The 72,089-nt window shown below is 41.0% G+C and overlaps 1 protein-coding gene and 2 long non-coding RNA genes across 4 annotated transcripts; 1 reads left to right on the top strand and 2 right to left on the bottom strand.

Annotated features, from left to right (window-relative positions):
- Window positions 1–39,173: 39,173 nt before the first annotated feature.
- Window positions 39,174–46,148, bottom strand: LOC131304345 (uncharacterized). 2 transcript variants are annotated; one of them, XR_009192378.1, is made up of 4 exons: window positions 45,896–46,148; window positions 41,121–41,323; window positions 40,615–40,749; window positions 39,174–39,551 (listed from the first exon to the last, which is right to left on the bottom strand). It is a non-coding gene; the product is annotated as an uncharacterized LOC131304345 (long non-coding RNA). The 2 variants fall into 2 exon arrangements; XR_009192377.1 differs by lacking the exon at window positions 45,896–46,148 and having other exon boundaries at window positions 41,121–41,352.
- A 7,255-nt stretch (window positions 46,149–53,403) lies between these two features.
- LOC131304043 (uncharacterized) lies at window positions 53,404–55,307 on the bottom strand. The gene is made up of 2 exons (XR_009192291.1): window positions 54,744–55,307; window positions 53,404–53,582 (listed from the first exon to the last, which is right to left on the bottom strand). It is a non-coding gene; the product is annotated as an uncharacterized LOC131304043 (long non-coding RNA).
- Window positions 55,308–55,652: 345 nt separating this feature from the next.
- On the top strand, window positions 55,653–60,153 carry LOC131302986 (protein FAR1-RELATED SEQUENCE 5-like). The gene is made up of 3 exons (XM_058329779.1): window positions 55,653–55,850; window positions 58,741–59,501; window positions 59,607–60,153. The coding sequence occupies exons 1-3, from the start codon at window positions 55,653–55,655 to the stop codon at window positions 60,151–60,153; spliced, it is 1,506 nt and encodes a 501-aa protein (XP_058185762.1).
- The last annotated feature ends 11,936 nt before the right edge of the window (window positions 60,154–72,089 follow it).

Genomic DNA, 72,089 nt, shown 5'->3' with positions numbered 1-72,089 from the left:
CCTTTTATTAAAGATGGCTTTGTAACTAATCATATTAGAAAATTCTTTTGACTAAATCATTTGTAACTTATAACTTGTCCGTCGGTCTACTTAAGCTTATGTTGGGGCCGGTGTGCCAATGTTGTATATTTCTTAACTTAGGGCTTGATTTTTGTAAATTAAACAGGTGGGAATTCTCTTTTTGTGTATTAATTATCTTATGCGAGGATCTTTTGTTGTAAAGGTTTATTTATTTATGTTGAAAATCAAGGGCGTTACACTTCGGGTGCTCGTTGAAATGTCTTAGAGCCAAAAATTCATATTGACCATCTAGGATAAAATGATCAGAAAAATAAGATTTTCGCACCGGTTCAAACGGATTGAAAATTGGAACACTTAATTTTTTAACTATATTTTTTAATGTATAAATGGTGTAAAAAAATAAGTGTTCCAATTTTTAATCCATTTAAATTGGTGCGAATATCTTATTTTTTGATCATTTTATCTTAAATGGTCATAATGAATTTTTGGCTCAAAGGCCATTCAACGAGCAGCCGAAGACTCCTTATTTAGTTTCAGGGCTCTCTTAGGGTGCTGTGGGCTACCACAGCCCCGGGTGAGATCGGGGCGGCCCGAAAAACATACCGCTCCATCGAATCGATTTGAAAAATTTGAGGAGTCGCCACCCGGATTTATGGTTCGCCACCCGAGAAACCATTTTTGATTTGAAAATTGATTGATTTGAATTGAAAACAAGAGATCATTCGAGGGTTCAGAAGCCATGTTACGAGGGGGGAAGGGTTTTACGGCACCCCCCACGCCCGACGCGATGTCGGTCTCTACTAAACATTTGTGGGATTTTTCAAAGGGATTTTGTTTCATTAAGCATGTAGCGGGTACCCACAGGTATATCAAATAGAAAGTGTATGCTGGTGCTTGTGTACAAGGAGTGATGAAATGATGATGGACACATGCATTATGGCAAAGCAGTGTAAACTGCCACTGGATCAACTCTCGAGCGCTCGAGAGCACTCTCGAGCGCTTGGGAGTGTTACTAACCAAATCCTGCAGAGTTTGTTAGTCACAAATAGGATGCCAAATAACAGTGTATGCTGGTGCACGTGTATAGGGGGGTGATTATGTGATGAAAGACAGCAAGATAACAGGAAATGAAACACTGCTCACTAGCTTCACTCTCGAGCGCTCGAGAGCACTCTCGAGCGCTTGGGAGTGTCTGAACCCCACCTGCACATTCTGTTAGTACTGACAAAACATAATGTAAAGACTGCAAAATGAAATACTATTAAGTAGACCACTGGCTCAGCAGAGGACTTGAAAGACTGAGATAGAACCTCAAGTTTTCAAATCATGTATCCTTGCCATTGCACGAATAGATCTACAATTTTAAAAGAACAAATGTACACATCTATGCATGCAGAAGCTCAGAAAACACAGAAAATTGGGAAAATGGAATGCAATGGCATGCATGCACTCCCGAGCGCTCTGGAATGGCTTCGAGAGCTTGGGAGTGAGCTGCATGCTAGCTTACTCTCAAATAGAAAATGGCACCACTTCATCATGCAAACACCCTTATCTAAGTTTTTAACAAGAGAAGATCTTATTTTTAACTTAGGAAAACTTTGTTCTTACTTGAGATTTGTAAGAAGCATTTCTGTTTTAGGAAAAATGATCTTCTGTGTCTGCACGCCAGAATAAAACCATTTTATTTAAAATTGCACCTGACCCCCAGCCTACTGCTTACCAAAATGCCATGCATGGGACTGAAAACAGTCTCGAGCGCTCGGGAGCACTCTTGAGCGCTCGAGAGCGTTTCCAGTAGGGATTTTGGGAAAACATTATTCGTGGACTCTTTGCTCTTGCTTTTTCACTAAGGTCTCCCAACCATGCACCCAGCATTAAGGACTGGGACAGGCTGAGAGACCCCCCTTAGAAGGGAGAACAGCCTATTGATTTGAACCAAGGATAGAAATATTTCTACCTTTGCTTGACACTTTGCTCCTTGGATGGTTGTGAAAGGTGGATGTAGAGTGAAAAAGACAAGAGATCAGAAGCTAAGAGTGTTCTGAATTTCTTGCCCTTTTCCTTGATGATCTTGAAAAAAAAACCTTTGAAATTGGGAAAGAAGTTTGAGTTTGAAAGCTTTTTCCTTTGAACAAGAGAGAGAAAAGAGGAAGGGTTTAGAGAGAGAGAACTTTCGTAGCCCCCCTCTTCAGCTGAAAAACCTGGTATATATATAGAGCATATAACCCATGGTTTTGAAAATGAAATGATTTTGAAATAAACCCTTTTTTAAAGAAAGAAATCTTCAACTGATATCATCTCTGACTGAGGTTGAGTGTTGACTCACCTCAGCCGGCTCAAGGGGAATGCAATGATGGCTTGCATGGATAGTGGGAATCTTTTTCACCCATTGGGCACTGGGAGAGGTCTCGAGCGCTCGGGAGTGGTCTCGAGCGCTTGGGACTTCACTCTCGAGCGCTCGAGAGTGAGCCAGGCCAGTGGTTTTTGGAAAATAGTTTGGAGCGCTTGGGACTGCTTTCAAGCGCTTGGGAATGATTTTGACCATTTCCTTTTCAAATCCTTTAAGGAGCAACGTCTCAATTGGTACATGGCTTGTTTTGATCTATATTCATCATCGGGGAGCCTCAGGGCCACAAATTAAGGAAATTCGACAAGTCCAAATTGGGGTGTCTACAGTTGCCCCTCTTTGGACGGCGCTTGGCATCATGTTTGGATGCGAGTGTCGCCCAAAGATCGAGACAACCCAATTCGAGCCAAATCGAATCCTCAATTTACGAATTAAATGCAAATAAAAAGCATACAAGCACTCAATGCATGAGGTCGTGTCTTTTCAGACTGCCTACGTACCCCGTTTGTAGGGATCAGACCAGCGTAGTTCTTTCGGGCAAATGCAAACACGTGTAATGCATGCACTAGAAAGAGATCGACAAATGCTCTGATAATGATAGAAACAAGAAATGGGGCCCATCCGCTACTCCGTTCGGTGGACAAAATGATGAAAGAAATATTACGCGTTGGGTAAAACTTCTTGCGAATACATCGACGATTGTAGAATTTAGGAAACTTTTATCGACCTCTAAGCAGAACTTTTTGGGCAAATGAGGATGATCCAGAATAGATCACGAAACAAAATCCACCGTCGATTGCTTTGTCTCGACTCGGACTTAAATAGGACTGAGATTGATTTTGTAAAAATTCTTGATAGACAATAATCATTAATCAAGGTGAAATGCATGAGCTTATGAAAAGCGAAAAAAAATGGCATGGCGACGAAAAGAGTCAAGCGCTCTGGACCCACTCCCGAGCGCTCGGGACCATCGCTGGGGTCCACCGCCCTTTCATCTTCCTTTTTTGATTTGGGGGTTAAAACCCTGGTTCTCGAGCGCTCGAGAACCAGATCGACTGCTCTCCCTCTCTCTCGACTGCTCTCACTCTCTCGACTCTCTCAATCCTCTCTCTCACGATCTTGCGATCCTCTCTCTCTCTCTCTCTCACTCACGATCCTCTCTCTCTCTCTCTCGATCTTGGCATGGCGAGGGGGGATGAAGACGGGGTGGTCGGCGGCGGCGAAGGGGCAGAGCCCAGCGGTCAAGAGGTCACGGCTGGTGCCACGGTGGTGGCAGCTGGGGGGAATGGCGGTGGCGCAGGGGCGGAGCCCAGCAGCGCGGACGCCACGGCTGGTGCCACGGTGGTGGCGGCTGCTGGTGACCAGGGGGTCGCCGGAGGGAGTTCAGTGGCGGTCGCTGCCGGTGAGGGTGCAGAGGTGGCGGCAGTAGGGGGCTCCGACAGCGGGGACAGAGGTTCGGGCAGTGGAGGCGGGGGTTCGGGCAGGCCTCTCACTCCTACCGTGGAGGAGTTGTTTGCGGCTGCCGAGCGGGCGAGCGACGGGGGGATAGCCGACTGCGGTGGTGAGGAGGTAGTTGGTGGACAGTTCAGCGAGATGCCGGTGCTGAGGACGACGACGGTGTTAGAGCCGAGGAGTGGGGACAGCGGGATCGGGGCCTCACGCCATGTTCCCTTCGCGGATGGGGACTTCCTGGAGGACGCGGAGCCTCGGGATATCTTGGACGCATTTGGTCTCGACTCTGGGGTTGCGGCGGTGCTGAGGGACGCAAGTACGCCTGAGGACCGGGCTTCGGCGTTGCTTTTAGGGGCTTTGCTGAGCGGAGCGGGCTCGGGCACTCCGGAGGTGGTTGTACCGGAGGTGGAGGAGTTGGGAGGGGATAGGGTGGATGCCGAGGCGGCGGTTAAGGTACGGGTTACCGCGGTAGACGAGGCGAAAGTTTACTTGGAGGAGCGGCGAGCCTACCTGGCGGGGGAGCGGCCCGAGTTCACTCCGGTTACGTATGCTCCTCGACTACACTTTTTTGAGCATGTGGGGATGATGGCTTACATCCCCGGCTACACTGACTACCCTGAGAAGATGCTTCTCCGGGACCGAGCTTCACACGTCTCCTCTGGGTGGGGCACCGTGAGTTTCCGATCACTATCTTTTCTTGAATTTCGCAAATTACTTCAAATTTTATTTCCTGCTTGAGATTTGATGCTATTTCTTGCTTTGTTGAAACAGCGCACGACGGACGTGTACGGCCACGGGGGCTCAGCCAGCTCACTGGCACACTTCAGGGCCTTGCCTGAGAGGGTGCGAGCACTGGTGGAGGCAGCAGGGTTCGGACCCTTCGTACAGCTGCTGACAGTGGTGAGGGTGGACCGGGCTGTGCTTACAGCGCTAGCGGAGAGGTGGTGGGACACCACCAATACCTTCCACTTCCGGTTCGGGGAGATGATGGTGACGCCGCTCGACTTCGCGGCGATCACAGGGCTCAGGGTTGGAGGAGACCCGATCCCTTACGACTCGAGTCTGGTGCTGGACGACGCGGATTTGAGGTGGTTCCTCGGGCGAGTGCCACACCACAGTGGGGGGATGGCAGCTTACGGGCAGTTCGTGGAGTACTGGGACCACGAGCCTGCGACCGACGAGGAGACGGCCCAAATGGCCCGGGCATACTTGCTATACTTGTTCGGGGCTTCTCTGTTCCCGAACAGGCGTAGTCGGGTGCACCTGTGCTATCTAGCAGGCTTGGTTGACTTGGGACAGGCGGGACGCTTCGACTGGGGAGGTGCTGCTCTGTGCACGCTCTACTGTCTCCTTGGAGCTGCTTCTCGCGGGGTTGGAGACACAGTTGGAGGGTACTGGCGGGTGTTTGAGGTATAACTTTGAATTATTGCTTTTGAATTGCTTTCGACTGCTTTTCGACTTGAATTATGCATTTGAGATTGATTCGACTTGAATTACGAAACTTGCAGCTTTGGGCTTACGAGGTTCTCGGGATGTTCCCACCCGAGAATACTTGTACGGACCCAAACTTACTTCCACGCGGCTTAGCCTGGGGTAAGGCGTACCGGAGAGCGAAGGACCGACGAGGGGAGGTGATGACTTTTCGGCGCTGGCTGGATAACCTGACAGGGGTTGTGGTACGATCGACACTTCTTGCTTTTCTTTTATCAAATTTTTCGGCGAGTAGACTTATGAATGAATCCAAAATTTGAATTGCAGGTTCGCTGGGACAGGTGGGCGGGGATGGAGGCTGACTTCCTTCCGAGGAGTCGGGAGGTGACATGGAGCAGGGTCCTACTGGAGTGCCCTCTGGGCTGGCAGTGGTACCTGGGGGATCGAGTGACTCGACAGTCACTTGGTCTTCCAGTGTTCGTGGTTCCTGGGCTGCTTCCTCCACGCGTGCAGAGGACTGAGTCCTATACTTGCCCTGAGCTTGAGCTGTTCACCGTGCCGGACACGGATCTGGAGAGGCACCTTTGACGCTCCTTGGACTACGCAGCTTATGTAGATCGGTACTTGGCGAGGAGCCTGGGGGTGGAGGAGGAGTTCGAGAGACGGGTAGCCGAAGTGGGAGCTTGGAGGGACGAGAGCGGAGCGCGGAGCCGCGGTGGTTGCTTTGCACGGGGTCGGGGACGAGGTGCTAGAGCCCCTGCTAGCGGGCGAGGTGCAGGTACTGGAGGTAGGGGAGACGGGAGCGCGAGGGTTCCAGAGACTGTGGAGACTTCAGCACCACCGGCGTTGCCGACGCTGAAGTGGACTATAGGCGTGACGAGTTCGTCGGGCGCACGGGAGGTGATCGACGTGCCCACAGCCGCCGATGCGATTTCCTGCTCTGGTATAAACAACATTTCTGCTTGCTTTGTATATTGACCATTCCCTGTTTGCATATTCTGAATCTTGGATCATTCTGCAGGTGCCGCGAGAGTGGGTTGAGCAGGCCGTGATGCTGATGGTGGGGATGTGCCACCTCTTGAAGGACTGCGCTAAGGGGAGAGCCCTTCAGATGAGACCTGCCCCTGTGACTGCTTCTCCTGTTGCCACTCAGGTATAACATGCACATATATTCTATATTTTGATTTGAGCAAAGTTACATTCGAATATGCACAAAATGAGAAAATGTTTGCGATATGCAGGTGCAGCCACGACGTTCAGCTAGGACGCGTCTGTAGGGCACCACGAGCCCTCTCGTTCCTGCCAGCACGCGAGGTCGGGGTGTAGGACATGTGCCACGGCCTGCTGCGGGTGCGGGACGGTTTGAGGTTTTGCCTCGGGAGGCGTCTCAGCTGAGACCAGCTCGCGTGGAGCCGGAGGAGTCAGAGGAGGGGACAGAGGAGTCCTCCGAGTCACGTGTCCTGGGGACGTCGGACTCGAGTACTGCTTCTGGTTATCCTGACGACGACAGTGATGACGAGCCCGAGAGTTCTGAGTCCGAGGGACCACGACAGAAGAGAATTCGACGGGTTTGAGCCTCGTGTTTTACTTTGCTAGCTTTACCTTGTACATAGGCCTGCATGCCAGCGTAGTTGTAGATTTTAGGCCTGCGTGCCTCAGTTTTGTTCAGGCCTGCGTGCCCCGGTTGTTAGGATTTGGGCGCGCGTTTGCCCCAGTTTTTGTACTTCTTTCTTCACTCATTGTAAACAACGTGTTCATTTATGAGAATTCGCACTTTATTCTTTTATTCGTTCGCACTGCTGTTACAGAATTATATTTTATGAAATATGTTCGTCTAGCTTTGAAAGAACGTAAAGAGTACGCGAATTTCGACCGATACTCTCAAAGTGAGGAATAAAACTCGACATCGACACCAAACGACAAACTTTCGAGCGATCGACCATGAAATTTAGATTTAAGGGCTTTTGATCGTAACCGAGTGCGCTGAGCAGTTGACAATGAGTGCTGTGACTCGAGGGGACCGGGAGAATTACTAAAATGTTTTTGACAATCGACACTTGCATTTAAAATGATGATTTTGGTACGATTGAATGATGAAAGCTTGAATTAAGAGTGCTGACACGTTTTTGGAGTGCGTCAAACGGTCATTGAGACCCGTCATGGCTCGAGCGTGTTGCTCGATTCGACCAAATGCCCTTGATACGGATTCCGACATGCTCAAGGAGTGAAAACTTTGGAAAACTTATGATTTTTCACGTAACACACTTGAATACTTGACAAAACACATGGACAGAACTGCTGTACCCCTTAGACAACTGCTGGGAACTGTTAAACTTGATGAAACAGGGTTTCAATGTTGCATGGAAGCCAAAATGGGGAAACTAGAATCTGCTGCAAAACAGCAGTACTCTCGAGCGCTCGGGACTGCTGTCATTGACTGTCCCTTGCTGTTTTCCAATGCCACTTGTTGGCTGTCCTTTGTTGTTTTCTTCTGCTCACACGTTTTCAATGTGCCTGAATGGCTTCGTATTAGCTGCTTCCCCAGAACAGAATGGTTTCCCAAAGCTTGACTTGTGGTTTTTCCAATATTTTCCAAGTTTCCAAAGTTTGAATTTTGAAAAGATTTTGAAAATGATAAACTTGATGAGTTTCAAGGCTGGTGGGGAAGTGGTGTTGCCCACTTTAAGCTTCTATAAATACCAGGCTCTCCTTTGGTAAGCCATTCACACTTCATTTCATCATTTCCCTTCAAAAATCCATTCTTTCCATCACCATGCTAAACCAAGCCTTACTTCGCCCTTGGTTGGACAGTCTTGAAGGCATCGACTGGCTGAACTTCCGAGGGCATCGGCTTTACGCCCTAAGACATCTCCGAGAGGTTGCAATTCGTCCCGTCTTGCTGCATGCGACGGCGCGCTTCTGGGATCCAGAGGAGCACGTCTTTCGCTTTGGTTCTCAAGAACTATGCCCCACCGTCGAGGAGTTTCATGCTTATCTCGGAAGCCATGACTCTGCTGAGCCGGTTGTTCCTATGATCAGGGAGAGCATGAAGAATATTTTGAAGGCAAAGCTGGGTGTTAGTGGTAACGTCGCTGAGTTTCTTACTCGGGGTAATGCCATTAACATCGTGCAGTTGTACGAGAGGTTTAGCCCACCTGGAGACTTGACGGATTTCGAGCACCAAGGTCATAGGATGATGGCTTGTTGCATTTGCCTCCTGGCGGCCTTCTTGTTGGTTCCGTCTGTTGGTCAGCCCAATTCCTCACTGGTGGGGGTTGCTGCTCAGATTGAGGCTCGCAAGGATGTTGCGCCATTGGTTCTTGCTGAAGCCTTGATGGGGTTAGATGCTGTTCATGCTGGTCGCACAAGGGTTTTTGGTGGTAGTCCGCTGTTGCTGCAGGTTAGGGACCTCACTCAGCTCTCCTTTTTCTATTTCTCTCATTCATTTTACCTCGACACTCGGTTCAGGCTTTATCTGGCTCCTTACTTGTTTTCTCTCTTTTTGACAGATGTGGCTTTGCGACAAATTAAGTCTGTTGACACCCCCAGCCAATGATTGGTGGTATCATGCAAGTGGATGGAACCATCCATTTCAAGTGATGTATGGGAGTGAAGATGATTGGGCTGATTTCCTTGCTTCTGCGGAAGAAGATGACATTGCTTGGTGGTGCCATTGGCTGAGGCTTCCTGCTATGACCGTTGGCAACATGGGCTCGATACATGTGTTTATGGCTGGCTTGATAGGCTTCTCCTTCTACTCACCCTTCCGTGTTCTCCGTCAGCTTGGACTTAGCCAGGAGGTGCCGCAGCCGGGTTCTGAAGTGCTTCGTCTCCCTCCCTTCAACATTCCGGGCCTTTGGAGTTACACTCGGTCGTGGGGGACTCGTAGGACCGAGCCAAGTGACCCACTGTTTTCTATTGCTTCAACCGGAAAGTACCGCAAATGGCTAAGGAGAGATGTGAAAGCAAGGATGGGTTGACTGCTTACTTTGCCAGACTTTGAAATAAAAAGTGTGCTTTGATTTTGTGCTTTTTCATTTTCATGCTCAGCTTGCAATAAAGAAGTAATCTGAATAAAATCGACCGATTAAGGGTTTCCCCCTTTCGGTTCATTTGATCACATGCAGCTCTGAAAAACGTTTTGGATTTGTCAATTTGGACTTGATTTGGGATCGGATTTTGATATTTAGGAATTAGGACCGAATCTCGGGATGAGATTGCCTACGTATCCCTCGTAAAAGAGAATCAGGCCTGCACGTAGTTCAGGCTACGGGTTCACTTGGGTATTGACACTCTCCTTTTGCGCTCTAAATTTTGCCTAGTACCGCCCTTTCGGGTTTTCGATCTAGCGAGCTTTTCTTTGATTATTTGCCTTAACTTTTGCCTAGGCCGCCCTCTCGGGTTTTTAACCTAGCAGGCTTGCTCTAACTTTTGCTTGGAACTGCCCGTCCTTGCGGTTTTCGGCCGAGCGAGCTCTCTCAGGGATAATAACGTTTGAGTTGATCCAAATTGACAAGATTCGCAAATTCGTTGCCATCGAGGTCGACGATTGAAGCTGCTCCTCCAGAGAGGATGGTCTTGATGATGTAGGGCCCTGCCCATTTAGGTCGAAACTTCCCTCGTAAGTCGAAAATTGGCACACAGATTTCCTTGACTACCATGTCCCCTTCTTGTAGGTCCTTTGACTTCACCCTTTTGTTGAATGCCCGGGCGATTCTTCGCTGATAGCCCTAAATGTGGTATAGCGCGCGCAGCCTTCTTTCATCAAACAGCATGAGTTCCTCGAACCTTTCGCTGATCCATTCAACTTCGTCCACTCCGCATTCCGCCATGACCCTCAAAGATGGCACTTCTAGCTCGATAGGGAGAACGGCTTCCATACCGTACACCAAAGAGTAGGGTGTTGCCCCTGTCAGTGTACGGATAGACGTCCGGTATCCCCACAAAGCTAGTGGTAGCTGTTCGTGCCAATTTCTTGCTGACTGAGTAGGCCTTTCCAGAATCGTCTTAATAGTCTTGTTTGCTGCTTCGACTGCCCCGTTCGTTTGTGGCCGATAAGTGGTTGAATGATGTACTTGGATCTTGAATTCCTCAAAGAATTCCAAAACTTTTCCCTTGAAATGAACACCGTTATCAGATACGAATGCTTGAGGGACCCCATACCGATAAATGATATTTTGCCTGATGAAGTGAGCCACTTGAACCGTCGTCAAAGTTTTGTACGAAGCTACTTCGACCCATTTAGTGAAGTAATCGACTGCCACTAAGATGAACTTGTGACCGTTAGAAGCTGCAGGCGTGATCTTTCCGATGACATCAATGCCCCAGGCGGAGAATGGCCATGGCGTTGCCATCGAGTGTAACTCCGAGGGCGGGACATGGATAAGGTTGGCATGAGTCTGGCACTTGTGGCACCGGCGTACATACTCGATGCAATCTGTCTCCATGGTAGACCAATAGTAGCCTAGCCTTAACACCTTCTTAGCCAGCATCATCCCATTCATATGAGGTCCACAAACTCCTTCGTGAACTTCTTCCATTACTGCTTTCATGTCGTCACCGTGAACACACAACTTGTGAACTCCGCAAGGAGATCACCGGTTCAATTATCCTCCACAGATGATGTATTGAGATGCGAGTCGTTGCAGTGCGATCTGATCTTTCTTAGTTGAATCCACAGGGAACTCCCCTTTTTCGACGAAATTCCGAATATCGTAGAACCAAGGGAGTCCATCGTCCGGTTCGTCGATGTTCATGACATAGTCGTACACATGTTTTCCCCTCTGCTCAATCATGACAGGCCTTAGCTTCACCCCAATTGGAAGTTCCAGCATGGATGCCAAAGTGGCCAGGGCGTCTGCGAAGCGGTTCTTCATCCTCGGTACATGCGTGAAGGTTACCTTTTAAAAATGCGGGAGAAGTTCATCGAGCTGCTGATGATACGGCTTCATTTTCTCGTCTCTGACCTTCCATTCTCCATTTGCTTGCGATACAACCAGGTTGGAATCTCTGACGACTTCTAGCACCTTGACACCAATCTCCAATGCGGCTTCCATTCCCACAATACATGCTTCGTACTCAGCTTTGTTGTTCGTAACTTCGAAGTTCAACTTGAATGCGAGGGGAATATGCGACCCCTCAGGCGAGACCAGCAGTATGCCAATCCCGAATCCTTTCTGATTTGCGGCTCCATCGAAGTACAACATCCACGTTTCATTGACCGTCGACATCACATCTTCATCCGAAAATTGAAATTCTGTGTGCTCTGGCCCTTCAATCGGACGATCTGCCAAAAACTCTGCCACCACTCTCCCTTTCACTGACTTGCGAATGACGTACTTGATTTCGAATTCCGCTAACAAGAGCAACCAACGCGCTAGCTTACCGGTAAGTGCTGGCTTCTCAAATAGATACTTGAGAGGATCCATCCAAGAGATCAGTATCACCGAGTAAGCGAGCATGTAGTGTCTTAACTTCTTTGCAGCCCATACAAGCGCCCAGCATGTCTTTTCCAGTGAAGTGTATCGCTCCTCGCATCCTACCATATTCTTGCTCAAGTAGTAAATCGCCCTTTCAACCCCATCTTCTCCTTCTTGTGCCAGCATGCACCCCATTGATGAGGGCGTGACGGACAAGTATAGGATCAAAGGTTTTCCTGGTGTAGGCGGCATCAGGATCGGAGGGTTCTGGAGATAAGTTCGCACCGCTTCAAAAGCTTTCTGACACTTCTCGTTCCACTCGAACTTTACATCTTTCTTGAGTAGTCGAAATAATGGTTCACAAGTCAAGGTCAACTTGGCGATGAATCGACTGATAAATTGAATTTTTCCCAAGAAACACCGGACCTCCTTCTCTAATTGGGGTGGCTCCATCTCAAGAACGGCTTTGATTTTAGAAGGGTCTACCTTAATCCCTCGGGTTGTGATCATGAACCCGAGCATGTTCCCAGCAGTGACTCCGAATGTGCACTTCTGTGGATTAAGGCGAATCCTGTATTTCTGAATTCTCTCGAGGAACTTTCTCAGCACTGGGAGGTGATCTTTCCGCTCCTTCCCCTTCACTATCATATCATCGACGTACACCTCGACTTCCTTATGGATCATGTCATGCAGCAGTGTCGTAGCACCCCTCTGATACGTAGGACCGGCATTTTTCAACCCAAACGGCATAACCCGATAACAGTTGGTTCCCCACTCAGTGATGAATGTAGTCTTTTCCCTGTCTTCCGGAGCCAAGAGAATCTGATTGTACCCCGAGAAACCGTCCATGAAGGATAGTAAAGCATGCCCTGCAGTGTTATCAACGAGTATGTCTATATGCGGCAATGGAAAGTCATCTTTAGGGCTTGCTTTGTTCAGATCTCTAAAATCGACACACACTATGATTCTTCCATCTTTTTTGGGGACAGGCACGATGTTTGCAACCCAAGTGGGGTATTCAGTTACGATTAGAAAACCAACGTCGATTTGTTTCGTTAGTTCCTCTTTTATTTTTAACACCCAATCGGGCCGCATTCTTCTCAGCTTTTGTTTAACGGGTTTTGCATCGGGATAGAGGGGGATCCTGTGCTTGATGATTTCTGGGTCGATTCCGGGCATGTCTGCATGGGACCAAGCAAAGACTTCTTTAAATTCTTTTAGTAAATCAGTGAGCTCTTGAAGCTCATCCGGAGACAGCCCGGAACCGACCTGAACCAATCGAGGGTTCTCCTCATCACCCAAGTTTATCGAGATTATTTCTTCTTTTAGAGGCTGAGCATGCCTTTCATTTTCACGCTCGATGAGGGAACAGATTTCCTTGGGGATGTCCCCATCGAAATCTATTCCTTCATCGTCGGGATCCAAACAATTTATTTCAAAATCCGGCAAGTAAGCAAAGGCGTCGTTCATTTCATTGATAGGCTCCTCGGAGGGAGGGAATACAGCAGTTGACTCAAACTCGAAGTAAAAGCTACGACGAGGAGGGCCGACAGGCACAAACTCTGACTCACTACTAGACAAAGAGTCAGTATCAAACTCAGACTCGGACTCGGTGCTAGTGTCGTGAGTGCGCGTTACAAATGGAATGAAAGTGCAGTTTTCATAAGCGCCCATGGCGTCCACAATGAGCTTAGAAGGGTCTTCCAATTCATCTTCTCCTCCCAGCATGAGCACAGCCGCGTGTTCTATCATACCCTCTGGTTCCTCACCTTCGAACAGAGATTGGAGACTACCCAAACCAAAGGCTTCAAGCCAATCCAGTGCTGCAGACAATTCTTCCATCTTAGTTACCTCTTCATCATCCTCCCAAGTGTCATTGGCGAAGATTTCAAACCCAGGGTATTTCACTTTTGTCTCGAGATCAATGAAAGGCCCGGGTTCTCCTTGATACGGTGCTTCCTTTTCCTTCTGCATCTTTTCGACTGCCTGAGCTCGAGCGCGGTTGCGCCACCTTTTCTCTGGATCACTCTTCTTGAACTTGTAACCCAGGCCAAAGCGTTCATTGCTCCTGGGGATATGAGGGAACTCGGAGACTCCTTGTTCATAGAGCCCCAAGCCCATGCCCGGCAGGTAATTCATTCGCTTCATGATTTCCAATGCCGCGGAACTCACCAAGAAACCATCTTCAACCCAAATGGTGCAAACCTTTGAGGTCATGACAGCAAACCCCCCCATGGCCACGTCTTCTTCTCCGTGCATGATTTTCAGCAGTGGGGAATTATCAACGGAGTGTGGACGAATACCGGAATCCCCATGGATGATAAGAGTCCCAGAATCTAATCCTAGGATGAGTTTCTGATGCAGCGTAGAGGGTACCCCCATAACGTCAGAACGGTGCAGCCATGGCCTCCCCAGTAAGAGGTTGAACGAAGCAGGTATGTCTAGTACACAGAATTCCACGGTGGTCTTGAACTTCCCAGTTGCCAATTCCAGGTTGATTGTTCCCAGGACATCACGCCGCGTGTTATCATAAGCACGGACACCCAGAGTCGATGGCGCAAAGTCCTTGCTTTTAAGGCCCAGGCAGTAAGCGGTGCGGAGAGGGCACACGTTGATGGCCGAACCATTGTCTATGAGTATCGCGGGGACCCACTTTCCCAGGCATTTCATGGTCACGTGGAGAGGCTTATTATGATCGGTTCCTTCAGGCGGGAGGTCTTTCTCGGTGAAGGACAAGGTGTGTTGAGCAAGGTTTGGGGTTATGAGGGCGATGAGGGCTTCTAGGGCTATGTCGGAAGGGACCTCAAGCTTGGAGAGAGAGTTGACAAGCCTTCGGCGATGCACGCGGGAAGCTACCAACACTCCCCACATGGACATGCGGGCAGGGGTTTCATGAAGTTGCTGGATGATGGGGTCGGCGTTGGTATTTGGGTTTTGGTGGTGAGAGGCATTTGGGTTTGAGCTGACAAATGGATTAAGGTGGGTGGGCGGGTTAGGTTGACGTGGAAGGTTATTGGAGTTTGAGGAGTTATTTTGTGGAGCTGGCGAGACAGGGTGGAGTTGGCGGGATTCTCGAGGATGCGAGGGTTACTCTGTTGAGGTGGTGCTGCTCGGGACGAGCTTCCTTGCTGGAGGTTGGCGGGCTGGTATACCCTACCGCTTCTGGTAAGATTACTGACTGCCTTGGGGGCGGACTCCCACCAAAGACCCTCCCAGAAATCAGAGAGATCGGTATTGGCCTTGCGTTTTCCCTTGTCGAGCTTTGTCTTCTCCAGGGTGTCATTCAAGAGTTCCATCTCCAGGGTATCCCATATGTTCTCTTCTTCCAAAGAGTTCCAGAAGTTGACGTTGTTGCCGTTGTTGACTTGCAGAGAGCCTTCATCCAACATAGCCTTGTTGACGATTAGCTCTTCACCATCGACCCATACGTTCACCATTTCAGCCCTACCCCAAAGGTCTTCAGGATCTAGCACACAGATATGGGGTTCGTCAGGGATCTCAACAACCGGTTGTAGGAAGAATTCATTAATAATGTACTCCTGCGGACAGAAGACATGATCCAAGGTACGGGCGAGGGCGTCAGAATCCCTGGCGATATTAATTATGGCTGAAGTGGAGAGTCCGGAGAATAAGCGGGGGTTCATCAGATCAGGGTCCTGTCCCTCTTCCTGCTTCCAGAACAAGTACACCAAAGATGTTTCGTCAAGAGGGTCTGAATCGTCTATCCAGAGCCACCCACCGGGTTCTGGGTCCCATTCGTCAAATTCCTCGACTGGTTCAGGCTCCAAGAATAGAGCAAACAGGGAATATCCATCAAATGAATCAGCCATCATCTCATCCCAGTCTTATCTCCACTCACCATGTTCCAATTCTTCGACTTGCTGAGCATTAACTGACACGGGCCACACTCCGCTGACAATGGCTCGTTGTTCCACTGCAAGGAAATCACTTGCCCGGTCCTCCCACCTCCTTTGAAAATCCCACTCCACCGTTTCAAGTGCACAGATAGCATCCTCGGTCGGAATCTCGACAATTGGCTTGGGTTCGGTGATAGGGATGATGTGAAGGCTTGGGTTGAAGGGGTGGCTTAGGAAAATGTGGTTTGTGTGGGCGTTTGAATGTTTTGGGAATGGGTTGGAGACGCTATTGGGCTTTTAGTGAGGTATAGGAAGGGTCTTGTTGTCTATGAGGTCTTGAATGGCGTGGCGAAGGCGGAAGCAATTGTCGGTCAGGTGGTCAGGATTTTGGTGATAGGCGCAGAAGGCGTTGGGGTTGTGAGAGGCAGAGAGCTTTTGTGGCAGTGGGGTGGGAGCAAGCGGTTTGAGGAGATCACTTTCGACCAACTTTTCAAACACCGCAGAGAGAGGTGCTGAAAATTGGGCGAACACACGGGGTTGGGACCGAGGTTGACTGGTTTGGGTTACAATCTGGTTGACGGGTTCGGCTTGGGCCGTGTTTGAGGAGGTGTTTGGGAGTTGGGTGTAGTTGGAGTTTCCGAACAGCGTGCTGCTGTTACCGGAGTAGACCTTCTTGGCTTTGGGAGAAGGTTCAGGTTTGTCGAGGATTCCCAGTTGAACTGCTTCTTCGACGGCCAAGCCTGTGTCAAAGAATGTTTTAAAATCAGAGCAGGCCTGAGCCATCACCATATGCCTTGCAAGGTTGGGCTGAAGATTCGGGACAATCATCCGGATTTGATCTCTATCGGTCGGCCTATCCTTCATCTGTGCTGCCTTAGATCTCCACCTTTTCACAAAGTCTGCGAAGGCTTCCTTGGCTTCCATCTTTGTAGATTCGAGTTCCCGAGTGGTAATCTCCAGTTGGATATTGTAATCATATTGCGCCACGAAAGCCGCACATATGTCTTCCCAAGAGCGTTTCTTCCTTTCATCCAACGAAGTGAACCAATAAAGAGCATGTCCCACCAAGGTCTGGGAGAACATCTGGGCCATGGCGTCCCTTTCTACTCCCCACATAGACAGTGCTCCGATGCACCCGGTCAAATGCGCTTTCGAATCCTCAGTCCCGTCGAATTTAGCAAAGTCGATTGGTCTAAACTTCTCCGGAAGCTTCGCATTGGGAAAAAGGCAAAGCTTGTTGATGTCAAAACTTGTCGAGGCAATCTTCTCGTTTCTCGCAACAGACTGTTCTAACTGGGTGATCTTTGCCAAGACCGCTGCTATCTCGATGTTCTGCGGGGCTTCCACTTCGAGGATCGGCTGCTCCGGGTTGGGATTCAGGTTTAGATTAGGGTTTGGGTTTGGCATTGGGATTAGGTTCGGATTTGGATTAGGGTTTGAATTTGGATTAAGGTTTGGATTTGGGTTTGGATTTGGATTTGGATTAGGATTTGGATTTGGGAGTCGTCGGGCAACCCCGGTTATCATCATCATGAGTTGGGCGATTTGGTTGTCGGTACGTTCGCCCAGACGCTGAATAGCTTGCGTGACTTGCCCCATTTCTCCATTTGGGATTTCCTGGTTCGGTTCCGGGTTTGGATTAGGATTGGGATGCAGATTTGGATTTGGGTTTGGATTGCCTTCGTTAGGATTTGGATTACCTCCGTTAAGGTTGAGGTTTGGGATTAGATTTGGGTTTGGATTGTCTCCGTTTGGGTTGAGGTTTCCGATTAGCAAGTCCATTTCCACCCTTAAATCCGATGCACTGGCGGGGTCTGCCTGAAGTTGGAGCCGTTCCAATCTCTGTCCCAAGGGTCTGGTCCAGGAGGGTATGATATTCTTCTTCCTTGGCCCAATTGCTCAGAACTGATAGCAAAGCAAAAACCGTGCTCAGATGAGGTCCCTGCTTACATTTTATGAGATTTATGCATAATTCTTTGGAAAATGTGTGCGTCACCATCACCGTCATCGACTTTGATTTTTGAAAAATGATTGAATATCTATTATGAGAGGTTGCCCTGATCCTCGGATTTTTAGGGTGTATCCTCATTTAGGAAGCGTTGTTCCCCAAAAGATGCTAAAATAAGTTAAGTATTCGGCTAGTATTTCATCAAGAAATTGACCATCGGTTTGGAATGACTTGGGGTGAACAACGTGATAAGATAACCGAAGTGGCGTAAGCAGCACATTTGCTTTTAGCCTGGGCGGTGCCGGTATCACGATGTTCTGTTTCCGTGTCATTCCTCCCTTTGGTTAATTCTCCAACCGAACAGTAGTCAAGGACTTAACAAAATCCTAGTTTCCTTTAGGTTTTCGCTTGAGGACTCATACGGTTAACAACACGCACAAGGGTGCGCGACTCTTCATAGGGTCTCGGCAACCTCCCAAAGACCGCGCGAGCAAGTCTCGAGAACCGTGGCTGACAGCATGATGACGTGAGATGAAATGCAGCACATAGACAGGATATAGCACATAATCCTACCCTGCAGGCTCCTGTCCTAATTTGGAATGTTCTATGGCTTGCTAAACATGTACAAAGGCCAGTTTTGGTTTGATTAGGGTTCCTCGGACTAGAGTCAAAGTATACCTCCCACTATTGAGCGTACACCCAATAATGGTACAAACGGTAGAGATGACTCATCACGGTCGAGGGTTGCTGAGCGTTCCGGGATTCCCCATCACCGGCAAGCCAGGTAGGATTGCCGAAACACAACAGCGGGGCTGCACAAGATATATACACCAGAAATAGACAATGAAACAAAATCAATTTGAAAATCCCGCAAACATTTTTCAAGCTTGGCCCACAAGTTTAATTAAACCATTTCCCCAGCGGAGTCGCCACTGTGGGCTACCACAGCCCCGGGTGAGATCGGGGCAGCCCGAAAAACATACCGCTTCATCGAATCGATTTGAAAATTTTGAGGAGTCGCCACCCGGATTTATGGTTCGCCACCCGAGAAACCGTTTTTGATTTGAAAATTGATTGATTTGAATTGAAAACCAGAGATCGTTCGAGGGTTCGGAAGCCATGTTACGAGGGGGGGAAGGGTTTTACGGCACCCCCCTCGCCCGACGCGATGTCGGTCTCTACTAAACATTTGTGGAATTTTTCAAAGGGATTTTGTTTCATTAAGCATGTAGCAGGTATCCACAGGTATAGCAAATACAAGGTGTATGCTGGTGCTTGTGTACAAGGAGTGATGAAATGATGATGGACACATGCATGATGGCAAAGCAGTGTAAACTGCCACTGGATCAACTCTCGAGCGCTCGAGAGCACTCTCGAGCGCTTGGGAGTGTTACTGACCAAATCCTGCAGAGTTTGTTAGTCACAAATAGGATGCCAAATAACAGTGTATGCTGGTGCACGTGTATAGGGGGGTGATTATGTGATGAAAGACAGCAAGATAACAGGAAATGAAACACTGCTCACTGGCTTCACTCTCGAGCGCTCGAGAGCACTCTCGAGCGCTTGGGAGTGTCTGAACCCCACCTGCACATTCTGTTAGTACTGACAAAACATAATGTAAAGACTGCAAAATGAAATACTATTAAGCAGACCACTGGCTCAGCAGAGGACTTGAAAGACTGAGATAGGACCTCAAGTTTTCAAATCTTGTATCCTTGCCATTGCACGAACAAATCTACAATTTTAAAAGAACAAATGTACACATCTATGCATGCAGAAGCTCAGAAAAACACAGAAAACTGAGAAAATGGAATGCAATGGCATGCATGCACTCCCGAGCGCTCTAGAATAGCTTCGAGCGCTTGGGAGTGAGCTGAATGCCAGCTTACTCTCAAATAGAAAATGACACCACTTCGTCATGCAAACACCCTTATCTAAGTTTTTAACAAGAGAAGATCTTATTTTTAACTTAGGAAAACTTTGTTCTTACTTGAGATTTGTAAGAAGCATTTCTGTTTTAGGAAAAATGATCTTCTGTGTCTGCACGCCAGAATAAAACAATTTTATTTAAAAGTGCACCTGACCCCCAGCCTACTGCTTACCAAAATGCCATGCATGGGACTGGAAACAGTCCCGAGCGCTCGGGAGCACTCTTGAGCGCTCGAGAGTGTTTCCAGTAGGGGTTTTGGAAAAACATTATTCGTGGACTCTTTGCTCTTGCTTTTTCACTAAGGTCTCCCAACCATGCACCCAGCATTAAGGACTGGGATAGGCTGAGAGACCCCCCCTCAGAAGGGAGAACAGCCTTTTGTTTTGAACCAAGGATAGAAATATTTCTACCTTTGCTTGACACTTTGCTCCTTGGATGGTTGTGAAAGGTGAATGTAGAATGAAAAAGACAAGAGATCAGAAGCTAAGAGTGTTCTGGATTTCTTGCCCTTTTCCTTGATGATCTTGAAAAAAAAACTTTTAAAATTGGGAAAGAAGTTTGAGTTTAAAAGCTTTTTCCCTTGAACAAGAGAGAGAAAAGAGGAGGGGTTTAGAGAGAAAGAACTTTCGTAGCCCCCCTCTTCAGCTGAAAAACCAGATATATAAATATATATATATATAGAGCATATAACCTATGGTTTTGAAAATGAAATGATTTTGAAATAAACCCTTTTTTAAAGAAAGAAATCTTCAACTGATATCTTCTCTGACTGAGGTTGAGTGTTGACTCACCTCAGCCGGCTCAAGGGGAATGCAATGATGACTTGCATGGATAGTGGGAATCTTTTTCACCCATTGGGCACTGGGAGAGGTCTCGAGCGCTCGGGAGTGGTCTCGAGCGCTTGGGACTTCACTCTCGAGCGCTCGAGAGTGAGCCAGGCCAGTGGTTTTTGAAAAATAGTTTGGAGCGCTTGGGACTGCTTTCAAGCGCTTGGGGATGATTTTGACCATTTCCTTTTCAAATCCTTTAAGGAGCAACGTCTCAATTGGTACATGGCTTGTTTTGATCCATATTCATCATCGAGGAGCCTCAGGGCCACAAATTAAGGAAATTCGACAAGTCCAAATTGGGGTGTCTACTGGTGCCCATTGAAAGGTCTTAAAGCCAAAAATCCATTATGACCATTTAAGATAAAATGATCAGAAAAAATAAGATCTTCGCACCGGTTCAAAGGGATTGAAAATCAGAATACTTAATTTTTTAACTATATTTTTTAATGTATAAATGGTGTAAAAAAATAAGTGTTCCAATTTTCAATCCGTTTGAATTGGTGCGAATATCTTATTTTTTGATCATTTTTTCTTAAATGGTCATAATGAATTTTTGGCTCCAAAGTCATTCAACGAGCAGCCGAATACTCTTTATTTAGTTTTAGGGCTCTCTTAGGGTGCTCATTGAAAGGTCTTAGAGCCAAAAATCCATTATGACCATTTAAGATAAAATGATCAGAAAAAATAAGATTTTCGCACCGGTTCAAACGGATTGAAAATTGAAACACTTAATTTTTTAACTATATTTTTTAATATAGTTTTAGATCCCTCTTAGGGTGCTCGTTGAAAGGTTTCAGAGCCAAAAATTCATTACGCCCATCTAGGATAAAATGATCAAAAAAATAAGATTTTCACACCGGTTCAACCGGATTGAAAACTGAAGCACTTATTTAAAAAACGTTTTTTAATATAAATTTTTTAGAATAGACATTTTTTAATATTAATTTTTGAATTTATATACTTATTCTATTACATAATCAAATTTAACACTGCACATGGATAAATTAGTCATTTGACAGCTTTTTCCATCATCCACCCCTTCTTATCCCCCATTCTATAAATCATCCAAACAAAGTCAAATTTTATCCCCTTATATTTAATACTCCATCCAAACTACATACTATCTTATCCCCGTTCATAAACCATCAAAATTAATACCCCTACTATCTTATCCCCTTCATACTTTTTATTCCCAATTTTTTTCCTGCATCCAAGCAGGCCCTAAAGGGGAAAATCACATGCCCTGCCTTGGGATTGCTTCCACAACAACAACAAAGTAGCATATCTAGAATATTCCTTCGCCAACGCCCAACTAAAATTGATGGGAAATTAAAAAAGGAATAAAAATCATCACAAGGGAATTATCAAAATGCAGTGAAGGTACTGAGCAAACTTGGGTCCACTAAACTTTGTCTAGGACATTGATTTGTCTAGGTTAGGGTGGATTTGGCCTAAATTTTTGAAGTGTATACTGGTATTTCCGTTCTTAAGTTTTGTTAGATTGAGTTAATTCGTTTTCAAATACTTATTGTCTTAACCAAATGAATTTAAAATAAAAAATTATGATAAATATTTTCCAAAGATGTTTTTTTGAAAAGACAGTAAAATAACTTTTTTTGAATTTTTGAATTTCAGTTTATATTTAAATACTTTTTCATTTCCTTCATCGAGATAAATATTTAATCCCAAATACGTTGGAGAAATATTTTTTAAAAAGTTCACCAAACACCAAAAACACCTACTATTATAGTAATAACTAAAGAAGTCGGCCGCCGCTTGCTATAAAAAGAAAGGTTAACTCCCCAACTTGGAGGAGACCACCATTAATCGTGATTCTTCACTTTATTTCTTGTCCATTAATTAACTGCAAAGGAATCTGAAATCTTTTTCATCATTGAGCTTATAAACTTTTCCATAGATTTAGGAATTTACAAAAAGGCGTAAAGTAGGGTTTGTCTAACCCTAAAAATAAAGGCCATCCCAAACTCCCAGGAACCGTCCAAATTATAAACAGCAGTAATATTCCATTGCTGGTTATATATATATGGTGAGTGGGAAGGTGCATGGACTAGCTAGTGGGAGTTAGTACAGCCCTCCAACCCTGTGCCCATATTCCATGGGATAGAATCTATCCCTCCCTGGCCTATTGCATGCAGTACTCCTTTACCTCCTTCAGAGCTTCAAGGGCCATTAATGGCAATATATGTAACCTATACATATCAACAAGTTGGCAATATATATATGGAAAATAATATTGGCAGTCCAAAAATTGATGTAGGCACTCCAAAATCACTGTAATTTCAAAGCCACTTTCTTTATTTTTTGGAGTGCCTGCATCAATTTTTGGAGTGCTAATATCATTTCCCTATATATATACACATATATAAGACTCCTCCTGGCCTTTTGTTCCCGTTCTCTCTGTATCTTAATTATCTTTTGTACCCATTTTGGCTTATCAATAACAATTACTTATATATCTTCTTTGGCTTGCAAAAAAATAAAAATAGAAAACAAGTTGGTTTGGTAATCAGGACTAATTAGGAGTAGGAGTTTCGATCGGGTTTGAAACTTTTCAAATGATAGAGTATTAACTTTTGTGGGGTTGGATCATTCGAGAGTTTCGATCCGACTTTAAACGGACCTTCTAATTGATTATGGGGTTTAGTCTTTATAAAATTAGTTAAGGTGCACGTAAGCAAGTCCAGCTCAACCATAAAGCCGCAAATATTGTGATCTGACACCACATATTCAAAAACTTATCAACCTAGCTAAGCCCACTTAATGCACAAACATGAGCAGAGCAGGAGTGACTGCAAGTAAAAAAGGTTGATCTTTTAATAATTTGTTCAGCTATTAAAATTTGTGAGAGTGAGTGAAAATGAAGAGCGGGAGGGGGAAACGAACATACCAAATAGGCCTCATGAATTTAAAAGCTTTCAAGTATATAACATTTCCACCACAACGTACCCACCATTCAAATTAAGTCCTGGTAAATATGTAAGGCTGTAGCCTGTAAAGGCCCGCCATAATTGTAGATATTTACCCTACTTGTTATTTGTTGGAGTCCTTAATTTCTTATATGGCTGTTAGAGCCTAATTTTTTAAGTAAAAATTTTTATATGAGGATTTATCAATTATATAACCCAAAAAAAAAAAAACTTGGAAGACAAAATTTATTTGCAACTCTTCATAAATTAAGTGAGTAAAATGGATCAATGAATTAAGTACAATGCAACAAATCGAAAAACGAAAAGACAAGTACTGAACATAAGAAAATAAAAAAAGTCCTCCATCTAAAGATAACACTTTAAGCTTCAAATTAGCTAGGACCGGCCCTAAACGTAAGTTGGCTAGATTCGGGATCCAATCACATTGGAAAGATTTCATGCGATTCTAATGAGCAAGTTTGTATGGAATTTAGTAAAGTTTCTATACAACAATCATGAAACAAGTTGCTTCAGTCAAGTACCCCATGACATATTGTTTAATCCTTTTATAAAATATAGGAGAGTTTAATCTTATAGAATGATCAATCTTGATATAAATTTTTTGAAAAATCGAGACTTATAGTATACATACATACGCATTTATAAAAGTGAGGCGCCATTTTAAAATTGGAAGCCTTAAGCACAAGTACTTAATGGCGGCCTAGTGCTTGGGCTGTGTAATAACCCGAATTTTCACGTCAAATTTTTTTAAAATATTTTATTATAATTCTTTTACTAAAAATCATTTTATCTTTTATTAAAGTGATTGTATTATTATTATTTAACTCTATGAGCTAGCCATTAAAAAACCCTTTTGATATCATCGGATTTTTTTCCCCATATCTTATCCTTGTACTCAACTATTATAGAACCCTAGACTTAGGTTCATGATCCAAAAGATCTAGAAAAAGATTTGAGAAATCTAGACTAAGATTTGATTGGATTTTATTAAGATTAGGATAGGATTAGATTAGATTGGATTGGATTGGATAAGATTAGAATGGATTGGATTTGATAAGATTAGGATAAGATTTGATTGATTTTATTAGATATTGTATAGATTTTGTTGGATATTATTAGATTATATTAGATAATTCTAGAAGATATGGTGAGATTTTGTGAAAGATAATGTTAGATATGGTTAGATTTTGTGAAAGATAATGTTAGATTTCATCTTGATATACCTAGATTTTGAAAGATTATTCTAGATATTATTACATTATATAAGATTTACTCTAGATTTTGTTAGATAATATTGGATTTTAATAGATATTATATAGATTTTGTTAGATATTATAAGATTATATAAGATTTGATTAGATATTATTAGATATTAGATTGGATTTTGTTAGATATTATAAGATTTTGTTTAGATATTATAAGATTACATAAGATTATAATCATGATTTGAATTGATTTTCTAGATTTTGTCTAGATTCTTCTTCTCCTAGTATAAATAGGCAATGCTCACTCCTTTTCCAAACCATGAACACACACACTCCACACTTGCACGCACGGCACAACTAAGGAGAGGAAGAAAGAGAAAGAGGGGAAAAAAAATTATTCTCTTTAAATTCTTCGGTCAAGCCGAAACGACGTTACTCCGCTCGCATTTTCACTCGACGTACTCTGTAGCTGCCCTACTACCAAGGAGAATGGTAGAAACCTCTTATCTGCTCACCTAAGTATAATGTTGATGTACTACATGTTTAACTATTTATTTATTATTTTTATGATATCACATGATTAAATTGTTTAAGTTGAGAAGTTGATTTTATCGTTGTAATGCTTAATTAATTGCATGTTTGTTGATAAGTTGTGATGTTATAATTTTTAATGTTGTCAAAAATAGAAATGCATGAAATTAGTGATTTATTATTATCGCATAATTGTAGCAAACTTTGAAAGAATAATGTGAGCGCGAGAAAATGATGCATGTCTACGAAACACGAGAAATGAGAAATGAAATGTGGAAAAGATTAATGATTGTGTGAGCATGAGAACCCGGTAGGTCCATGGAAGATGGTCAGCGGAATCATGGCTCAAGTGTGCATGTGTGAGCATGAGAGCCCGGTAGGTCCTAAAAGAATGGTCGGCGGAATCATGGCTCGGGTGTGTGTGTGTGGCCTAGGAGCCCGATAGGTCCTGAAAGGATGGTCAGCGGAACTAGTGCCCTGTATGCGTTATGAAATGGGAAATGATTAAAGACTGAGAACCCGACAGGTCCTGAAAGAGACGGTCAGCGGAATCAGTGCTTTTGGGTGGCAAAATCTGAACTTAGCCTGGGAGCCTGGTAGGTCCTGAAAGATGGTCAGTGGAACCAGTGCTCGAGAAAATAAAATGGGAAGTGGAATCGATACTTAAAAAAATGATGACACGGGTTATGATAGGCTACGATAACTCTGAAAGACACCGACACATTTGATTATTTTTGTGATGCTAAATTTTTTTTTTAGAAATGATAAATTGTTATATATTATTTTTGTTAGTGTATAGGATATAGGGGTAGGAGTTAGCTATTGGGCTTAATTGCTCACGGTGTTACTTTTGTGACTCTGGCATCTTATGCCAAAGTTTAGAGACGAACAGGGAGGATTTTATAATTTGGAAGAGTTCGGTGCTGGGCAGAATAATGCAGAAGAAGGCGGCTTAGGTTTATTTTGGTGATGTAATTTATTTATGGAGAAAATAGGGGCCTAGAAGCATTTGAAAATACAATGTATTTTGGAGTTTATGTCTAGAAAATAGCGAGGCGTTACTGGCTGCCCCTGAAGGAACCATAATCTCTACAACTCTCGACAAGTAGATCATCTCTACAATAAATTAAGTAAATGGGATATAAGCAACCCAATGACAAATAAGAAAGAAATATTTAGTTCAAATAGGGTGGACGATGCTTCTATCTCTTTGGAATTTTAGCATTCTTTGTCTCGTGTCCAAGGTTTTTAGTGCGTTCTTGTAAGGTTTTGGTATCTTTTGATCTTTCGGTATATATGTTTTGGCATCTTGCTTTGGTTTATTTTCTAATTATATGTGGAGCTTTGGATTTTAAGGTATGGCATGGTTTGGAGTATGTAGTTAGGTATTTGGGTGTTTTTAAAGATTTTGCATTGTCTCTGGAGCAAATACTTTAATACCTTTTCCATCACACTTTGGTTTGAAAACGTGAAACTTACACTAAATAATCTCCTAAAGCAAAATCTCCTGAAAAAATCATGCAAATACATAAATATCCCATGATTCGCATCCCAAAGAAGAAATGTAACGCCACTGAATTTTGGAAAGTAAAAATTTCGTTCAATATTTGAATTACTTATTATCTCTTGAGTGGCTATATGATTTCTTGTTAATTTTCGTCGTAATTAAAATTTTGGTCTCGACTAGAAACCCTACTTGACCAATTTAAGTTAGTTTCTAACCGACTACTTGGAGGAACCGAGTAACCAACTCACCTAGTTACTAGATAAACCTTTTGGACCTTTTGCCTTTAACCATTGGTCCATATTGTTAGGGTAATTTTTATCCATTGGACAATAAGCTTTTCATTATAATATTTGACTAAAGTACATGTAGTCTTTTCAAAACCTTATTTTAAGTACAAAAGTACTTGTACTTCTTTTATCCATTGGTCCTTATCCACAAGGGAAACCATTATCCATTGGGTAATAGCCCAAATCTTTCTATTAAGTACAAGGATCCTATTTTATATTCAAAAATTGGATTCTCATGTACTTTTATGCATTAAATTATTAGGGTATATCTAAACCTAGATTTTCAAAGTACTTTATTTATTAAACTAGTACTTGTACTCTATTATAAACTAATGGGGAGAATCCTAGCCTTTTTATTTAATTGGGGTACTTGGTACCACACCTATATTTAAATATAGGGCTTTTGTCACATGCTTTAAAGGACAACTTTTGATTATTTTAATATAAAAGTTCCCTAGTTATTATTGTCCATTGGACAATAAAAGTTAGGGAATTTATTATCCATTGGATAAAAGGTTTAATCTTTTAACCAAGTACAAGGGTTTTAATAAACTAATCTTTTCTAAAAACCCATGGGATGATGTACCATATATTTTATTATTAAAGTACTTATTAGCCTTAGTAGCCTTTAAGGCCTAAGATTCTCCTAAGTACCCTTTTATTATTTTATATTGGGGTTTTGTACCCAATTGGATCAAATTATTGAGGAGTTGATCTTCCTAGAGTACATTAGTACACTAGTTTATTAGTTTATTGGGAACATGTGTCTAATTAGGATTGTTTATTGGTTTTTGGATTTTGAAGAATCTTGTACTTTGTACCTTTATATTATATATGCATATATATATATATATGTAAGTGTACTTATGAGAAGAGAGAGAGAGAGAGAGAGAGAGAGAGAGAGAGAGAGAGAGATTGCCGAGAGAGAGAGGGAGAGGGAAGCCGAGAGAGAGAGAGAGAGGAAGGAAGAAAGGGAGAAATTTGGTTGTACCTTCCATGATCTTTCTCATCTTTTCAAATCCTTGGTGATATCTTTCTTCTTAGCCTAAATCTATCTCCCATTGTACTTCTATATTTGTTTAGACCAAAATCTTGTACAATTGTCTCCTTCTTTCCAAACAAAATCTTCCATAATCCATCCAAGGACTACCCTAGCCATGCAAACCTAGGATCTTGACCTTGACCTTTCATAAAAGCTTGATTTTATGGAATATAAAAATGAGTTGTAGAGAGAGAGAGAGGGGGGCCGGCCAAGAGAGGAGGGAGGGGAGTCTTTGCCTAAAAATAGCACCCCATGTTTCTCATTCAACTCACACCTTCTCATTGCTCCAACTTCTCTCTAGAAAAATCTTGTTCTTTCTTTGTTCTAGTTTGTTCTTACTTTGTTCTTGAGTTGTTCTTGAGTTCTTCAAGAAACTCATCCTAAGCCGCCACTAAACCACCACCTGACCACCCTTCGATCCATAAAGTAGAGTAGTGTTAGTCAAGATTAGGTTTCGAGAGAGACCTTTCTCTTTCGAAGCTACCGGAAGCATTCCGTAGGAGGTTACTTTGTCCGATAGCCGACTTGCCTTTCGTAGTTGTCACTACCGCCAAGAAGTAAGGTAGAGTCCCTTGTCCACTAACTCAACGTATAAGTAGGATCTCCTTATCGTCCACCCCAAGTGTAAAGTAGGTTATCTTTATTTACTTACTTATCTCAGAGTATTTGTATTGTTGATAATTAAGATGGTTATGAGTATGCATATATGAATTGCTTGTATTACTTGTGGTGTGATAAAGCATAAGTGATTTCACTCCAAGGGCGTCCGTACATGTGGCGTTGTGCTTTGAATAAAGCATAAGTGATACACTCCAAGGGCGTCCGTACATGTGGCGTTATGCTATAAGTGGTGATTAAGCGTGATAAGTAATATAGAATTGGATGATCTTGTTAGAATGATTCATGCTTACTTTTGTCCTACCGCGGAGTCTTTGCATGTAACGAGACACGAGAACCGAGAAAGTAGAAACATGACACCTAGGATGTGGATAATGATGAGATGTGTTTTGAAACCGCAATGTGGCCGGACTTGGTAGCCCATTGTGTGTATGGAAACCCACGATGCGGCCGGACATGGTAGCCCATCGTGTGAATTGTGAAAACCACAACGTGGCCGGACTTGGTAGCCCGTTGTATGTATGAAAACTCGTAATGTGGCCGGACTTGGTAGCCCATTGCGTGGATTGTGAAAACCACAATGTGGCCGTACTTGGTGGCCCATTGTGAAGATTGGCAATGCGGCCGGACGTGGTAGCCTCATTGGTAATATGACTTGGTTATCCGCGGAGAGGAGCCAATACAAGTTTTGTGTGCCAATGGGAACCGGGGACGGCGGAACCATTGTGAGGATACTCGGGAACCCGGAACGGCGGAACCGAGGTTGGGTGTGTTAAAAAAATGATTTTTGATGGATTGGTATATGAAAATGGAGACACGGTCTATGATGAGTCGCGTAGGAGAAACTCTGAAATCTTGGACACCAACGATAGTTGATTAACGAATGTGGATGTGTCATCGTTAGCTGTATACACGTATTATGTGAAAATCGATGTTTTATTATAACCTGTTGTTCGTAAGTTATGGGTTAGTGGGTATGGGATTGTTCTGCTGAGCTTTTGTAGAGCTTTTGTAGCTCACGGTGTTGCCTTTTTGGTGACCCTGACATATTATATCAGTGACGACGCTAGTATAATGTGTCAGACTTTGTAGATGATCAAGGTGAGCAGTACACCTTGGAGGCCTTTGGAGCTGAAGAGCTGGCTCAGATGGAGGAGCAGGCGGAGCTGTAGTTAGGAACCTTAGTTCCCTTCCCTTGTGTAATAAAAGTACTCTCATGAGAGTTTTATTGTAATAACGAGCCAGACTCCATTTGATTTTATCAATAAAATGTTTTTTTAATGTACCCAAAATTCGGGGCGTTACAACTTGGTATCAAAGATTTAGGTTCAAAACCTCGGCCATGGGTAGAATGGGTAGAACCACGAGATAGTTTGACCATTGCACAAAATGTGAATTGAATTTAAGTTTACCGTCTCAAATTGGGTGGAATTCTGTCAAAACAATCTTCGGATTGAAGCAAGGCACGAAAATTGGCAGTACGGCCAAGCTGGGAATTCCCGAACAATTGGATGATGACTTAATTCAAGAATCGAATGTGGGACTTAGAAACTCAAGAGTTTTCCTTAGAGTTAATGAAACTCTGTTACTAATTGAGGTTGAAACTTTTTCTTGTAGATGAGACATCTAGTTGATCTTTTAGCCAAAGCCTATCAACCTAGAAATACCATAGAAACCCTGACAGCCCAAAAACTGGAAGATCCCGACTTTATTGCTGCTGTACTCGCTGAAAAATGAGATTTCATGAGGGTGCAGGAGTATACCCCTATTCTCGTGGAGGAGGACCCCTGGTTTTCGGAAATGTTTCCGATCCTGTCTGCTTTCCATGAGTATTTCGGTGTTTTACCCCCGATGGAGAACTTTGAGGTTAGAGTTAAGGAGGAAGAAGTCGATGGTAATAAGGACGCCAATGAGGTGACTGAGGAAGAAAACCTTGCGAATGAAGGGAATCTTGAAGAGGACGAGACCCCAAAAGCAGAGGACGCCAATTAAGCATATCTGAAGCCGACCTAGGAGCAATTGTAATCCTTCGGGATGTAGGATGTTAAGGATTAGGATCGTTTTCAACTTGTGTTAGGAAAAATCTCATGTCTCTACTTGCCTTGTAGTAGAATTCTATGCTTATGTTGTATGATGTTCTTATCTATGAAAAACCTGCTTTACTTTTAAGAGTACCGTTGCATACTATTTGTTAAACTACTTTTGACTTTTGAAAGATAGACCATTTGCAAAAAGAAAATTTGTTTTAAGTAGACTAAAACACCCCCTTTCAATTTCCCCACGTAGATGGTGAACCGACGCAGCGGAATAGGATATGAGACCGGTGACTCCTCTAACCCTAATCCCAACCTCGACCTAACCCAAGTCATGCGAGCACTTATGACTGCCCTAAATGCTAACTGCCATGACCAGAATCGTGATGATGGACCAATGACCCGAACCCAGGCAATGAATGAATTTTGCAAGCATCGACCCTCGACCTTCAACGGAGATCCTAACCCTACCATGGCTGAAGCCTAGCTGAAAGAAACCAAGGTGATCCTGGACACCTTGGAGATCACCCGGAACGAAGACCGTGTGGCCTTAACCACTTACCAGCTGAAGGGAGAAGCTCGCTACTGGTGGGAGTTAATGGAGGCCACCCATGCCATAGCCACCATGACATTTGCCGAGTTTGAAACCCTATTCCTCGACAAATACTTCCCCACACCCCTTCGCCTAGCCAAGGAGTAGGAATTTATGAACCTGAAACAAGGGACGATGACCGTGACCCAGTACGCGGCCAAATTTGAAGAGCTATCCCGTTACGCCCCAACCGCTGTGGCAACCGAAGGCAGTAAGGCAAGAAGATTCGAGTGGGGGCTGACTACCGCTCGAAGGGCCGTAGTGGCGCAAGCCTTTACCACCTATAATGGTGTGGTCCAGTGTGCTCTCCGCCTGGAAAGCGAGGAGGCTGACTTCAAAACTCGATGGAGGAAGGCAACGGGCAACGCCGGTGGACCAATCCGAACCCAAACCCTCAGCGATAACCGTGGACCCTACTCCACCAAACCCTTTACCCCGTCTCAGAACAATCGACCCTGGAGAACTGCTAACCCTGAAGGTGGCGAACCAAAGAGAGGTGGTAGAGACATAGCGACAGTTCAGTGTTTCAACTGCCAGGCTATGGGTCACTATAAGTGTGACTGCCCCCAACTTCAAAGAGGAGGGAATGGAAGCTTTGGAAATCAGAAAGCTCAACAACCCGGACAGGTCGATTTTGTGAAGCAAAACCCTGGAGGCTCATCACAGCAGCAGAATGGGCAAAACAAGGGAAAGCAGCCCATGGGAATCTAGCAAAGCACCAGAGGGCGTATCTTTGCGCTGCGGACTGAGGAACGAGAGCAGGATCCCTCTGTGATCCAAGGTACGCTATGATAGTACCTCCATACAAGCTTTAGCATCGCATTCTTTTATCGCTACTGCCTGCGTAACTGCTCTAGCACTAGAAACAGAACCCCTAAATGCAAGTATGAAGATAACATCGTTGTTGGGGGGAGTATAGCTGTTAGTCTAGTGTGTAGAGAGTGCGAACTAGAAGTAACTGACTTGCGCCTAACCTGCGATCTTAAGGATGGTGACAGCTTATACCCTAGGAGGGACTCAATTCCTTTTAAGGGGGATAGGTGGACAGCGGGTTCGGCGATGAAAAGATCAAGGTGGCAGAATCCACTACTTGGATGGCCGCCAGCCTCCAATTGGAAGAAGCCAATAGAATGGAAGTGGGATTTCCGCACATCGTGTGCGAGTATGCCGATGTTTTCCCTGAAGAACTTCCTGACTTACCGCCTTAAGGAGAAATAAACTTCTCTATAAAACTTTAACCGGGAATCGCACCAATTTCTATGGCGCCATACAAAAAGGCCCTACGGAACCAAAAGAGCTCAAAATCCAATTAAAGGAGCTGATGTACAAAGGATTTACCAGGCCGAGCACGTCACCATGGGAAGCACCGGCATCGTTCGAGAAGAAAAAAAAGAGGGCACGCTTCGACTATGAGAAGTTAGGAAGGTTTATCTTTCCATGACTGCGTAGGTTCTTTCACTGCCTTCGTTCATAATATTCGAGTTCATAGAGTACCGCAAGGATTGCCTGCTGAAATCCGGTTGTTCCCGGAATGAGGATGGAATACTCATGCCTTACGATTATGGACCCATTGGAAATAGGTTTAATATCGAGAAGCATGAGGGTTCAACAAGGATGTACAAGGAACGCTTGTAGGATACAAGTCCGCATGATGATTTGGTAGAAGTTTTGGATTTGGCGTTGGTATTTACGGTGGAGACCTTACCAAAGGCGTACGACGAGGCAAGCTATTCAACGGTAGGAGCAATTTCAACCCCATCTCGTAAAGCAAGTGATGAGGCTTAATTTGATTGATGGTGACCTACCCCAATTTTAAGGGGGATAGTCAATGATTTCGAGATCGGTTTAGCGACCTAGTCTAATCTGTAGTCGCGCGCCAATTTCGGGGACGAAATTGTTTTAAGGGGGATAGATTGTAACGCCCCTGAATTTTGGTCAGTAAAAATTTCGTTCAATATTTGAATTTTATTTGAATTACTTATTTTCTCTTGAGTGGCTATATGATTTCTTGTTAATTTTCGTCGTAATTAAAATTTTGGTCTCGACTAGAAACCCTACTTGACCAATTTAAGTTAGTTTCTAACCGACTACTTGGAGGAACCGAGCAACCAACTCACCTAGTTACTAGATAAACCTTTTGGACCTTTTGAACCTTTTGCCTTTACCCATTGGTCCATATTGTTAGGTTAATTTTTATCCATTGGACAATAAGCTTTTCATTATAATATTTAACTAAAGTACATGTAGTCTTTTCAAAACCTTATTTTAAGTACAAAAGTACTTGTACTTCTTTTATCCATTGGTCCTTACCCACAAGGGAAACCATTATCCATTGGGTAATAGTCCAAATCTTTCTATTAAGTACAAGGATCCTATTTTATATTCAAAAATTGGATTCCCATGTACTTTTATGCATTAAACCTAAACCCTAGATTTCCAAAATACTTTATTTAATAAACTAGTACTTGTACTCTATTATAAACTAATGGGGAGAATCCTAGCCTTTTTATTGAATTGGGGTACTTGGTACCACACCTATATTTAAATATAGAGCTTTTGTCACATGCTTTAAAGGACAACTTTTGATTATTTTAATATAAAAGTTCCCTAGTTACTATTGTCCATTGGACAATAAAAGTTAGGAGATTTATTATCCATTGGATAAAAGGTTTAATCTTTCAACCAAGTACAAGAGTTTTAATAAACTAGTCTTTTCTAAAAACCCATGGGATGATGTACCATATGTTTTATTATTAAAGTACTTATTAGCCTTAGTAGCCTTTAAGGCCTAAGATTCTCCTAAGTACCCTTTTATTATTTTATATTGGGGTTTTGTACCCAATTGGATTAAATTATTGAGGAGTTGATCTTCCTAGAGTACATTAGTACACTAGTTTATTAGTTTATTGGGAACATGTGTCTAATTAGGATTGTTTATTGGTTTTTGGATTTGAAAGAATCTTGTACTTTGTACCTTTATATTATATATGTGTGTATATATATATATATATAAGTGTACTTATGAGAGAGAGAGAGAGAGAGAGAGAGAGAGAGAGGGAGAGAGAGAGAGATTGCCGAGAGAGAGAGGGAGAGGGAAGCCGAGAGAGAGAGAGAGAGAGAGAGAGAGAGAGAGAGAGAGAGAGGGAGAAATTTGGTTGTACCTTCCATGATCTTTCTCATCTTTTCAAATCGTTGGTGATATCTTTCTTCTTAGCCTAAATCTATCTCCCATTGTACTTCTATATTTGTTTAGACCAAAATCTTGTACAATTGTCACCTTCTTTCCAAACAAAATCTTCCATAATCCATCCAAGGACTACCCTAGTCATGCAAACCTAGGATCTTGACCTTGACCTTCCATAAAAGCTTGATTTTATGGAATATAAAAATGAGTTGTAGAGAGAGAGAGGGGGGCCGGCCAAGAGAGGAGGGAGGGGAGTCTGCCAATAAATAGTACCCCATGTTTCTCATTCAACTCACACCTTCTCATTGCTCCAACTTCTCTCTAGAAAAAATCTTGTTCTTTCTTTATTCTAGTTTGTTCTTACTTTGTTCTTTAGTTGTTCTTGAGTTCTTCAAGAAACTCATCCTAAGCCGCCACTAAACCACCACCCGACCACCCTTCGATCAATAAAGTAGAGTAGTGTTAGTCAAGATTAGGTTTCGAGAGAGACCTTTCTCTTTCGAAGCTACCGGAAGCATTCCGTAGGAGGTTACTTTGTCTGATAGCCGACTTGGCTTTCGTAGTCGTCACTACCACCAAGAAGTAAGGTAGGGTCCCTTGTCCACTAACTCAACGTAAAAGTAGGATCTCCTTATCGTCCACCCCAAGTATAAAGTAGGTTATCTTTATTTACTTACTTATCTCAGAGTATTTGTATTGTTGATAATTAAGATGGTTATGAGTATGCATATATGAATTGCTTGTATTACTTGTGGTGTGATAAAGCATAAGTGACTTCACTCCAAGGGCGTCCGTACATGTGGCATTGTGCTTTGAATAAAGCATAAGTGATACACTCCAAGGGCGTCCGTAGATGTGGCGTTATGCTATAAGTAGTGATTAAGCGTGATAAGTAATATAGAATTGGATAATCTTGTTAGAATGATTCATGCTTACTTTTGTCCTACCACGGAGTCTTTGCATGTAACGAGACATGAGAACCGAGAAAGTAGAAACATGACACCTAGGGTGTGGATAATGATGAGATGTGTTTTGAAACCGCAATGTGGCCGGACTTGGTAGCCCATTGTGTGTATGGAAACCCACGATGCGGCCGGACGTGGTAGCCCATCGTGTGGATTGTGAAAACCGCAACGTGGCCGGACTTGGTAGCCCGTTGTGTGTATGAAAACTCGTAATGTGGCCGGACTTGGTAGCCCATTGCGTGGATTGTGAAAACCACAATGTGGCCGGACTTGGTGGCCCATTGTGAAGATTGCCAATGCGGCCGGACGTGGTAGCCTCATTGGTAATATGACTTGGTTATCCGCGGAGAGGAGTCAATGCAAGTTTTGTGTGCCAATGGGAATCCGGGACGGCGGAACCATTGTGAGGATACTCGGGAACCCGGAACGGCGGAACCGAGGTTGGATGTGTTAAACAAACGATTTTTGATGGACTGGTATATGAAAATGGAGACACGGTCTACGATGAGTCGCGTAGGAGAAACTCTGAAATCTTGGACACCAACGATAGTTGATTAACGAATGTGGATGTGTCATCGTTAGCTGTATACACGTATTATGTGAAAATCGATGTTTTATTATAACCTGTTGTTTGTAAGTTATGGGTTAGTGGGTATGGGATTGTTCTGCTGAGCTTTTGTAGCTCACGGTGTTGCCTTTTTGGTGACCCTGACATATTATATCGGTGACGACGCTAGTATAATGTGTCAGACTTTGTAGATGATCAAGGTGAGCAGTACACCTTGGAGGCCTTTGGAGCTGAAGAGCTGGCTCAGATGGAGGAGCAGGCAGAGCTGTAGTTAGGAACCTTAGTTCCCTTCCCTTGTGTAATAAAAGTACTCTCATGAGAGTTTTATTGTAATAACGAGCCAGACTCCATTTGATTTTATCAATAAAATGTCTTTTTAACGTACCCAAAATTCGGAGCGTTACAAGAAAAAAGACTTGGAATTAATGTCAATAATGCTAAAAATGCCATGGCACTAACGTGACATTTGCAAAAATTTCAATATTTTCCGCACATCGAAAATGATATTTCTTGTATAAATTGGAAAATAACAATAAGTACAGTATAGATGGTTAACAGACTTTGAAAACCGATAGTTGCTTAGCACGGCGACGAGGCATGCATGCAGAACAGAATATTTGTCGTAGACAGTCCGGTTAGAAAATTCCCTAGCCTGGGCAAATTAGCTAGGATGGCGGAAATCTTTTATTCACCATGAATGATAAAGAGGCCGGTTGGGCTTGACACCCAATACTAAGCCGTCCAAATTTTACTTTATTCTTTCTTTTTCAGGATAATAATATAATTTCTCATCTCCACGGAATCTTTTTTTTTGCTCAGTCATCTCCACGGAATCTTTCCTCTGCTGAGGACCCTCTCAACCGCGTTCTTCCCGTATACCTCACTCCCTTTATTTTGGGACAACGTATCCGCGTTAGTTTACGTACACCTCATTTAATCTTTAGGGTATCAATCTCACTATATTGTAGTGCATGATCGCCTAAAGTCGGGACAATTAATACTCTGTATAAATTGACCCCATAAAAATAAATAGCACCTAGAATATTTGCAGCTTGAAACTTTAAGTTTTGGTGGAACAAAAATGAGTTTTTCTTTTTTCTTTTTATCCCTTAAACTATGCACAATTTCTCTACTTCGTCCCTAAACTATCAATTTTGGCGATTTCATCCCCTCAACTATCTCTCCGTTGCCCATGTGATCCAATTGATAACATCCATTGACGGAAACTCCCTCGCGTGATAGTCACGTGCGATCCCAACCCAAAAGACATAGGCAAAATAGACCATCCATGTCTCTTGGCACCAATAATGTAATACCAGCTCCGGATATTTCGGTATTTCAATTACTATTAATTGAACTTTGTATTTTAGGGGTTTAAATAGTAAACAATAGAACTTGCGAGGGTCATGTGTGTAATTTGTGATTGGAGTATAAGTTAGGACGTGGTTCCGCTTGTATGTGATAAATTCTTCTGTGCCCTTATATAGCAAAAAATCCTGGGGATATTTATCTTTCTCCATACATATTTTGTTTTTACGTAGAGAGAGAGAGAGAGAGAGAGAGAGAGAGAGATGCAGCAGAAGAGAAGGAGAGAGAGAGAAGGAAGAGGAGGCCGAAAACTCTGATCTGTTCTTTACGAAATTATTCAAGGTACCTAGAAAGATTGTTAATTTATGGCCTTTTTACTGAAGGTTCATTAGTGTGTCTATTGTATCGTGTTAAATTTTCAGAATTGTTCGAGAGGTGTAGAAAAAGATAAAAATCATAAACCTAACTATGGTCAGGATCCTATTTTTTAGCAGACAGCTTACAGAGCTGCTTCTTTTATCAATTTTTTTTTATAGTTAAGTGATCCTCCTGATTATGGGTCCTTATGAGTCTGAAAGATTGATAAGTTGGTGATGTTTTGGCGTTGGAATTACTAAAAAGTATTACATATTCGATTTTTATTGAATTTTTAAACACAGACTATTCTGCTAGAAATTGTGCTTCGCTGCACAGAATTTCTGAGTTTGGGGGTAATTTTGACTAAGTTTCTTTATTGTGAAAATTCTAGAAAAAATCAGGAATGAACTTTGATGAGTGATAATGGTGTGTACCAAATTTGGGGTTTGTTAGATGCATATTCTATGTTTGGCGGATTTTACAAGTTGGTGTGTCCCTGCTGAGTTTTGTATTTGCTGCACTGACACATTTTGGGAAAATTGTCATATCTTTTAGCTCGGGTATCAGGTTAGCGCACGGGTTATTGATTCTGAAACTAGACTCGTATGTCTTTCGGAATATGTAAAGGTTTTGGCTTAGTTTGTACCAGGTTAAGTCAGTTTTTGATTTGAAGTTGATAGACGTGCAGAATGTGTGATTTTAGACAGATTTTTGTGTAACTTTGGATGAGCATAACTTTATCGTCCGAACTTCGTTTTTAACAAATTTTATATCAAAATTCATGTACCGGAGGTGTACTTTCTAATGGTGATGGTTTTATGATCTGGTTTTAGTCTTATAAGAAGTTATAGATAGAATACGATAGGCTGGTCGTAGATTTCAAACCAAATGTAGGGGTTATGTAGTGTTTGATTGTTACGCTTGTTTAGGGACACTTCTAAACCTTTGAGATGGACATGCTAGTATGCATTAAGCATCTTTAATCTATTGTTGGTGTTATAGATTATTTTTAGGAGTTAGTTGTGACGTTTAAGCGTTCAATAAACTGATATGGTTAACTTGTGGTTAGGTGTCAAGCCAGTCAATTGGGAGGGGCCAAAACCGTAAGTTTGGTGTACCTCGATCGATACAAAGGTGAGTGTGTTTGATATGGTTTTCCTCAATATAATATTGTTGTGGTGGTGAGTATATATCTTGCTAATCGTAGTTAGCTTTTGATATGGTTATCTTTTATGAAATATTGTTGTGGTGTCACTACAAGAAAAATCACATTTGGTGACGAGTGAAAACCGTCACAAATTGCATATTTTTCGTCACAAATAGTATAGGTGACGAAAAAAAAATTGTCGACTAAAGGTTGTCGAGGATTCCTCCTTGGTGATGAAATCCATTTTTCGTCACCCATAATGCCTTTTGATGACAAAAAATTTTGTCACAGAAAAATCACTTGGTGATGAAAAAAAATCGTCACCAATTGTGTTTTTTATGACGAAACATTTCGTCACCATTGCCATAATTATTTGTCACCCATTTTCAATTTCGTCACTAATTGTGGCAAGTACTTGATCAAGTTAAGCACATAGGTGACAAAAAAAGTTTCGTCACCGAAGGATTTAATTAAAAAAATAATGAAAAATAATAAAGGTGACAAAATATGTTGTCGCCTAAAATTACAAATTAAAGCCAATCAGTGACGAAAGATTGTCGATCACCTACACTATTCTTACAATACAATATAATCCTGTCTATTTCAATACTCAGACAAACAAATAAATTATACATTACCCCATATATAATAGCCAACACATCTTCATAAACCAATATAATCATGTTCAAATTAGACATCCATTAACCACGAGAACTATGTACTCTACACCAAATTGTCCATCCACCTATAGGGTCTAAAGCATCAACGTCCCCATGAAAAAAACATGAAAGGTAGACCATACCATATATGTTTATCATAGTTCAGTAGCATCATTAAAACAAAAAAAGAAGACTCGAAACTTCAACCAAAAATGAGTCTTCATAGAAGCATATATCCAGAAAAGAAGACTCGGAACTTCATCCAAAAAAAGAGCCTTCATATAAGCATATATCCAAACAAAAAGTCTTCGTAGTAGAGCGTATATATACCATCTTCCCCGCTACCAAACTTATGCATATTCAATCTGCACAAATGAAAAGTAGGATAAAGAATTTTGGTTATGACATTAATAGAACACAACATTATGTAAACTTTACAATATACAAATGAAACAACAAGTGAGGACCTAACTCAAAATACAACACCAGTACCATGACCTTAAGCAAGGAAAAGTTCACCGTATGGGATGATTAATGCACAAAACCAAACTTTTAAAGAGACAAAAAGCCTCATACTCTTGTATAACTTGATCGCCTTTTTATCTGTAAAGTATATGTCTAACATCCATGTTTAATTGATCCAATAGTATAGTCAGATTCTAAGCATAGTTGTGCTATTATTGGCAAGTATTTGTGGGAGCTTTATCCATGCCCGTTTGAAAAATTAAGGCCCATACTTATAGTCCTACTGTATTTAAATGCAGAATGTAGAATAATAAAAGGATTGTTATGTTAAGCTACAAGATTTTATACACCTAAGGAGTTGTGTCCCCATATATGTCATGTCCTCACCGTAAAGAGGTGGAAACCCCTCTATCTTGGGACACGACGGATCAGCAGACCCCAAACCACATATCAGCATCAGATAGAAAAGTCTCATGATTAGCATCAACAACTGCATCAAATCTCTATAGATGACGATATACCACTGCAGTAATAATAGAGCAAAATCAGAGCAGTAAGAGTCTAAAACAAAAGCAATAATAGCCCAGAAACTCCATGATTATCAGCTACAACGGAAACCAACAGAAACCAAGCTAGACAGTGTCAAACATTAGGTTTCTTGAAGGAAAACCACAGCAGCAAACAACATCGCAATGCTAAAGCAAAAGGAATACAATATAAACTATTTGTTTCTTCATTGACTATTTGTGTCTCTCCATCTATTTTGGATAGACTTATAGGATGTAGAGATAGTTAACATCAAACCAGAGAACATAAAAACTTTCATAATCTCTATAAATAGAAAACATATGCTTAAAAAGGGCACAAGAAAAAGGCAAAAAACCAAACCAACAAAAATATATAGCCAACTCCAGCCCAGTTTTCTCATGATGAATGTAAATAGGGAAAGCATGATGTACTAACCAGTAAGTCGTTAACTGATGAATCCTTGGTGTTTAAGAAATGCCATAACACTAGCCAAAGTCCTCCCATGTTCCTCTTTTGCCTCTACTAGCTCATCTGTCTTATTGTTTGCTGCTTCATTTCCTTCCACTTGCTCTTGAAGAAGAGCAGTACATGTCGATGTTGATAAAAACAAAAAAAAGTTACAAATTAAGCAAAAGAGGCCACAAAAAACAATCGCCAAAACAATCCTAAACTTAAGAGGCACTACAAAGAGATCCAAGGATTAACAACAATAGGCACAAGGGCAGAAAAGAACGCAAAAAGGCAGCAACAAAAGCAACATCAAAAAAGGGAAGAAAATTAGACCTGTTTGTGGTGTTTTTTTTTTGTCGCTCATACAAGACCACAAACTAACGGAGAAAACTATAAGGGATTCAAGTTTAGGATGTTGTTTTTTGCAATAAAATCCAAGATTAGGATGCTATCAGAAGAACCATGACCATTTCTCTGGTGAACGAGAATACCTGTTATATTGGAACAACCCACATCTTAGTTATTAAGCTTGTTCACTGGTGGGTTGTTTCTAGCATACTCTTCCCCGCTCATTTCTCTAAGTTTCTTGTATTTTTTTGTGCAAAATGAAGTTGTGGTTGCTCAGCCTCCGTCCACGTTGCGTTGCCACTGCATTTTCAACATCGATAGGATCTCCTAGCAAGTCAAACTTATCCTGCAATAGTTGATTTTTGAGTAATGACTTGATCGTAATTTAGGAATGAAGAGAATCTCAATTCTATTCCATTCAATCTCACATTGATTATAGAAACCAGAATCATGTCTTATACAAAACAACCATTAACCCTGACCTCACTAACTTTGCTCTTTGTTAACAACCACATTCTTTCTAACTAAATTCAATTACACAGGAACTAATCCTCTACTCCTTAGCTAGCGTACACTCACTAGCTTCTGCTAACAATCTTTGCTTAGATGGCTTGATCATTGGCTGAGATTGAAGCATTGGAACAGTATATCTAACATCCCCCCTCAAGCTAAGGGGGAAGGATTGCACCATTAGCTTGTCCTTACGATAATGAAACCTGGAAATAGACAGGGGTTTCATAAAAATATCAGCTAGTTGATCAGCAGATGGAATATGCCGCAACACAACTTGCTTAGCGGCCACTTTTTCACGAACAAAATGGTAATCAAGTTCAATATGCTTGGACTGAGCATGAAAAATTGAATTAGAGGCTAGAGCCAAAGCACTTAAATTGTCACACCAAAGCAGAGGCAAAGAGGCTAGGGGAAGAGAAAGCTCCTGAAATAACATCTGAATCCAACTAAGTTCAGCAGCACAAAGAGCGAGAGCCCGATACTCAGCCTCCATGGAAGATCGGGACACAGTGGGCTGTTTCTTAGCCGACCAAACAATCAAATTGTTACCAAGAAACACACAGTAGCCAGAAGTGGATCGTTGATCAAAAGGATCTCCAGCCCAGTCAGAATCAGAATAGGCTTGTAAAGTAAAGGGCCCTGGACTAAAGAAAAGCCCATGATCCAAAGTACCCTTAACATAGCGAAGCAAACGCTTAACAACAGAAAAATGAGTCTCAGTAGGAGTGGCCATATGCTGGTAAGCCTGATTCACAGCAAAGGCCAAATCTGGCCTTGTAATAGTAAGATACTACAGAGCTCCAATAATACTACGATAAAGAGATGGTTGACCAAAGAGAGAAGTAGAAGAAACAGCAGGTTTAACAGCCATAGGAGAAGAGCAAGGCTTACAATTTAGCATACCAGCTTTGGCCAAAATGTCAGTAGCATATTTGCTTTGGGTCAAGGAAAAACCATGACCTTTAGGTTGAACTAACAAACCAAGAAAATAGGAAACGGAACCAAGATCCTTCATAGAAAAAGCAGTATGCATCTCATTAATAAGAGTTGAAATAGCTTGGGAATTATTGCCAGTTACTAAGATATCATCGACGTAGACAAGAACAAGAAAAAGAGAAGAGGAAGTTTTCTGAATAAAGAGAGAGGAATTACAATGACTGTGAGTAAAGCCATGAGATAGAAGAAAGGAGGAGAAAGTAGAGTACCAAGCTCGGGGGGCCTGTTTGAGCCCATACAAAGCTTTATGAAGTTTGCAAACTAAATGAGATGAACCAGAATCATTGAAACCTGGAGGTTGTGAACCATATAAACCTCCTCATCAACAGTGCCATGGAGAAACGCATTAGAAATATCAAGCTGACGAATAGGCCAATGATAAGAGATAGCAAGACTGAAAAGAATACGAATGGTTGGTTGTTTAGCAATAGGACTAAAGGTGTCAAAGTAATCAATGCCTTCCTCTTGTAAATAGCCTTTGGCAACCAATCGATCCTTATAACAAGCTATAGTGCCATCAGAATTACATTTTATTTTAAACTCCCATTTGCAACCAATGGCATTTTTATGAGGAGAAAGAGAAATCAAAGACCATGTACCTTGTTTTTTTAAGGCCTCATATTCTTCAAGCATAGCTTGAGACCATTGAGGAGATTGGAGAGCTTCTTTAACACTGAGAGGTTCAGTGAGAACAGATGAGGTCGTAGGAGCAGAAAGACAGACAGGAGTAGAAGAAACAACAGGGCCTGTTTTGGACCGAGTCTGCATAGGATGAGTAGGAAGAACAGATTTAGGCTTAGGTGGAGGTTTAGGCTTAGAAGTAGGAAGAGGTGCAGAAGACAAAGGTAAATCAACAAAGATAGAGCCAATGGGAATAGACTGAGGAGAAGAAGCAGGACAAGGTGAAGACGGAGAAGATGTAGTATCAGTTGATTGAGAAGATGTACCATTTAAACTAGAGGAAGAACTGGCGGAACTCGGTGGAGAAGAGGACAACATAGAAGAAGAAACAGGATTAGAGACAGGAGAAGACTGTGAAGGTGGCCAAAAGAAATTGTGTAAGAGAGGAGAAGGAGAAGAAGAAGAAGAACAAATAGAAAAAGTGTGAAAAGAAACACTTGTTCATGAAAGACAACATGTCTAGACAAGTAAATTTTGCCAGTGGAAAGATCTAGGCACCAATAGCCCTTTACAGTGGGATGATATCCCAAGAAAACACAGGGGATAGATCGAGTTTGTAACTTGTGAGAAACATAGGGCTTGAGCCATGGGAAACACTGACAACCAAAAAAGTTTGAAAGTAGAATAATCCGGAGGTTGATTAAAGAGGACCTCAAAGTGACTCAGATTATTAAGAGTAAGACTAGGCATACGATTAACAGGAAAGGTAGCTGTAGCAATGGCATCAAACCAGTATTTAAGAGGAACATGGGAGTGATGAAGCAAGGCAATGGTAGTCTCAGTGATGTGCCGATGTTTGCGTTTAGAAACACCATTCTGTGGTGGTATATAAGGACAAGAATACTGATGAACAATACCTTGAGATACTAAATACTGATACATTTTATTATTGATGTACTCAGTGCCTCCATCAATGCAAACTAAGAAACCTGATAATTAATACCCTATTTGCAAACTAAGAAACTGATAATTTTGGTACACTACACCCCATTAGAAGCTTAAACTAAGAGCTGCTGCAAATGAACAGCTAGAAGTTAACAAAGAACGAAATACTGAGAGGTTCCCAAATAAGTGCTCAAGTCAACAATGAATTGCAAATGAAAGATTAACTGCTGCAAATACTCAGAGCTTACCATTATGTGCTGAAGTATAGGCCTTAGTTGCAGGAACCTTCAATTATGCCCATGTTTCTTCGACGGAAACTCCAAGAAACCCGTCCCAATGACGACAGGAACTCGTTCCTTACCTATATGGGAACTTACACCCAAAAAACGGTTGAGAGACTTACGATTCAAGTTGCAATTGGTACCATTAAAGTTGTTTTGATCTTGTTAGCGAGCACATCTGATATTAACCTTCTAGAGTCATATTAATGCCCTTAACTTTTACGCCTACTTAATATGCACAAAGAGCTCTATTGTGTAATCATGTGCTACAATAAAAATGTTGAAATATAACTAAAAACTTATAATTTTAATAGTAATATTTTATGTGGTAGAATAATATTTTTATATTGACATTTAACAATATAAAATTCCAAAATATATTTATAATTTTAATAATTTTTCCTAACCACTCCCAATGGCGCTCCCACACTTCTGTGATCATCCGCTCCCCCGCTCCCGCTTCGTGTAACTAAGGTATAGGCACTTTAAGACTCCCATCTACAGCCTCCCATCTACAGCCTTCCACCTAGGGATGCCAAAGCAGAAAGGAAAAACTACCATCACAAGTTAGAGCTCCTCCATACCTCAACTGTTACTCACATTTTCCAAGCCTTCCCAGTAACAAGTAGAGGATTTTTGAATGGAAGTACAAAGTTTTGAGTGAGTTATTTAAACAAACACTTAGAGGGCAACTCATACGTCTCTCAACTTAACGCAGACTAGCTTTGCTGCCGATCACTAAGGAATGGAGTACAAATTGTTTGGGATCAGAAAAGAAAAATCCAAATAAAAAATGGGTCACTTTTGCTGTACCATTTTCTAGCTCTAACACAAATGAAAAACACAAAAGTTTACCAAATCAACAAAATTAAACATCAGCCAAGGAAGACCCACAGAAAGAATCATCAAATCATCTACTATAAGTCATTGTTTTCTTGAATTCATTTGAAAACATCTCATCACATAATCACTATAACTGACTGAGCTACGGGTCAACCCAATCTTCCATTTTGTTTTAAGAAACATAGAATTGAGTATAGTTAAAATTATAAATTGGCACAATAGCAATCCCTAGACAACTTTCTAGACCCAATACAAAGAACCCAACATTTTACCAATCCAGTTCCTTAACAACAACATTTGAAGGATATATACTATAAGCAGCTCGTTAAGTAATTTGAAACCCAAAAAACAAAAAGAAAATCTATACACAGCAGCATCCAATTAAGTGATTCAAAGAGGAGAGAGAGAGAGAGATAGAGAGAGAGAGAGAGAGAGAGAGAGAGAGAGAGAGAGAGAGTCGATGTACCTCAGCTATTGCATGCAGCAAGAGAAAGAGAGAAAGAGAGGCTAGCAGGGATTTGGGGATTTCATTTCAGCGCCGGAGATGGATTTGGTTGTACTACGCTTAATATTGAACAAATTATTGACCCACTGCTAAACTTTCCCCCAATTTTCGAAACCCTAATTTCTAAACGACCAAACAAAATCCCAAAGCCGAACTGAGAATCTTAGTCTAGAACCTATACATACGTAATGTTACGAGAGAGCGAGAGATGCACCTCAGCTATGGAGTATCCACCACCTGAGGGCATATGCAAGCAGGAGCTGAGAGCGCAAGAGAAATAGAGGGGAAGGGATTGGGCGTTTTCTTTCATTTGGGGAATTCATTTTCAGCGCCAAAGTAATCAATTAATCGGCAAAATGAAATTTTGGATCCCAAAAATAATTAAGCGCCCTCGTATCGCTCAACAGGAACAAATTCTAAACTTAATCAGCCAATTATACGTTAATAATTGTTGATCTAAACCATAAGGATTTCACGTCTCACTGATTCCATCATTATCACCACAATCGAAGATCATTGGATATCGACAACTGCTTGATCGGATAACATTTGATGCATCCGAGGTATTAAAGTATTAGATTGCAACACCTGTCCTAGCTGAGTCTTTTTTTTTCGATCGGAGCTTTCCATCTTTTATATATGATGGAGTACATCATTCGTACCAAAAATGAAGTTAATCAAGTATTGTTACACAATTGATCTGACAAAAAAACTCATTTTGTTAACGACATTGTGTCTCGATAAAGAAGCTTAACTCATTTCGTTAACGACATTTTGTCTTGATAAAGAAGCTTTCTAAATCTGATCGACACAAAAAATTGTGACAAAAATTTAATCAAAAAGGAAAACAAGAGCAACGGTTTGGATCGTCGTAATTGTGTCATAGTCGAATGGCTACCGTACGTTTAAATACAACACAAGATTTTAGTTTGTTAATAATTACCAACTCAATTTTTACGGTGGTTGATCTGAACCGTTAGGATTTCACGTCTCATTGATTCCATTGTTGTCACCAAAAACGAAAATCATCGGATATCGGCGACCACCTGATCGGACAATATTTGATGTATCTCAAGCATTAAAGTATAAGATTGCAAGACTTGACCCCACCAAAGCCTTTATTTTTCAATCCGAACCGTCTATCTTTTACATATTACGGAGTTTGTTATTCGTATGGAGAATGAAGTTGATCGGGGATCGCTACACATTTGATCGGACGATAACTATCATCCAAAAAATAAAATTGCGTCCCAATCAAAGAGCTTTTTAAACCTGATCGAGCCAAATTTTTACGATAATGATTTAATCAATAAGCACAACGAAATCAACGGCCTCGATTGTTAAAATAGTTTTGTTTTATTGAGATCCGCTCAAATTTCTTGTAGTGGATGAACGCCCCTGCCTGCTAAAACCCGCCCAAAAAAAAACCCTCTTTAATGGACGACAAAAAAGAATTCCTCACCCAAAGTCTTTCCTTTTGTGAGGAACTATTTCGTCACGTAATGGTTGCAAGTATATGTGCAACCTATGGAGGATATGGATTAGCGACGAAACTTTTTTTTTTGTCACCTTATATTTTTTTGTCCACACTTTTGCTGACAAAATTTATTTTTTCGTCACTGATTAGATATTTTTGGTGACAAAATAAAATTTCCTCACCTTAAATTTGTCTACATACATAATTGGTGACCAAAAAATATTTTCCTCACAAAATAGACATATTTGGAGAAAAAATCTACTTTCCTCACTAACATTTCGTCACATATTCTCATTTTTCTTGTAGTGTGGTGAGTGTATATCTTGTTAATCGTAGTTAGCTTTCAATGTGATTATCTTTTATGAGATATTGTTGTGATGGTGAGTGTATATCTTACTAATCGTAGTTAACTTTTGATATGATTATTTTTATGAGATGTTGCTATAGTGGTGGGTATATATCATGCTAACAGATGATTTAGCTGTTGATATGCATGCATGATGATATGTATGCTTGGAGGTTGTATATCATGCTAACCGAGGTTTAGTTATTGATATGCATGTTGTGGTGTGTTGATTGTACCCGCTTAAGGATTGTGGAGTGAGTCACATCATGTCGTGGGCCGTGACGTCTAATTAACGATGAATGGGAATATGGTGTGTGGGACACAATACCTTGGGTACATGGGATGTGGCAGACATGTCACTGCATGTGATGTGATTACATTCATATTGTTGTACATTGATTATTATTGTTCAGTTGGGTGGATATGTTGGTTATAACTATTGTATACATTCAAGTATTTCAGTTATGTTGGTGATGTGCATTCTGGTTGATATTCTTTCGGGTATTGTGGTATAATATTGAGCATTTCTATATCTCACACACTCTGGCTTTCCTTTTTGGTCTGCCAGGTAGCAGGTTGCTTAGAGTGGGTCCACTACTGGTCGTTGTGTTGAGGTGTTTTGCTAGTGTCAGGTGGGATTTTGGTTACGTTGTTGTGGAGTGCCTTAACTGGTGCAGAACTTAATTTGTATGGAGTTGTAGCTAAGGATAGTTAAAGATTTTAAATTGTATAGGTTGTAATTAACTTTGGTCGATGGCTGGTGTTCTATTTGAGGTTAGCCTTGGCGTTGTGGATGGTCGAGTTTGTTGTAGGTGGTTGATGAAGAAGTTGATGAAGAAGTTGGTTTATTCAAGTTGTAAGTAAGTCATCGGTGGATGAGTTGAAGTATAGAATTTTTAAAGTACTATGATGCAGATATTGTTTCTTGGTTGTGTGATATTCATTTTATGTTAAGGTGTTAAGTCTTCCGCTGGGTGTTTATTTCGGACAGGTTGTGAAGTGTGGTTTGGTCTTCTGTGTGGAATGCCACGTGGTCGGGCTGACTCGGGCCCACTTTGAGTGCCGTTTGCGGGGCGGGGCGTGATAACTTGATATCAGAGCTAGTACTTTCTAGTCTCTGTGTTGGGAGTCGATTGGGGGTTTGGTAGCGGACCATATGGTGTTGTGTCTGTCGAGTAGGGGTTAGTGGGTGACTAACGTGTCTGCATTTAATACTTAGCACTATGTTGTTGTTGGTGGTTTGAATTGTTGAAACAATTTATTGATGTAGCTCAATACATGGAGTAGCAAATGGTAAGTATTTCATGGTATATTGCACAAGCACCTGCGGTGTCTTCTATGGGTCTTGTCAGGGTGTTTGAGGTAAAGGGACTTAAGTGTTCATGGCGTAGTGGAGGGTATGTGCACATGCATGTCAAGGAACGCAGATTTTGTTAGATGTGGTGACAGGTATATTCAATATTAAATGACGTCGAGTGTAGCTTACAGTAGATGTGTGGTTAAACTTATTTAATGTGTTATCTATGCTTAATGTGCACTAAGAGTAATTATGTGCTTTTGTAAGATGCGATTTATGTGGTAATGAAAAGGGTGCATTGTTATGTGATATGTCAAGCTATAGTGTAAGTTGGCGATGGAAAGATTCTTGAGAGTTGGAAAGCTATGGACTAGTGAGGGCTAATTTGAATTTAAAATATTAGTATCAAAGTTGTAGGTTTTGTGATAAATTTGAGGAGACATTGAAAAATGGGTGTGTATTTTTAAAAGCTATGTTGCTTTATTAATGTGTGGTTGGATACGTGTCTAGTATGTGCACGCAAAAGAGGTGATACTCATATAGAGATATATGTAGTGCTAGATACAAGATTTAAGATGGTTGTTATCTATCCGTTGTGTGAAAAATATTAACTGTTATAAGAGTTGAAAATTTTTGGAATGCATTGAGCAGGTGTGGAGAACGTTGAACTTTCAAAAAAAAAAAAAGGTCGTGGGTATGTACACATTTAGTGTAGTAATGTTTTGGGCATTGTATATATGTTATCCTTACTCTTACATGTTGTTGTGGGATAAAACTGTGTAAGTAATCTAATAGTTTTGGTTGTCACTGATGTGGGGCGGTTGGTCTAATTTCAAGGACGAAATTTTTTAAGAGGGGGAGAGTTGTAATACCCACTCCGGATATTTCGGTATTTCAATTACTTTTAATTGAACTTTGTGTTTTAGAGGTTTAAATCTTAAACAATAGAACTTGCGAGGGTCTGTGTGATTTGTAATTGGAATATAAGTTAGGACGTGGTTCCGCTTGCGTGTGATAAATTCTCATGTGCCCTTATATAGCAAAATATCATGGGGATATTTATTTTTCTCCATACGTATCTTGTTTTTACATAGAGAGAGAGAGAGAGATGCGGCAGAAGAGAAGGAGAGAGAGAGAGAGAGAGAGAGAGAGAGAGAGAGAGAGAGAGGCGGCAGAAGAGAAGGAAGAGGAGGCCGGAAACTCTGATCTGTTCTTTACGAAATTATTCAAGGTACCTAGAAAGCTTGTTAATTTTTGGTATTTTTTCTAAAGGTTCATTAGTGTGTCTATTGTTTCGTGTTAAATTTTCAGAATTTTTCGAAAGGTGTAGAAAAAGATAAAAATCATAAACCTAATTTTGGTCAGGATCCTATTTTTTAGCCGACAGCTTACAGAGCTGATTCTTTTATCAATTGTTTTATAGTAAGTGATCCTCCTGATTATGGGTCCTTATGAGTCTGAAAGATTGATAAGTTGGTGATGTTTTGGCATTGGAATTACTAAAAAGTATTAAGTATTCGATTTCTAATGAATTTTCAAACACAGCCTATTCTGCTGGAAATTGTGCTTCGCTGCACAGAATTTTTGAGTTTGGGGGTAATTTTGACTAAGTTCCTTTATTGTGAAAAATCTAGGAAAAATCAGGGATGAACTTTGATGAGTGAAAATGGTGTGTACCAAATTTAGGGTTTAGTAGAAGCATATTCTAAGTTTGGCAGATTTTACAAGTTGGTGTGTCCCTGCTGAGTTTTGTATTTGCTGCACTGACACATTTTGGGAAAATTGTCATATTTTTTAGCTCGGGTATCGGGTTAGCGCACGGATTGTTGATTCTGAAACTAGACTCGTATGTCTTTCGAATATGTGAAGGTTGTGGCTTAGTTTGTACCAAGTTAAGTCAGTTTTTTATTTGATGTTAATAGACGTGCAGAATGTGTGATTTTGGACAGATTTTTGTGTAACTTTGGACGAGCATAACTTTATCATCTGGACTTCGTTTTCAACAAATTTTATATCAAAATTCATGCACCAGAGGTGTACTTTCTAATGGTGGTGGTTTTATGATCTGGTTTTAAACTTATAAGAAGTTATAGACAGAATACGATAGGCTAGTCGTACGTTTTAAACCAAATGTGGGAGTTATGTAGTGTTTGATTGTTACGCTTGTTTAGGGACACTTCTAAATCTTTGAGATGCACATGCTAGTATGCGTTAAGCATCTTTAATGTATTGTTGGTGTTATAGATTATTTTTTGGAGTTAGTTGTGACATTTAAGCGTTCAATAAACTGATATGGTTAACTTGTGGTTAGATGTTAAGCCAGTCAATTGGGAGGGGCCAAAACCGTAAGTTTGGCGTACCTCGGTCAATGCAAAGGTGAGTATTTTTGATATGATTCTCCTCAATATAATATTGTTATGGTGGTAAGTATATATCTTGCTAATCGTAGTTAGCTTTTGATATGTATATCTTTTATGAAATATTGTTGTGGTGGTGAGTGTATATCTTGCTAATCGTAGTTAGCTTTCGATGTGATTATCTTTTATGAGATATTGTTGTGATGGTGAGTGTATATCTTACTAATCGTAGTTAACTTCTGATATGATTATTTTTATGGGATGTTGCTATAGTAGTGGGTGTATATCATGCTAAGAGATGATTTAACTGTTGATATGCATGCATGATGATATGTATGCTTGGAGGTTGTATATCATACTAACCAATGTTTAGTTATTGATATGCATATTGTGGTGTGTTGATTGTACCCGCTTAAGGATTGTGGAGTGAGTCACACCATGTCGTGGGCCGTGCCGTCTAATTAACGGTGAATGAGAATATGGTGTGCGGGACACAATACCTTGGGTACATGAGATGTGGCAGACGTGTCACTGCATGTGATGTGATTACATTCATATTGTTGTGCATTGATTATTATTGCTCATTGGGTGGATATGTTGGTTATAACTGTTGTATACATTCAAGTATTTCAGTTATGTTGGTGATGTGCATTCTGGTTGATATTCTTTCGGGTATTGTGGTATTATGTTGAGCATTTCTATATCTCACACACTTTGGCTTTCCTTTTTAGTCTGCCAGGTAGCAGGTTACTTAGAGTGGATCCACTACCGGTCGTTGTGTTGAGGTGTTTTGCTAGCGTCAAGTGGGGTTTTGGTTACGTTGTTGTGGAGTGCCTTAACTGGTGCAGAACTTAATTTGTATGGAGTTGTAGCTAAGGATAGTTAAAGATTTTAAATTGTATAGGTTGTAATTAACTTTGGTCGATGGCTGGTGTTCTATTTGAGGTTAGCCTTGGCGTTGTGAATGGGCGAGTTTGTTGTAGGTGGTTGATGAAGAGGTTGGTTTATTCAAGTTGTAAGCAAGTTATCGGTGGATGTGTTGAAGTATATAAATTTTTTAAAGTATTATAATGCAGATATTGTTCCTTGGTTGTGCGATGTCATGGTTGATTGATCAATACGTTGATTCATTTTATGTTAAGGTGTTAAGTCTTCCGCTGGGTGTTTATTTCTATCAGGTTATGAGGTGTGGTTTAGTTTTCTGTGTAGAATGCCACGTGGTCGCATTGACTCGGGCCCACTCTTGATGCCGTTTGCGGGGCGGGACGTGACAAATAAAGTGCTTCAATTTTCAATCCGTTTGAATCGGTACAAAGATCTTATTTTTTTGATTATTTTATATTAAAGAGTCACAGTTAATTTTTGGCTCTAGGGTTCTCGTTAGTTAGCTCTAAAAGAGACAAGTGTGAACGCAATCTTTAGGGCTCTTATATGAGAACCCTAGAGCTAAAAATTAATTATGACCATTTAGGATAAAATAATCAAAAAAATAAGATCTTCGCACTAGTTCAAAGGGATTGAAAATTGGAGCACTTTATTTTTTTACCATATTTTTTAATATATAAATTGTCTTAAAAAATAAAGTGTTCCAATTTTCAATCCGTTTGAACCGGTAAGAAAATCTTATTTTTCTGATTATTTTATCTTAAAAGATCATAATTAATTTTTGACTTCAAGACTTTCATTAGTTAGGCCTAAGTGAATGTGTGAACACAATCTTTAGGGCTCTTATATAAGAGTAATAGAGCCAAAAATTAATTATGATCACTTAGGATAAAATGATCAAAAAAATAAGATCTTCGCACATGTTCAAAGGAATTAAAAATTGGAGCACTTTATTTTTTTACCATATTTTTTAATATATAAATTGTCTTATAAAATAAAATGCTCAAATTTTCAATCCGTTTAAACCGATGTGAAGATCATATTTTTCTGATCATTTTATCCTAAAGGGTCATAATTAATTTTTGACTCCAGGGCTCTCGTTAGTTAGTCATAAAAGAGACAAGTGTGAACACAATCTTTAGGGCTCTTATATGAGAGCCTAGAGCCAAAAATTAACTATGACCCTTTAGGATAAAATAATCAGAATAATAAGATCTTCGTACGGGTTCAAATGGATTAAAAATTAAAGCACTTAATTGGCTCTAAGAGATCTGGATGGTCTATTTTGCCTGTCACGACCCGCCTTTTATTACCAATAAACTTCTAAATACCCTATATATTACGCACTTCCAGGCCCCCATTCTCTCAATATACGAATTACAATACCAAAATAAAGTACCTTGCAATTCAAGTTCTTACAACCCAAAATAAAATTTTACAAGTCTAACAAGCCAAAAATATACAAATATTCCATTACGCTCTTAAATAAAAGACTAGAACATATCCCATGATTCTTAAGCCTCGAATCCACCTCCAAACCTGAAAAAGGTTGGATTATGCAACGTGAGTCGACACTCAATAGGAAACGTGCTAAAGGCGAAGATAAGAGAACGCAAGCAAAATGCACAATACACAAAATAATTTGTTCTTGCCTACTTTTTGAATACATCAATTCGTGAGTATATACAATATTCTAAGAAAACTTGCATTTTATTAAGCCTCAAAAGATAACCATTGGATATATCGTAACTTAGAACAAATGAATACATAATAACTTTTACTTCTCAAGTATCCAACAGAAATAATGATAAAAATAATCCGTTCAGATAATAATCCAAATCTCCAAATACCAAGTTATAACCAAACCACGTAAGCTCATCTCATCTCATGCATCCAAAATCCTTCAAACATAAAACACATCAAATTATAAGTCAATAGGAGAAAATAAGAGCACATAAGACCAATAGTCCAAATTAACAAGTTGTGTACCAACCCTAGGCGACTGATCAGGTCCCTAATCATCCAAATTTATGGGCTACTAACCCAAAGGCCTATGGAACACCTTATCCCGCGCGGGTTTACGGACTATTCACCGACGGATAAACTCATTATCCATATGCTTCCGGCTACACAACAAGTACAAAATGGTCAAGTCAACCTCCAATACGTGGCTCACTAGCCCAAATAACAAGTACCAATTCCAAATCATCCAAACTACGAGAAAGATCATACAATCTAGTCATAGTCTCAACAAAGTCATAATCTAGAATCCCGATTTACGGTAGTAAAATTATCATCAAATAAATATACAAGTAGAGTCATTATCAACTGTAGTGTCAAATTACAAGAATTGGTTTAACTTTTCTCTCTGTCATTTTATCAAACACCTTATAGGAATGTATCAAATCATCACATATTAAATCAATCCTTTACTCAAACCGGTCCAACATGCTAAAATTTACATAATCTAGTAAATAATCATCAAGGTCTTTAATCAATCGTGAAAATTCGAAACTCATGAATAACACATGCTATGCATAGTCTACATATACCTTGAATAAGACATACTACGCATAAATCACCTCTACTTGGAACATATTAAGGTTAACTTAAAATTGAAAAGAAAAACACTAAAATCACAGATTGTTAGGTGTATCTCACTATACTTTCCCATATCTAAGCATTTAGCAAGAATCCTACCTCAAAAATGAAAACCTCCGAATTTGCTAGGAACTCCAAAGTTGGCCGATCAAGATTTTGTTCGGATAGATGCGTAGCCCTTTCCTTGTAGATCGCGTTTCCTCTTCGCCTTTTTCCAAGATTCACAAGCATTGGCCTTCAATTTTGGTGTTGAAGTGTTAGGGTTTGAGAGAGAGGGAGAGAAGACGCAGGAAAAAGGAAAAAAAAAAGAAGAAATGGGAATCGGGTCTCTCTGATCCCATTTTCTGATTTTAAGTGTAGTAATTACACTACACCCCCTCAACTACCTTAAGCACTTCTCAAGTCCTAGAATTTAATAAGTAGCTACACTAATACCCCATGAGCTATAAAAATAAATAGTAACTACTCATAAAAATTAACCACCGCGGGTCTCTCAACACTCTCGTCCTATGGCTCACGAACTCGGGCCCACATGACCAAACATACATCTTCATATACAAACTAAAATTCATTGCGCACAAAATTATCTAATTATAATTCCACGTACCAACATCAATAAAAATAAATTTAAAATTAGACACGGGTCTCTACATTGCCCCTGTCTTATGGGTTGGGATCGCACGTGACTCTCACGTGAGGGAGTTCCCGTTCATTTCCGTCGATGGGTGTTATCAATTGGATCACATGGGTAACGGAGAGATAATTGAGGGGATGAAATCGCCAAATTGATAATTTAGGGACGAAGTAGAGAAATTGTGCATAGTTTTTGGGATAAAAAGAAAAAAAAAACTCAACAAAAATTGTAAGTCCTTGGCCTAACCTCCACCTAGCCAACCCCAATAACTCACTCCCTTCCCTGTATAAATTCTGTGGAAACCTCTCCCAAAACACAGTATCTAATTTGCCACTTAGGACTCTCTCTCTCTCTCCAATCATTTAATTTGAGTTATGGCAAAAAGTACTAGAGTCTTTTTTGCTAGTGTTTTTCTTCTTGTTTTGATTATGTGTAGTGAAGTTGGGTCCGTAGGTGGAAGGCATTTGAAGCATCGGCTGTGCAAGAAATGCATGAGTCGTGATACTAAGGATGATTTGAAGGGAGCAGGGGTGGCGGGTGGGAAGCTGACTGGTGGTGAGCGGTCAAGCAAGGCATACGTAGAAGATTTTCGACCCACAGCGCCCAGTCACAGTCCAGGCGTTGGTCATTCCATTACCAATTGAACAGAAATGAATTCATCGTCTTTATATATGTTAGGTTCTCGTTGTTACACTGTGTATCTATGATCATTGTAATGTACATATGCAAGCTTTCTTTTAATTAACGTGTATACAAATGCTTGTTTGCTTTCAAATCTTTATCTCCTGCTAGCTCTATCTTCCTCACACTGTCACGCGCGTACTAAAATAACCTCAAATGATAAAAGTAAATCTGTGCGACGTACATCATATGAAAAGTCGAATTAATGCCCACGTTTAGAGACAATGATATTAATGAAGCTAGAGAACGAGAGAACAAAGAAAGAAGTCCTACCCAAAAAGGAAAAAATTAATGAGGCTAGGTCCCCATCTGTTTTTTGTTTTTTTGTTTTTAAATCAGCGAATTAAAGTTTTATTAAAACTCGAAAAAGGGTTCATTGAGGGAGAAGATGAAAGAAGGAAATGAAAAACAAAGTCATTCAATACAACATTAGATGAAAGTAAAAAAGACAAAACAACATACACAGCCATAGTGACAAAAGAAGTCCCCTTTTGTTAGAGTACATCATCTCACACTACTTGGCCGGGTATGAAATGGTGATCGATCACTTATTATACAAGTGATATATCTTCATGATATAACAATGTAGGTTGTTGGGTTGGATCTAGTATCTTCTTCACATATATGGATTGTATCTATGGAGGGCTCATTTCATATCTATGAAGACAAAATAGTACTCCACAGCCAGCTAACAAATCTAATAGATGGCAGACCTATATATACAACGGCTCGTGAGGGTTTATGTTTCATGCATTATACTATTATCATTGCATGGAGTTCAAATGTTCAATCACTTAATTAACATACATACTAGTGATGGGTTGCTTTGATAGTGAGGGGGTGTTTTAAAGGTAGGTTTGATGACGGTCATGGCTTTCAGATTGTATCTTCTCCTACATTGTGTTTTCTTCACCATTGGGCTGGCCCCTTGCAACCCCTTTCCACAAATGGATTTGTTTACACTCAAATTTTACCAAATTTTAAAAAGAGGATTTATTGAAGAATTAATGGCCCAAATATTATTTTTTGGGCCTTAATTAAAATAATGGTGGATCACAACAATTTGGCTTAATTGAATTGGGAAGGGCTGACAACCACTGCTTAGTGCAGTTGGTCAGTCATTGCCTCTCCTTTGTGGAAGGTCTTGGGTTCGAGTCCCACAGAGGGCAGGCCCTTTAGGGGACTAGGGCTATGGATAGCTTCTGGTCTCCCCGTGCTAACTCTAACACCCCCACTAACCTCCGCTGATATATATCGCCGTGGCCAAAAAAAAAAAAAAAGAATTGGGAAGGGCTGAATCGGATTTGGAATTAATGGGCCGCATTAATATTTGGGGCATGACCTAATTAGATAAAGGCCCAAATTCAGTTGTCAAAATTGGGCCCATTCTTATACTTATTTGGCCCAATTGAGTGAAAGCCCCGAATCATTTTTCAGACCTTAGCCCATTTTCAACTTCATTCGGCCACAAATTAAGGGTGAGGTTGGTGGGATGAGGAATAGGGAATAAAATGCCTAAGGTCTGGGGCCCATCACCTGGAGTTGCTTCGAGTCAAGGATAATGCTATGCCCACCACTTTTTATTCGGAGACCAGCCCACCGCATGGTGGGCCCCACTCCTTAAAAAAAAAAAAAAAACAGCCGAAAACAAAACAAAACCACGCGATAACCCCACAATTCAAAAAAAGCGCGCGATCTTCTTCTTCTTCTTCTGGTTCCGAGAGAGAGAGAGAGAGAGAGAGAGAGAGAGGGGGACGGGCCTCTACAACACCTGCACCGACGACCCACATCACTACCTCTGACCACCACGTTAGTAGCTCTACCTCCGACGACCACCTCCACCACCTTGCAAGAACCGCGCGAAAACCTACTGATTTGCCCTAGATTCTAATCTTGACGCACTCCACTACCAAGGTATACGTCTCTCTCTCTCTCTCTCTCTCTCTCTCTCTCTGAACTTGCCGATTTACCCTCGATTCTGCATCTTCAAACCCCTGAAAATTAGAGTTTCAAAATTTGGGAAAATTACAGATTTTTTTGTTTAGTTTGATTGCATAAATTAGGGTTCGAAGTTGATATCGGCTAGCTGAACTTGTTTCACATGGGCTGCAAAATCCATCTTTGGAATGGCGTGGTGGATTGGGAATGGGATATTTGGAAAATCAAACACATAGCAATATGATTTTTGAGCTGGATTCTACTAATAAATGGTAGGACTTGTAGATAGAACAGGATGCCTATGGACACATAGCCTCCTAAAATTTGATATTTGCAGTTCCTTGTGAGAAAAATTAGGCGGCTTTTTTGATGGATGTTTCCACTTCGAGTTTGAACATCTATGCTCTATACGAATAATTTTGTTCATATGTGCTCGCTTCACAGTCTTGCTTTTGAAAAATATCAAAATAATGGATGGCAAGAGGGGTTTTTGAACCTTAATTCCTTGAATTTTATACCTGAGATTGTTATTTGTTTTGAAAGGTTTCAATGGGGTTTATATTCAATGTAGCTGACTGATTTATATGACAAAAATAAACACATAACAAGTTGGTATAAAGGGAAGTGCACTTTTGTTACTGCTATTGCATTTTGGACTACAATGGGCTCTTTAGGAGTAATTTTTTGGCGGCTACAAACTATGTATGATCATGACGTGGTTGCCATGTAATTATGCTAGTTGAATTTATTTCCCATAAACAGTACTAAGCAATAATTATCTATGTTATAATTGGCCTGAGTTGTGATAATGCTTACTTGTTGAGTTAATTTTTGAACATGTAGGTGATGTTTCTGTTTCCATCACCATCATATTTGATGTCGTCGGATTCTGTTCCGTCGACACTGCCTCCTCGACCAAGTGGAGACAATGAACAAGAAGTAGAAGAGGTATCGAGTGGAGACAATGAACAAGAAGTAGAAGAGGTATCGAGTGGTTCTTCAAAACAATGTTGTGATGAGACATATAGTAATGAGGATGGAAAGGAGGCAATAGAAAATTCTGAACAAATAGTTGAGAAACCGAAGATTGGAATGATATTCAATACACAAGATGAAGCTTACCGGTATTACTCAAGATACGCTCAACAAATGGGATTTGCAGTAGCGAGAAGAAACTCAAGAAAGGGAAAAGATGGAAATGTGAGACATGTATGTTTTGAATGCAATCGTGGTGGAAAGGCGAGGGTGAAAACAAGCAATCCAGTCAAACCACGACCACAAACAAAATGTGGTTGTCGAGCTCGGCTTAATTTGTCGACAAACCCGGATGGAAAATGGAAGATAAATCGGGTTGCGTTGGAGCACAATCATGAAAATAGCCTGGGAAAGGCCAGGTTTCATAAGAACTATAGGGTTCTTGATGAACATGTGAAAAGAAAGCTCCTACTGAATGATAAAGCTGGGATTAAGACGTACAAGACTTATGACTCCCTTCAGATTGAAGCAGGGGGACCTGAGAACCTTCCATATCTTCCCAAAGACTGCCGAAGATATGTGGATAGAGAGCGACATAAATTACTTGTTGAAGGAGATGCTGAGGCAATGCATAGCTAGTTCATGAAGATGAAAGCCGACAATTCTGACTTCTTTTTTGCCATGGATTTGGATGATAAGGGTTGACTAGTGAATGTATTCTGGGCTGATGCAAGGAGTAGGGCAGCTTGTAAGGAGTTTGGGGATGTTGTGACGTTTGACACAACGTACTTGGTAAACAAGTATGACATGCCTTTTGCTCCATTTGTAGGTGTGAACCATCACAGTCAATCGATTTTATTAGGATGTGGTCTCATCTCTCATGAAGACACCAAGTCATTCTCGTGGTTATTTAAGACTTGGATGACATGCATGTGGGAATGTGCTCCTAAAGCAATTATTATCGATCAATGTATGTCCATGAAGAATGCTATAGAAGAAGTATTTCCTAACACCCGACACCGGTGGTGCATATGGCATATCTTGAAAAAGGTGCCAGAAAAGTTGGGAAAGTACGACGCGTATAAATCAATTTCAACTTCTTTACACGAAGCAGTTTATGATTCACTAACAATAGAAGAATTTAAGGATGCTTGGGATGTGTTCATCAAAGAGTACCAACTCCAAGATAATGAATGGTTACATGGGTTGTACTTAGAGAGGAATCGATGGGTGTCGACTTTTGTAAAAGATGTCTTTTGGGCGGGAATGTCATCCACATAAAGAAGTGAGAGTATGAATTCATATTTGATGGTTACATCATGTAACGCCCCGAATTTTGGGTACGTTAAATAAGACATTTTATTATAAAAACGAAGTGAGTCTGGCTCATTATTACATCGTAAACCTTACAAAAGTACTTTTATTCAAATAACGGAGGGAACTAGGGTTCCTATCTACTGCTCCGCTTCTTCCTCCATTCTGGCTAGCTCCTTGGCTCCGAAGGCCTCCAAGGTGTACATCTCACCTTGTTCATCTATGAGGTCTGACACATTATACCGGCGTCACCACCAATATAATATGTCAGGGTCACCAAAAGGTAACACCGTGAGCTACAACGCTCAATAGGAAATCCTTACCCACCAACCTTACAACAGTAAATCATTTACAACAACACTAGCAATCACACATCCACATTCGTTAATCATCTATCGTTGGTGTCCAAGATTTTCGTGTTTCTCCTACGCGACTCATCGTAGACCGTGTCAACATTTTCATTTACAAATCAACCTTTCAAAAACCACTTGTTTAACACACCCAACCTCGGTTCCGCCGTTCCGGGTTCCCGAGTATCCTCACAATGGTTCCGCCGCACCGAGTTCCCATTGGCACACAAAATCTTGCATTGGCTCCTCTCTGCGGATAACCAAGCCATACCTCACCATAGTTCCGCTGGTCCGGGTTCCCATGGGAACGCACACAACCTCACAATGGTTCCGCTATTCCGGATCTCCATTGGAACACACACAACCTCACAATGGTTCCGCTTTTCCCGGATTCCCATTGGAACACACAACCTCACAATGGTTCCGCTTTTCCCGGATTCCCATTGGAACACACACAACCTCACAATGGTTCCGCTTTCTCGGATTCCCATTGGAACACACACACCCAACTCACATTATGCCACTAAAACCGGTCATAATGTAGTTTCAAAAATATTTCCTTCCTCGGAAAACATTTCCTTTCATTAACCACACCCTAGGTGCCATGTTTCTACTTTCTCGGTTCTCGTGTCTCGTTTACATGCAAAGACTCCGCAGAAGGACAAAGTAAGCATGAATCATTCATTGTAATCTAACAAGATCATCCAACTCTATAATATATCACAAGTAACATAATCGATTCATGTATGCAAGCTCATACTCCTTGAAATATCAGAATACGAATACTTCGATTCACATGGTAACGTTTTAACCTTCGAAAACCGTTCTTTCTTAAAGATCAAACAACATACGTTTTCCTTGGAATAAGTAAGTAAGTGAGTAAGGATAAACTTAGAGTTAGGGGTAAGAATAATCTACCTTGATCCGAAACTAGTCGGGGCCGAATAAGCTAGTTGGAAGGTTCTACGGGTGGTGAAACTCGCAAATCTGGACCGAACTTTGGATGGCCGTAACTCAGTCAATCTTTGGCCGAATATGATCGTTCTTGGGTCGAAATCGAAGCTCTAGAAGCGCTCTACAACTTTAGTGAAGGAAGTTGATCCCAGAAACTACTTTAGGTAGGAGAAAAATGGGGATAAAAGAAGGGACAGTAAGCTGTCTGGATATGAAAATCCGAGATTTTTACTGAACTTTGGATGACAATATCTTTGTCATTTCTTCACCGATTGGAGTAGTTCTTGGGTCTAACTTGAAGGTCTCGAAGTGCTCTACAACTTTCCCGAAGAAAGTTAGCTCTAAAGACTACCTTAAGAAGGAGAAAACTGAGGATTTTCGAAGGGCAGTAGGCTGCCTGGAAAAACAGAAATGGTTTCTAGAGAGAAGTGAGAGCAAGAAGTGAAGATGTGAGTTGAAATGCTTGGAATGACTTGCTATTTATAGGCAAAACCTTGGCTCTCTCTCCTCTCTTCAAGGCCGGTCCCCCCCTCTCTCTCATTCTCTCAATTTTGACACTTGTCAAGCAATCTTTGAAAGATCAAGGTCTAACCCTAGGTTTGCATGGCTAGTTTGTACCAAGGATTGGATTATGGAAGATTTGGTGGAAGAAAAAATAGTTTGTACAAGATTTTGTGTTAAACAATCATAAAAGGACTATGAGAGGATAGATTTTTGGCAAGGAAGGAAGATACACCAAGGATTTTAAGTACAAGGGAAGATCAAGCCAAGGTACCACCTTCTTTCTCTTCTTTTTTTCTCTCTCTCTCTCTCTCTCTCTCGGCCGATTCTCTTTCTCTCTCTCTCCCCTCTCGGCAATCTCTCTCTCTCTCTCTCTCTCTCTCTCTCTCTCTCTCTCTAGTACACTTATAATATAAAAGTATAAGTACTAGATTTTCCCAAATCTAATAACCAATAAAGAATCTTAATTAAACACATGTCTTCATTAAACTAATAAACTAGTGTACTAATGTACTCTAGGAAGATCAACTCCCCAATAAATTAATTCAATTGGGTACAAAACCCAATATAAAATAATATAAGAGTACTTAGGAAAACTTAGGTCTTAAGTCAAAAGTACATACTTAATAAAATAAAGGTACAACATCATATGGGCAATTAGGAAAAAGACTAGTTTAATAAACCCTAGTACTAGTTGAAAGAATAACTCTATTACCCAACGGATAATAAATTCCCTAACTTTTATTGTCCAATGGATAATAGTAACTAGGGAACTTTTATATTAAAATAATCAAAGTTGTCCTTTAAAGCATGTGACAAAAGCCCTATATTTAAATATAGGTGTGGTACCAAGTACCCCAATTAAATAAAAGGCTAGGATTCTCCCCATTAAAATAATAATAAAGTACTACTATTAAATTAATCAACAAAGTACTAGGAAATGTAGGGTTTAGATATACCCAAATATTTTAATGCATAAAAGTACATGGGAATCCAAATCTTGATTATAAAAATAAAACTTTGTACCATGTTGGAAGATTAGTGCTATTACCCAATGGGTAATAGTTCCCCTAGCGGGTAAAGACCAATTAATAAAAGAAGTACAAGTACTTTTTATCTTTAAAATAAGATTTTGAAACGACTACATATTCTTTAGTCAAATATTATAATGAAAAGGTTATTAACCAATGGACAAAAGTTACCCTAACAATATGGACCAATGGATAAAGAATAAAGTAAGTTTGATGAGAAAGTTTGAAGTGACAAGGTTGGCTTCTAAGAAATAAGGTACAAGATTCCTTTATTATGACTAGTCAAATCAACTTTATTGGAAGGTTTCCTAGTCATATCGGTACTTTATTGGTCAAAAGACTCTATTACCCAAGGGTCATTAACTTCCCTAACGGTTATTACCCAATGGGAAAAGGCAAAACGGTTCAAGAGGTTCATTTAGTAACTAGGTGAGTTGGTTGCTCGGTTCCTCCAACTAGTTGGTTAGAAACTAACTAAATTGGTCAAGTAGGGTTTCTAGTCGAGAGTTTAACCAATGACCAAAATCTAACTACGACGAAATTTAACAAGAAATCATATAGCCACTCAAGAGAAAATAAGTAATTCAAATAAAATTCAAATATTTAACGAAATTTTTACTGACCAAAAATCAGGGTTGTTACACATCAACTCAAAGACAACCTTGAAACAATTTGTAGAGCAATATGGGAATGCATTGGCTAAAAAGGTGGAAAATGAGAAACATGAAGATACGAAAGATTTGCACTCCTACATCTCGTGCATAACTGCAGCTGGGTTAGAAAAGCAATTTCAAAATGCTTACACGCATGCGAAGTTTAAAGAGTTTCATGCCGAATTTTTCGGGAAACTTAATTGTTCTTTGAAAGAAAGAAAAGTACATGATGTTTGGTCGGAATATGAGGTACAAGAAGACATGACATTTGGAGAAGTTGGAGAGGAATGGACAAAACGTGTGCCATTTATTATCGAGTTTAATGGTGAGACCAATGAAGCAAATTGTAATTGTCGATTATTTGAGTTTAGAGGAATGGTGTGTCGACATCAATTGATGGTGTTCCATGGAAGGAGAGTTCAAAAAGTACCTAAAAAGTATGTCTTAAGAAGATGGAGAAAAAATCTAAAAAGGGCCCATACTAAAATTCGAATCAACTACGATAACTCCTCATCGACAATTGAAGCACGCCGGCATGACAACATGTGCAATCTCTTTAATGAGGTTGCCGATTTGGCGGAAGATTCTCACGAGAAGTATGATAAGGTGATGGGACGGCTACGAGAGCTAAAAAGAGAGTTGATTGAATGTTTGGATGATTGTGGTAGTAATAAGACTTCCGGTACACCAAATGATTCTTGTCCACTTGGAGATGGAGTTCTACCTTCCAAAGAGAGCAAGAAGATCCTTGACCCGGTAGCTCTCCGTCGAAAAGGGAGACCGCCAACGAAAAGAAAGCAAGGTTTTGTTGAAAAACATGGTAAGAAGAAGAGAAAACCAAAAAAGAAGACATTATCAATCGAAAAAGCAAAGGTATACAGTTTTTGATTTTGTTGTTGCATACTCTCTCTTTTTTTGAAACTTGTTGCATACTTGTTAATATATACATATACATATGTTGGATGAATGCTTATAGTTATATTGTTTCACTCATTTCAGGAGAATAAGGAGAATGCAGATGGCAATGTGTTTGGGACACAAGAAAGCGTTGCAAATCTAAATGTAAGAAACTTTTTATTGCTAAAAATCAATGCTTATTTGATGAGACCGCAAATTTTTGAATTTCGAACAAGTAATCAGACACACTAACAGGTAGCAAACAGGTAAACAGGAAATCAGACACAAATTTTCGCAATTTCAAAACCAAATTCATTAGACCAGTGCACACAAAGTTTTTCAACTTCGAACACTAATTTATTTTCATTAGGCCAGTGCACACAAAGTTTCTCAACTTTGAACCCTAATTTACCCAATCAAACTGAACACAAAAAATCTGCAATATCCCCAATTTTTGAAACCCTAACTTTTGGGGGTTTGAAGATGGAAAATCTAGGGCAAATCGAAAAGTTCAGATAGAGAGAGAGAAGAAGAGGAGAGACCTTGGCGGTGGAGTGCGTCCCAATTTGAATCTACGACAAATCCGCAGATTTTCGCGATTCTCGCGAGGTGGGGCCCACCATGAGGTGGGCTGGTCACCGAATAAAAAGCGGTGGGCGTAGCATTATCCGTCAAATCCAAATAGGACCTTCAATTGATTGCCTCATTTGAGAGGGTATTTAGGTCCTAGTGAACTTTTGAATCAGATCTGTCATTGTTAAGGCCTAACATTTTTATTTATTTAATTAATTATATTTCCATTTTAGTAATTGGATATTGTGGTCGGATAGTAATTATTTATATTGCGCGCACTATGGGTACAATTGTCGTTATTATAATTTTGAGGGTATAGGTCTAATTATTTTTTAGTAATAGTTTAGTTCCTCGTTTAAATACTTTACAAATTAGGGATTTTGAGAGTTAGACAACAGTTCTATAAAGATAGAGATAATCTACAAAGATAGAGATAATCAGAACCAGAGACAGAGAGAGGTGTGGGCATATGGGGGCCTAGGCCCCCGCACAGTTTCGGGTTTTTTTTTAATATTAATATTATTTATGTTTTGTTTTTTTGTTTGGTGAAAACATCTAGGTATTATATTTTGTATTGGGTATTATTTAGACATAAAAATATGTTTGTTTTTTTGTCCCAAAACCCAATTTCTCTCTCTGTGCACAGCCTCCCATAAGTTTTTCCTTCAATTATTGATCTCATTTCTTTTTCTATCTCTCTCTCTCTCCTTACTACCCAAAAAAACCTCCTTCAAAATCTAAACCAAACAAACTATTAGATTCCCGAACCTTCAAATTTCAAAATCTTGTTCATAGGTCGGCTCCCATGTTTACAAAATTCTGGTTCCATCCCTGATCAGAATAGACTAGGGTTATAAATTTTTTAAAAGAATGTTGAGAAGGAAAGAACTGCGCAGTCAAAGGTTCGAGATCGTCTTCCCACTCGTCTTCAATCGTGGTAAGTTGAATAAATCTTATTGTTTCACTACCCTGAGTTGGTTCAGTAGCAAGTTAATTGGGCGGAAAATTAATTGATGGGTGTCAGGGAGAGAGAGAGAGAGCGCGCATGGCAGGTGAGTGAGTGTATGCTGTGGTGTTTTGTGTGTGTGTGACGTGGTGTTTTGTGTGCTGCAAATGGTGGTTATGGTTTTGATTTGGTTGGGAAAGAACAAGTGGAATGCATAGGGAGCAAATCACTTGGCTTTTGGGCGTACGTGGAAGAACGGAAGGCTATGGCAATGGGAATGGAAATTGGGTAATGGTTTTGGTAGGATTAGTCTCTTGAATCATTCCTAGGTTTAGATTAGTATAGTTTTAGGTAGCTTTAAACTACAGTGGGTAATAACCGTAATATTATACTTGATATAGTTAATGATAATATTGTTGTATGATTCTTTGTTTAGGTTAGACTCGTTTTGCGTGTTCGATTGCATTTACTCTGGATCCAGGTGAGTGGTTAAGTATGTTACGTACTTTTGAACTTCCTCGTATTCCCTAAAATTATTCTTTTAGAAAAGTCATAACCATTGTTTGGAAACAAATAATTGATTGTGTTTGGTTATGGAAATTGGCATGCGGTTTGGTGAAACCATTTATCGTTCGAATAATCTTTTTGGTGAAAACTTGGTGGATATTAATGGGAACATTTATTTCGGAAGTCCAAGGAAATTATTCCTCTTTGTGTTGGTGACTCTGACCATTGGGGAAAAGACCATGTTAGGCCGGTAACCCTAATGCTTAACGGCTTTCTTTCGCCAGATCATCTTAGGGAGAAGTACCATGGGCTGCCAACCCTGGTGACTCGAAATTCGATATTGGATCCAATTTTAATGAGATGTATTTTGGCCATGGTACTATTTGATTGTGGTTCCCCATTGTTGATGGAGTTAATATTGTGATCACCACTAAGAATGTTTTTTTTTTTTGGATTAAATGCTCCATTGATTAATTTATTATTCTGTTAGACATCTTGTATGCCAAATTACGTTTATTGGTAAACTATTTTAATCCCCGCTTTCAATTTTATTTAATGTACATGCTTCGCCATTCACTGAGCTCATCAGCTGACGGATTTATTTCAACTTCTATTTCAGGCAAGTTGGAGAGTTAGGCAAGGACTCTGGCGGCATCTCAGAGATTTCTTTTGTTGACTTGTAGACACCATATTCTGGACTGTCCAGATTAATTTACTTAGAGCATATCCGCAATGTAATAATCAAAATTGGATAACCAAAAATTGCCACATCATATTTTGGTTATCCATTTAAGACATTGCTAAAGTTAGCAATGTAGAGGTCCACAATGTAATAATCCAAATTGGATAACCAAAACTTGCCACATCACCTTTTTAAACTAAAAAAAATTCTAAAACTAAAATTTTTGACAATAATTTGAATACTCTTTTTGAAAAAAAATAACAGTTTTTTTAAGAAAATAGTTTAGTGAAAAAAAATTTGAAAATAGTTTATTTTTTAAAAAAGAAAACAGTTTTAAAAAACTTTTTTTTTTTTTGAAAACTGTCTAAAAATACTTTTATTTTATTTTATTTTGTTGTAAATACTGTTTTTTTAAAGTTTCTGAAAAACAGTTTTTGAAAATAATTTTCAGGAAACATTGTTGAGAGAGAGAGAAGGTTTTTATGTAATAATAGGTGTACTTGATTTAGAAAATGTGGGGACCATTAGATTTGATTATTGGCAAAAAGGTTGCTAGTTTTAATTATTCAAAAGCCAAAATTTGATGAGTTGCTAAGTTTGGTTATTACAATGTGAGCATTTTTTTAAGCAAACATTGCTAACTTTAGCAACTTTTTGGTTTTGATTATTACATTGTGGATGCTCTTACAGTCTTTGATTCTCCAATGATGATTACGGTCAAGAACATTCCAAGGTTATTGGTGTGTTCGAGCTTTGAGCGTCCTGAACCTCATTCAAACCCAATCGAACCCAACTTCAAACCCTTCAAGCCAGAACCAAATGGCCTTAGCAAAACCCTACTTGCTTACGCCAGCACTGTGCTGGCGTGCGCTGGTAAACTGCCACGTGTCAGTCATCGACCGTTGACTCAGTTACCACCGGCGCACGCTGGTACAAAGATGGCGCATGCCAGTCAAAGCCAATCAAATCATCACTATTCAACCACGTGCTCAAAACTTTTGTGGCCACCCTGACGTAGTCTACAGTTTCCTGATGATTGTAATCGTGCAGGGTTGCTCCCCTCTCTTTCCTACATCTTCCATCACCTAGTCCCATGCATTTAATGCATGGGAAGCTCTCTCCTTAACCTAACCAGCCTTTAATCCAACTGATTACTGCCCTCTTCAGTCCTCCTTTGGGCTATAAATACCCCCCTTGCATTTATATGCAAAGGGTTCACAAGTATTAACCACCATTAAGAGTGGAGGTCTTTCTCTCTCTTGTTTTCTATGTTTCTTTTTCTTTCATCACTTGAAAGAGTAAGTAGGGAACCTTCCTCTCCATACCATAGTACCTAGATCATTCATCATCCATCCATCAAACCTCAAACTCAAGCCCAAAACATTCCATCAACCTCAAAACCAAAGGTATACCAACTTTTGTAATCTTCCTGTTCTGACCTCTGAGGGGTGCTGGCAGGGTTAAGGCTAGTAGTCAATACTAGTCATGGCCCTAAAGCTAGCAAGATCCAAAGATCGTGCCAGATGACACGTGGCGCATGCCAGTATCATTAAGCCGTATGCCAGTCATGGCTGTATGTGCACCACTAGCATGGGGATCACCGATCATCCTTTTCTTGTTTTATTTCTTATCTTATCACCTTTATGCATGCTAAGAACCAGTTTACTGCTTTCCGCATTTTTAGAGCTATGTAGTTATCATTCTTTATTTCTGCTTTAAAAGGCCTCTGGGATTCATCTGGTCGTGTTCCGAGCCCAGACCATGCAAAGCTAAGCACTGACCAAATAGTGTAACTGGCATTCGGGGTCTTTGGACTGGCGTACGATAGTTGCAATGGGTCCAGTGGCTGGCCCTTGCATGATAGCTAGATCCTGGCCTCTGTTTATTTTGCCACACTGTTTATGGGGTGTGTTGTCTATTTTGTTTCCTTAGAATCATTTATGTTGTTTGTAACCGTATGTATGTTGCTATACTAACTGTGTGGTTTGTCCTGGGTGTGCACTGGTCCTTCCAGAGCCCAGAGGTTTGAGAAATTGGAGCTGTGAGTTTAGATTTATAGGCGCACGCCATTTGTTCTGTGGCGCACGCAAGTCGTCTCTGTATGCAGTGGCCTGGCCGGTGCATATAGCTTCCTCTTGTGTGCCTCCTACTGGATTGGTATGACCCTAGTTTGTCTAAAACGCTCACAGGTGCTTCTTCTCAATCTATATTCATTGCTTCAATCAATCATCCATTACATTTTTGCCATGTAAATGCAACCTGCTACGGTTTTAATCCCCTTTAACTGTTCCCCCACCCTAATTGGCTAAAAAAATGATTACTGAGAGAAAAGCCCAAATGTTTTACAAAATGCCCGAGTAGAAACCGATCTCCGGATTGGGCAAGAGGGGTGCCATAAAACCCTTCCCCTCTCGTAACCTGGCTCCCGAACCTCAAATATCGAAGGTGACGACGATCCAGTCTACAAGCCTTTTTTTAAATCAAACAACGTAGCAAAACGTTTCAAGTTTGGTTCCTTGGGTGCATACTGCAAAACCCGAGTGGTGACTCTGAATTGTAAGCGTTTCGTCGTGCTTTCCAAAAAGGGCGCACCCGATTTTATGCACAGAAAATATATTTTTCGGGGCGTGTGCCCACAGTGGCGACTCTGCTGGGGACTCATTGCATTAATCAAAATTTGGCGAATAATACATAAATGAACAATCTTTCAAAAGTCTGTCAAAACAGTACGCTCCGCGCTGCTGAAGAACGGAATGGTGACGTAACAGAATCTCTGCATCCGACCAATCCAAACTGGGGCTTTTACGATTGTTCGCTTGTGTAGTCTTCCCCAAATGTTGATTAATAAAAGTGAGCCAAACTTCAAAAGGTATTTTTTTTTTCCAAACATTGCGTTTCTCTCTCATTCAATAATTCTTCGGCATTCTTCCATTTGCATCAATGTGAGTCAACCCCGCTAAGGAGTTTTGGGTAACTGGTACAATTTGTTAGAGCTCGGGGTCCTTGAATGCCCAACAATCTTGGACGATGATGAGTCGTACTATCGTTCGACCATTGCTTTGCTCTATGCATTGCGATGGGAGGTATATCGCGGCTCTAGTCAGAGGAACCCCCTAAACCAAAATCGGCCTCTACATGCGTACAAGGCATTAGAACCTTTCAACCTAGGATAGGAACCCGCAGGGCAGGATTATTTGCATCTAACCCCCATGTGCTGTCTATATGTTACCGCTTTCCCTATTGCATGCCTGTACATACATTCATACTGTTTTGTGTAGTAGCATGCTAGGGCGGCTTTTAGGATGTCTTTTGTCGAGTCTGTCTTATGCTCGTCCGGCGTTGCCTTGGCCCGATGACGAGTCATGCATCCCGATGTTGCATGTTATCAATTTTCAAAGTCCTTGGATCAACGAGATTTTAGGAAATCAATACTTTTTAATTCCTTGTCTAAAGCCCGATCAAAGTTTCAAACAGAAAACTAGGAACAACGAAAAGAATGCCGTGATACTCACACCATCCATGGTTAAAAGTGCTAATCACTTACACCACTTAGGCTCCGACACAGTGCTACCTACGCCGCTTCGGTTAAAAGTATCACGCCATCTACACCAAGTTCCGATTCCGAAAGTTGAAACTTTGAGAGCGGAATAGTCAAAGGCTTAGTCTATTTTGATATCTCTTAGCACGAGTCGATTCAAATAAGGATACATTGTCGAAAAGATTATCCGAGGATTCCCGGCAATGTCTGAATGTCATGAGATGGACTCTCTTTAGTTATAGAGTCTAGGAGGACACCGACGACGTTGACATGTGCATTTTCCATTCTGTCAATTCTTTTGAAATAAATTGCTGTAGACTACCACTGAGCTCTTATACTTTACTACCACTGAGCTCTTATACTTTACTGTCTAGCCATGCCACTGTCAAAGCAGGGGTCTGAAATCAAGAGCCAAACCTACTTGGAATCGTCCGCCGGGTCCGTTTGAAGATTCGATTTGGGTTTCTCTTCTCAGTCAGTCACAACAGAAGCTCTGGCCTGCACTTTGTCAAGGGAAGATTCGCCACCGACTACTCCGCACGAGTCCCCTCCATCTACTCCATCTCCGCCTACATCTTCGAGGCTTGTTAAAACAGAAGCTCTAGTCATGGCAGATGTTCCACCTCCGAATCTCGCTACTGTTTTGGCAGATCTCCAGCACAACCTAGCCATCATGCAGCAAAGGGCCAACCAGGCCGATGCCTCTATGGCCAATCTTCGCACCCTAATCGAGGAGCGACTTCCTCTTGCAGCAGGAGGGGGAGGCGGTGAAAGACGCGAACGGGAAGTCGTGGCCGAAGAAGTTCCTCTAGTCAAAAAACCCTGCTCCGAACCCAAAAATGCCTGAGTTGATCGCCAAAATGGCAAAACTGGAAGAAGCGGTCTCTAAATCCGAAAAGAAAGGAGTAGGAGGGCTAGACATGGACTGCCTTTGCCCATTCCCGAATGCAAGGTTGCCTGAAAGATTCAAGATGCCCGACTTTGCGAAATTCGATGGGACCGGAGATCCGAAAACTCACCTTTTAGCTTATCATGGTGCAATGAAATTATACGGGGTCGAGGAAGACGTGATGGCTCAACTATTTCCATAAACCCTCGCCAGTCCTGCTTTCTAGTGGTTCTTGTCACTTGACATTGCCAAAAGAAGAACATGGGAAGATATTGGCACTGCCTTCAATGCTCAATATAGTTACAATGCTCAGCTCAAGATGACCACCCCGGAATTGGAATCAACTAAGATGAATGCAAAGGAGTCTTTTGCGGACTTTATC

The sequence above is a fragment of the Rhododendron vialii genome, chromosome 10a (genome assembly GCF_030253575.1).
Source record: "Rhododendron vialii isolate Sample 1 chromosome 10a, ASM3025357v1".
Lineage (NCBI taxonomy): Eukaryota > Viridiplantae > Streptophyta > Magnoliopsida > Ericales > Ericaceae > Rhododendron > Rhododendron vialii.
The sequence above is the reverse complement of the archived record's forward strand: the minus strand, read 5'-3'. Positions and strand labels throughout refer to the sequence as shown.

Coding starts and splice junctions, on each gene's coding strand:
- LOC131302986 (XM_058329779.1), top strand. CDS start 55,653: ATGGCAAAAAGTACTAGAGTCTTTTTTGCTAGTGTTTTTCTTCTTGTT. Junction 55,851..58,740: donor GTGGTGAGCGGTCAAGCAAG/GCATACGTAGAA, acceptor TTGAACATGTAG/GTGATGTTTCTGTTTCCATC. Junction 59,502..59,606: donor GAAGGAGATGCTGAGGCAAT/GCATAGCTAGTT, acceptor GGCTGATGCAAG/GAGTAGGGCAGCTTGTAAGG.